Source organism: Anser anser (assembly GCF_964211835.1).
Source record: "Anser anser genome assembly, chromosome: 12".
Classification (NCBI taxonomy): Eukaryota; Metazoa; Chordata; class Aves; order Anseriformes; family Anatidae; genus Anser; species Anser anser.
This window is the reverse complement of record NC_139733.1, coordinates 5,415,185-5,476,132: the sequence shown is the minus strand read 5'-3', so window position 1 is coordinate 5,476,132 and position 60,948 is coordinate 5,415,185. Positions and strand designations below refer to the sequence as shown.

At 38.6% G+C, this 60,948-nt stretch overlaps 3 protein-coding genes across 10 annotated transcripts; 1 reads left to right on the top strand and 2 right to left on the bottom strand.

Moving 5' to 3' along the window:
* Positions 1-415: 415 nt before the first annotated feature.
* Positions 416-37,016, top strand: LOC310880522 (haloacid dehalogenase-like hydrolase domain-containing 5). Of its 7 annotated transcripts, none has more exons than XR_014571740.1 (10): positions 416-595; positions 1,724-1,933; positions 3,011-3,123; positions 5,077-5,170; positions 6,415-6,448; positions 7,311-7,485; positions 9,428-9,616; positions 10,409-10,602; positions 13,396-13,561; positions 29,329-37,016. XR_014571740.1 is itself a non-coding variant. In XM_083796448.1 (9 exons), coding segments are annotated over exons 1-9 (1,155 nt in total). In that variant the 5' UTR covers positions 416-451; the 3' UTR covers positions 29,331-37,016. The 7 variants fall into 7 exon arrangements, 5 of the variants coding, with proteins under 5 accessions (XP_083652574.1, XP_083652571.1, XP_083652572.1 ...); XR_014571741.1 differs by having other exon boundaries at positions 13,396-15,051; XM_083796448.1 differs by lacking the exon at positions 13,396-13,561.
* On the bottom strand, positions 23,957-37,626 carry RAB43 (RAB43, member RAS oncogene family). 2 transcript variants are annotated; one of them, XM_083796457.1, is made up of 3 exons: positions 37,342-37,626; positions 26,846-27,023; positions 23,957-25,912 (listed from the first exon to the last, which is right to left on the bottom strand). In XM_083796457.1, the coding sequence occupies exons 1-3, from the start codon at positions 37,564-37,566 to the stop codon at positions 25,659-25,661; spliced, it is 657 nt and encodes a 218-aa protein (XP_083652583.1). In that variant the 5' UTR covers positions 37,567-37,626; the 3' UTR covers positions 23,957-25,658. The 2 variants fall into 2 exon arrangements, with proteins under 2 accessions (XP_083652583.1, XP_083652582.1); XM_083796456.1 differs by having other exon boundaries at positions 26,846-27,029; positions 37,342-37,624.
* Positions 37,627-54,095: 16,469 nt separating this feature from the next.
* Positions 54,096-60,781, bottom strand: GP9 (glycoprotein IX platelet). Its single transcript, XM_083795040.1, has 2 exons — positions 58,784-60,781; positions 54,096-56,968 (listed from the first exon to the last, which is right to left on the bottom strand). Exon 2 carries the CDS (start codon positions 56,959-56,961, stop codon positions 56,335-56,337), a length of 627 nt encoding a protein of 208 aa, XP_083651166.1. The 5' UTR covers positions 56,962-56,968; positions 58,784-60,781; the 3' UTR covers positions 54,096-56,334.
* Between the last annotated feature and the right edge of the window lie 167 nt (positions 60,782-60,948).

Below are 60,948 nucleotides of genomic sequence, written 5' to 3'. Positions count from 1 at the left end.
GTCACTGGACGATCAGGTTCTCCCTGGAGTGTTTAGGGGGGAGAACGAGGAAATAAATGGATTTACTTAATCCGTATTAGCAGATGAGGAAGATAAGGAGAGAGAGCTTTGCGGGGTATCCGTTAACTAATGGTATTTTGTGTTTGGTTCCTCACTTCACGGACCGCAGCGTGTTCATACACGGCGCACTTATTACTGTTTCGAAAGGCGCCGGGAGGAGCGGACAGGCCGAGGGGCTCCCCCGGCGGGGGAGTTGGGTTCCGCTCCTCGCCTCCCGCCGGCTGAAGCCGGGCCCTCCTGGCGGGGCCTTTACCGGGGCGGGGCTCCCCGCTTCGTCGGCACCGCCCGCCCGGGGCGGAGAAGCCGGCATGGGGCGGGGATCGGGGGCCGGCGGGGTGCGGGGGCCGGCGGCTCGGGGCCGGGGCGGCGGCCGTGCCCGGGGGCTGCCGCCATGCGCCGGGGGCTGCCCGCGCTCCGCGGCCTCCTCGGGGGCGGCTCCGCGGGGCGGCCGCTCCGGCTCCCGGCGCCCAGCGGGCCCCGCGCCGCCCCCGCCGGCGGTCCCGAGCCGCTGGCTGAGGGGAGCGGGGGCGGCCAGGTGAGAGGGGCCGGGGCGGGACCGGGCGGGACCGGGAAGCGGCTGCAGCCGGGCCCGGGGGCTCCCGCGGGGCTGCGGCCTGTGGAACCGGCGGCCTGAAGGAGGCGGCGCCTTCCCGGTGTGCGCGAGGGAAGCGGCTCCCTCCCGGTCTGAGCGAGGCGTGAGCCGCTCTGTTCCGTTATTTCCCGCTGGGAAGTCGCTTCTCAGTTCCTTTCCCCTGATGGAGCTGTAACAGGCAAATTGCTGCTACCGTAAAGTTCGCGTTCTTCATCTACGGTATGTTCAGACAGCTAAACTTGTGAGAAGAACAGCATTTACTGTGACTGTGTTACAGCCTGGTTTCAGAAATTTCACATCCCTATTTAAAAAAGACTAAAAAGACTGCTGTATGGTTATCAGCAAGCCTGTGGTGTCACTTGTGCTGCAGCCGCGTTATTTCTGGTGCAGCGCTCCTGAAGTGGAACCACAGAATGGTTTGGGTTGGAACGGGCCTGAACGGCAGCCTACACCAAGAATGTGGTTGCAGGGTTTTTGTTTCGTTTTTAAATAGCAGTCGATGATTATAGAGGAGAGAAAGCAGAGGGTTTCAGCGGGAGTTTGTGGATGTAAGGCTGATTGACAAAACTGCCTCTATAAAATCGATGACACTGCGATACCTTTAAAATATTGACCTTATTAAATGGGGCTTTGTAGGGGAATATGCTCTCACTTATGGGTTTTGAAAATGCAGTTTGTGTCTTCTAGAGAAGACAGCAGTGAGAACTTGTCAAGGAGAGTGTAGCTACCTCTCCTGTCTCTTATGGTGATGGCAGTGTCCATTTCTGCTGTACCCAGCTGCTGGAAAGATGTACCCAGTGAATAATTGATGAGGGACAAAGTGATGCTTTTATGGGCAAAATGCCCTTCGCAGTGCACAGCGGGCTGGATTTCTGTCAGTATGTCCCTTCAAGTAGTATTGTATCATGTAAGTATGCCTATAAGGCATATTAGAAAGGGCAAAATGAAAGATCCTTTCCTTCCCTGTGGAAGTGTGTGTGTTAACTGCAGTGTAGCTATTGCATATTTTATCAAATATGTATACGTATGGACATAACTAATATACTCTTTCTTTTCAATTTCTTCTTGCAGCTCAACATTCTGCCGTCCTTTGGGTTTCTTTTTGATATTGATGGTGTACTGGTACGAGGAAAGACTCCAATACCTGCTGCAAAAACAGCCTTTCAAAAGCTAGTTAATTCTCAGGGACAATTCTTGGTGCCTGTAGTATTTGTCACCAATGCAGGGAATTGCCTTCGCCAGAAAAAAGCTGATCAGTTGTCTCATATACTGGGAGTTCCAGTGAGTAGCTTAAATCCTATTTCTTTAGTTATTTGCTTTCAGTGATTGTCAAATGTATTATATTCCATTAAATGCTGCTCAGTGAGTTTTGCTTTTCCCTTAAGCCCTCTGAAATGCTTTGCTGGAAGTATTATAAAAGTAAAAAATACTGTCTGAAGCTAATGACAATGGTATTTCCGTTGGTAAAGGTACTGATATTTCCAATAGCAATGGTATTTCTTTGCAAAATTATTACTGTGGGACTAAAACTTGCCTTCTCTTTCTGAATAAAAATAAATGTGTGCCAGTAACATGAAATGCTGCTCTAGCAAGCTGAATGTCTTCAGTGATAATGTGAAGACTGGAGCCTCCTATCTGTCGTTGGTACAAGTGGTAAAAAAAAATATTCCCCTCCAGTCTTTGGGCTCTGCAGGTGCATTGTTGAGGACAATGTTTGAGCATTACTAAGATAAAGCCATAAAGTTAGTTCTGCAGTGCCTTTTCTTTCAGTAAGGGTCTACATCAATAGAAAATCACACATGTTGTGGGTAAAATGTGATATCTGAATTATTTCTGGATTTTTTTTTTGATCTGTAGTAGTAGTAGATAGTAATTTGTAGTAGGAATTCTTCTAGGATAATCATTTTACTGTTTTCATAGCTATTAAAGGAATGGATATGTAAACTAGGAGAAGAAGGTCTTCTAATACAACAAAATCAATGCTGCAGTCTAGCAAATCTACCGCAATTAGAACTAGAGCAGTGCTGGTTCATCTTCCTTGTTTGCTTTCTAAATTAATTTGATGACTCTGTAAAACTAGGAGAGAAAACCTTGTGTTGATGTGGAATAGAAGAATTACGGAAGCAGAAAGGGATGTGTATGTCAATTAGCAATGTATGTTTTTTTTGAGAGGGGGATGTTATCAATACTTCAACTGTGAAATTTAGTTAAAAAAAAAAAAAGATATGGTAGGGTTTTATACAAATATGTATGATTGTTTTGTAATTCATAGAATGTGTCACACTTGTTATTTAAATCTACATATAAATCACTTACCTGAAATCCAGTAAACTCCTTTTGTTCTTAAATTTCAAACAGATTTCACAAGACCAAGTAATGATGTCACACAGTCCTCTGCGGATGTTCAAACGTTATCATGAAAAATGTGTTCTTGTATCTGGACAAGGACCGCTTCTGGATATTGCTCAAGAGTATCTTTAAAAAAAAAAAAAAAAAAAGGCAACTTTCTGCTCAAGTATTTTCCTTAATCAAGTTCAGAAGACCAAATAATTCAACACTACAAATTCAGTATTAAGAATTCATTACTAAGCTATGGTAGTTCCTACTCTAACGTCAAATGTATGTTTTGAAAACGGTTGCTTTGTTGATTGTTGCTTTACTTTATTCTGCACTTTTCCACCTTACTGTTACATGCCTTTTTACTGTGAAAGGAAGAAAGAATTGTTTCTTTGGCATATATTTGTAAATGATCCTTTGGCACAAAGGGTTTGTACCCTCTTAGAATCATAGAATCATTTAGGTTGGAAAAGACCTCTAAGATCATCTGGTCCAACCTTTATCCTCTTGAGATGAGAGCATGGCACTCTACAGTATCATGTAGTAAATGATATATATAGTTAGCCTTATCTTGGGAATGGTATTTCAGAGCCTGAGTTTGTTGCTCTGTGTTTCTCTCATCTTCTGTTACCTTCTTCAGGCCAGCCTGCTCAGGTCATGTGCCAGTAGGTTATCCCCCGCTAGTGGAGTGGGGTGTTATTTATCCGTTATTTACCACACCTTCCTTTTAACTCAGCAGCTTGAGATCTGCTTTGTAAAGGAGAGTGTCGCAGGATTAACAGATAACCTGCTAAACGTGTGTTCTTAGCTTTACTAGCTAGGGTGTAGGTTCTGCTTTTGTGCTTTGTTTTTTTTTTTTTTTTTCCTTTTTGTAAGCATCTGAGTCCAGGTAATATTGTTTTCATAACCAATATCTGGAGTAAACCTGTACTTGAAAATATTTTTGCAGCTTCTGTACTAACTGTCAAAAAGAACTTTAATTACATTGATATAATTGTGCTGTTGAAGCTTCTGACTTAATGACCTTAAGTTGTCTCATGCTTTCAGTAACTCCCTTCTGTACTTTTAAACCATAAGCTATAAAAAATGTAGATGCAACTTCTAAGTTTGCTTTCATACTCAAAGATGAGAAAAATTACTGAAGGAACATTCCAGTTACCTGCCAAAATTTGTTAGACATGTTAAGTGTGTTACAGGACTGAATTCAGCAAATAAAAAGTGTACATGTTGGATAGCATTCTTATAGGGGATAATCTTATTTTCAAACAACTTTACAAGTGGCCTATAGTGTTAATTCTAATACAAAATCAGGTGGCTTAGTTTGTATAATTGATATATATAAATAGCTCTTATTTGCATATTCATTGCAGAAGTCTTAGTAGTATTGCAAATAGCATCCCAACTGCTTTTTGCACAAATGAGCAGTTTGAGTTTGATTATTGTCTTGCTAAGTAAGTTAAAATGAATGGGATATATCTGCATTTAAGAGAACTACTATGCAAATCTGGAAATTTTCTCCATTTTTTTTATCCTTTCCTTTTTTTTTTTTTTAGTGTATTTCTGAATTTATCTTCGCTACCTGTAGGGCATAATTAACCTTTATTGGTCAGTTCATTTTTTTGCAGTAGACTGAGCTTTACTATGTTTATCTGAAAATACATCTGCAGCTATAATGGCCTAAGGAAAGCATGGTTTGTGGGGACAGTATTTTTTCCTCAGAAAGATCATATTTCTTTCCTGTAAGGATTACATAACCTGTTGTGTTGCCATCAGATGAACTTTTTTGTATTTATGTAAAGATAATCTTTGAATATTGCAGGTGTTAGGTGGCTTCTTCCTTTTAATCTCATATTTTGAGCAAGCTCTCTATGTAATTTCTCAAGATTTCAGGCGTACAGGTCTTCTGTATATAAAGAATGGAATGATCATCTTTTTATCTCATGAAAGAAAAGTCTTTAATATGTTGCTTTTATTCCTAAATAATTTGTTTTACTAGATGATAAACTGCTTATGTTAAAATTGAATTATAGATTTTTAAAAGTCTTTGAATGTAAGCAATTCTGTATCCTTAACTGGTGTTTTCCCAGTCTTGGTTTCAGTCAACCCATCACCATTGAAACGTTGCGGGAGAAATACCCTTTGCTAGATGTAGTTGACCACGACAGAACACCTGATATTTCGGTGAGTCTGTGTTCTGTTTTAAATTTTTTTTGTTTGATCATTACATGACATCCTACAGTAGAGGTCAATATTTAAGCTACAGATCTAATGCTGTTGTTTTATGCTGCATTTTGACTTAGCTTTTTTTTCCTGTTTCCCTATTTGTTTTATTGCAACATTTTTAACAACAACTGTATAGACTTTTTTCTGTTAATGTTAACTTTATAACAAATCTTTACATTTTGTAACTTACGGTTGTGAGACAACTTATAACTTATTACAGATACCTAATTAAAAATCAGTTTTAGAAAGCTTACTGGTTTCTGTGAATGTATGGAAGATGAAATTAGCTTTTTCTTCCAGTATGGGATGGTCTTGGTACTGTTTTAGGCTATGAGGTTGATCTGATTGTAAAGAATGATTTGCAGATAACTAAATTTTCTCCAAAGGACTGCTTGTCTTGTTTATACCATTATTTTAGCATATTTAAATATTAACAGTACATACTGTTAGTTTACATAAGCAGCGTGGTTTCAATTGAATTTTGCAGAATTTCAATATGAAGTGAATGTATGCATACACAACAAATGCATGCATATATTGAATATATGCAGGGTCAGTAAATGAAGATTTTTTTTCAATGGATAGTCAAGAAATTCTTTGTTGTGGTTCATACAATTCTTAACTTAATTATATCAATGTTTCCCTTGCTTCTCAACCATGCACGTTTAGAGTTCAGGAAAACGTTCATGTGTTTGTGGCTATGACAAGTAAATCATGAAATCATGAAACTACTGTTTGGCAAATAAATGTAGTATGATGTGTTAACAATATTTTCTCTTAGAAGTGTTAAAGAAATATGTTTCAAAATACATTTTTCAAATGCGTTGTTAATGACAGAGGCCTCTGTTACTCCTGCAGAAAAATAAACATCCATACTTTACTTAACATACAGAAGTGAAATAAGCAGCTGAAGCTTTGTATGTTCCCAGAGGTGGTTGAATAGATTGTAGAAAGCTTCCATATGTAGAATGCAGTAACTTGTCTGCTGTCCATTTACCACGAGATTTCAGTTAGAATTTGAAATGCAAATTTGTAAGTAAACTGACATTAGGTACTGGGGCAGTAGCTGCACCAAAACAGAGTGTGTGTTTCCTGTCAGTGTTGTGGAAGGCAAGTGTGGGAACTATACTTGAATTTATTCTGTTAAAAATAGTAGTAGCTGTTTAATCTTGTAGAAAACTTTTACTTTTTTCTTATTTCAGTACCCCTCTGCTGTGGAGCTTCCCAAGATTGAGGGTCAGTTATCTTTACTTAACTTGCAACTGTCCATTAATAGATGGAATACCTTTATTGTACTTCTCATTATAATTAGAATTGATGGCCTCATTAGAAAGTTGGTTGAGACAGTTCCAAAATTTCCTCATTAGTGACATTGGCCATTAATATGGGATGTATAAAGCATGAGAAAACTGTTTTATATGTGCATTTTTCAACCATGTATTTTTAAAGCTTCAGAAGGAAGGTGAGGTCTGCTTTCCTTTTCTATCTTCCTTTAACAGGCTATTGTTGCATTCCTTTTAAATATTAAGAATGAATTGAAGAGTTCAGAAATAATGGGTCTTGGTCTTGCAGTTGTCAGGAGGGTCACTTCAGAGTTGTAGTATGAGAAGCATCCTGTTTTAGTAGGCCATATTCACATCCCCATTTTGTCTGCAAAACAGGAAGGTAAGGTAAAAACTGGACTTCAGGATTAAAAAACAAAATCCAGATCGTGATTACTGGAGATCTGAAAGTTGTCTAGAAACAGTATCCCAATTTTGTTTTTAAGATGAACAAAATAACATTACTGATGGATTATTTTAGTACTGTATATAAACATACAGAATTCACGAAGGTACATAAGACTTAGTGCTGTGGAACAACTTAGCCAATACAAAAAAAATCAAATAATTTCTTAAACATAGATTTTGCACTGGGGTCTTGTTACTTCCAAGATTTTTCTATGAATGAATGGATATGTAATGTTAAAACATAAAGTTAATGAGACTATTTCTTCAGTTCATGGTTAAATCAAATTAATTGCTCAGCCTCTTTAGACCAAGTTGTATCAGAGGTTTGGTGCCCGGTTAACTCTGTTTTGTAATTCTTGTTCTTACAGCTGTTGTTTTGTTTGGGGAGCCAGTCAGATGGGAAACCAACCTTCAATTGATCATAGATGTTTTGCTGACAAGTGGCTATCCTGGAAATCCATATCACCATGAAAATTACCCTCATATACCTGTACTTGCTTGTAATATGGATCTGATGTGGGTAGCTGAAGCACAGTCTCCAAGGTAAGTGCAATTACAATGTGTGTATGCTATTTTGTACCGTAGGTTTTTCCTCACTTTTTCAGTAGAATCCATGATCAATATTTTCATACAAATGTTTGATGTAGCTTCACAGTAGGTCTCAGCTTTGAATACAACATTTCAAAAGTAGTGTACTTTCAGCAAATGCTGCCTTATTACTGCCTACATTATTGCATCCAGGAAATTAGGTACTCGAGATCAAGTGCTTGTAAGACCTAAAGCTTTTTTGTTTCCCCACTTGCAAAATAGAGAAATTTTTGCTTGAGAGCCTTAGAGTTTGTCCAAAGGAAAAAAATCGGAAACAATACCTTTTTTTTTTCTTCATTTCATTAGGTCCTTTTTTGGTATTCCTGTTTTCTACCCTGCAGTTTCTGGTAGAGTGAAGACATTGCTCTGCTAGTTGAAAGCAGTGGTTTTGAGCTGAAGACAACATAGTGAACTGTTTAAGGAACATAAGAAAAAAGAAATAGTAAAAATTGAACATACACCAAAATAGATATTGTTGGTATTGTGACTTGATAATGGGCTTGGTCTTGGGTAGAAGATCTTGTCAGGTATTCTTACTTGGTTGCAAAGACCATCTCTAATTAGCACATTAGCAAACTATATGAATGTAATGGTTTCAACTACAGTAAGGTAACGAGTATATCCACAGTAAATAAGATGCATAGTTTCAGTTGTGTTCTTTGGCAAAGATCCCATGTTAAAACTGAAATCTTTTTTTTTTCATTTGAGCTTGACAATATGACGGATTTGTATGTCAGTGCTGTTACCTTCCCTACTGGAAAATGTGGTTTTAAGCTGTTGCTAATAAGTACTGGAAATAATTGTGTGCTGATTTATTCATATTTCTTAACAAACAGGGTAGAGAGAGGAAATGAATAGTTGATTTGGTAAAACTAATTCTTTAGCATACTTAAGTGCTACAGCTGTTTCCAACTTCTTAGCTTTTTTCTTAAAGATTATTTTAATTTCTAGGCCACTAGAGACTGAATTTAATAGCACAATGTCTCAGATGGCTTCTGGTGCTCATTAGATCAGTGTTACATTTTTTTTTTTTAGGCTGTAAATACTTGGTTTGAACAGCTATAGTCATCTGTGTGCATAAGAAGGTACCTAACAGTTCTTCTAAAGTATTATGTATACTCTAGAAAACAGGATTGCTGTATAGCAACTTTTTATTCTTCTTACAGTGGTTTTGATGCTTCCTTGTTTCTTGAGTGATATATATTAATTCATCCCTAATCCCATATCCTGATTTCAGTAATGAAGTAAAACTGTTTTTTTAAAGCATGAAATTACATCTTCTAAATTAATTGGCTTGACTTGGTTTGGCTTGATTGATGAGCCTTTGTCACTGTTACCAGCTTGCTTGAGTAAAATAATTGAGTTTTCAAAAGCCAGTTGTAAAATTATAGTTTGTTCCATGATTCTCCTTTGCTTCTATTCTTGAGAGAAACCCGTCAAGTTTTTATATTACAGAGTGGATTTTGGTATACTCTTGTGGTTAAAGAGGTTAATTTTCCTTCTGTCCATTTCCAACTTTCCTTTTCCTCTTCTCCTGTTTATTAATTCAGCTGATTCTGTTCCGTCACTGCAAAGAGCAGATCACAGGCTAGGTATTATTTCAAAAATTCCCTTTTGTAACTGAAGCACCTGCTTAAATACAAGCAACACTATTGCAAATCATTGCTACATTTTTAAAACTGGTAAGTCTGTGCTGTCCCAATTACTTTTTTTATTAAGGTCTTCGTTGTTCAGCTAATCAGCACCTAGTTATTACTGAAACAGCGGTGGAAATGTTGCTTGCAAATTGAGGGAAAACTCATGGTAACAGGATATGATTTATCCATTTAAAAAAACTCATTTTTTGCTGTATACTTTATAAAATTTGATTTGTCACAAGGTCTTTCTATCTTTTTAGGTTTGGGCATGGAACATTCATGGTTTGTTTGGAAAACATTTATAAGAAGATCACTGGCAAAGATCTGAAATATGAGGCCTTAATGGGCAAGCCTAGTGGACTGACCTATCAGTACGCAGAATACCTTATCAGGACTCAAGCAGCAGAAAGACAATGGAAGCAACCTATTCAAACTCTTTATGCTGTTGGGTAAGATGTTATAAATCTAATGAGGAAATTACTTATGAGATAAATACCAGCAAACTAAAATACACAGCTCTTACTTGGTTAGTTGGGACCATTATGCTACCATTGGGACTACCTAACGTTCTTGGCGCTGTTGTACTTTTTATGATTTCAAACCTCATTGTTTCTAATCTTGAAACTTAATACTTAGCTCTTTCTATGTGTAATTTCTGTAGAAGTACAAAAATTGGTTTATATGTCCATTTTTTAAAAATTTCTCTAATATGCTCTGTAAGTCTTTAACAAAAAAGCAGTGGGAGGACTGTTTTGTTAGTTACTGGTATAACCCTAACAAGCTTTGAGTAGAAAATGGGATTTTAAGGAATATAGAGCTAGAATTGATTTGTGGTGTCATTAAGCTTGGTCATACACTACTGTACATGTAGTGACATCATAGAATCCTTTTCACAGAATGAGATAAAGCTCTGTTGTATTAGGGACTGTTCCAGAATCTCCAAGATGTTTGAAAATATAATAAGTTCATTCATGGACTGCTGAAATGTATTCTTGATTTCCTTTCCCCCTTACCCACGTCTGCAATTTTCAGTGTGGAGGATTATTCCTATTAAATGTCATAGCTGATGAAATGGCATAATAAAATAGCTATATGATTGGATTTTGTGCTGTGTACGTCCACATGAAGTTATGTAAAGCATAAATTAAACTGTTAAATCAAACCCTTAAAAATGTCTTGCTGTACAAATTGAAATCAGAGAACTAAAATTGTGTTGCTGACTAAACTTCTTATATTTCCAGAGATAATCTCATGACTGATGTCTATGGTGCTAACCTTTACAATCGCTATCTTGAAGAGAAGAACTCCAGAAAAGGTTCAAAAACACAGATTCAGGCCAAAGTTGCTGGAAGCAGAGGGTCTGCTGCTCTCTCTCAGGATGATGAAATAAACAACAGTTGGGAGAATGAATTAGCATCTGCTGCTGCTACTCACTGTAGGTCTGTTCTCGTTTGTACTGGGGTTTATAATCCTCACACAGAGGCACCCTTGGATACCAAGGAGAGCATAACCGAAACAGTGTTCCATGGCCACAGAGATTTTAGGTTTGATCCCGGTTTAGTAGAACCAGATCATATTGTACCAGATGTTGATGCTGCTGTAGACCTGATCTTTCATCTGGAGAACTTTGCTCCTAATTGAGATTACATGATTTCTTAAGGACTACTCAGTGCTACGCTCCTCCCCACCCCCCAAATCCAACAGCGTGCTTTAAAATCATGCCACAAACTTTCTAAAGTTGTTTTTTTTTTTTTACTTTTTCATTTATATAAGCTTATATACATTTATATACATATAAGTATGTATGAGCACAGATCAATGTGCTAAATGTACTTAATATAAAATTATATACATTAAAAATCTGTGCTTAATATACTTAATATAAAGTTATCTAAGTATAAATCATACTTTTAAAAGTATTTGAAAATATGTAATTTCTTGCTTTAGTTGCCCTTTATTTTCATCCTATTCATTTTTTTACATATTTTAGCTATTTTATCATAATAGCTTGTGTGTATTACTGGTACTTAAATTGCCACGTGACAGTTCATTTTTTTGTTCGCTGAAAGATTTAGCTTCTAACTTTTGGGGGTATTTGTGATGCTGGGGTTGTTCACACGATTAGAAATTGGTCGGTAATGAGCACAGTATTCTGCAAGTAATGCAGACTTCTCATATTCTGCAAGTACTGTGCACTTTTTCAAATGTGTTGCTTCAAATAAGTGCTAAATTCAAGTATGTTCTGTTTCTTTGTACTCACATATAACCCCACAGCCTTTCTTATCTGTTTTTGCAGTATGTCTGTAGCCGCATTGCCTCTCTACTTTGACATGTAAATCTGTAAAAGAAATGCCCATATAAGCTGATGAAGGTTGAGTTGTTAACACCATTTTTAGAACTCCTGCAAAGCTGACTAGAAGAAAGGCAGCTTACAATGGCTGTTCTGCATGGCATAATACCTGGCCTTTTTGTTGTTACCTTTTTATTTGCACTTCTATGGGGAATTTAGAATTTTAGAAACCTTTAGAAATTTTCAGGCATTTCTCTCAGCTGGACTTCTCCACTGAATGTGTGACTGTTATTTGGGCAAAAAGTGCCTAGTAATTTACTTGAAGCTTCATACCACTGTGGTAGTTAACTGGCCTTTAAATTAATATATTTTCTCTGTGTCAATGTTATGTGTTCGGTTCATGGATTTTATATCTGTTCATTAAAAAAAAAAGTAATTTATTTCACCTTATTTTTGTAAAATACTTTTACACATTTTAATCCAAAAGATATCTTTGAAAATAGTTCTATTGGTTGTAACAGTGTACTTGTGAGATAAGATATGTCTGTCCTTTATTGATTGGCAAACATAAGTCAATTAAGTGTATTTAAAAACAAAGTCAACTTACACAGAAATCACCTTAGGGAGCTAGTCAGGTATGGGTTTTGTTTTGTTGTGTTTTGCTTGTTTATTTTTTGTTTTGCGAATTAGAAATTGTACAAACAAATCTGTGGGTCTTCCATTTTAGACAGGTGGTGGCTTGAAGAGAAATGACTTCCTGGCCGACTTCTTCACTGTTTATTATTGTGAATTCAAAATCTGAAAACTCTTCATGTCACGAAGAGATCAAAATTGCTACAATGCAGTCAGGCTTATCTTGTGTTTTTTCCGTGTGCAAATCACTCTAATCCCTCTCTCAACTATCAAGGTTGTTGATTCATGCACTGGTAATATTTCATAAGTAACTTTCAGCATACCTTGCTTGATCCAGGATTCTAAGTTTAAGGAAACTTTTCCAAACAGTGTATCTCCTTTTTCTTCACTGGGGAAATATTATAGCTGCATATTCTTGCCTTATTGTTACAGCAAGCGAATATATATCTACTTCTTTAGCACATTTCTGTAATACGGCAACTATTTGCAAAGTATGCTGAATCTTTCTAAGTAAAGAGTGTAGTTATGGTTTTGTAAGATGACAGAATAACTGAAGATGTGTTGTTTCAATATTGAAGCATGTTGCAGAGCTCTTTATTATTGGAAACCGTTTTACACCATCAGTGAAGCAAGAAATAAAAATGTGGAAGTTGATGAAGAACACGTTGTTCCATTTTCTTCTTTTTCCCCAAAAACATGCATGGACATTTCAAAAGGTTCATGAAAGAACTGTGTATATACTTTTAAACTTAATTCCTCACGAAAACAGTAACTTAAAATGCTTATGTTTGGCTACTAATCGGGCTACTGTTTTTTCACTACACTAAAAGGAGGATGGTTTTCAGTCTGTAGTCCTTTTAAATCATTTGCAATGACGAGTCTGCTTGAGTTATCTTTAATGTGATTCTTCAGATGAATGTATGACTGAGTCCCAGTGGTGTTCTAGGGTGCTACTAGATTTGGAGCTGTATCAGCACAAAACAAAAACCAGGTAGTTGTTACCATGTATGGTGAACAAAGATGACATATATGTTGGGACTACTACAAAACTTGAGAGAAATGTTAGCTTAGTAGACACAGGTCATGGTATACTAGTGAGTCGGGCAAATATTTTGGTGAAATATGAAAAACAAATTTTAAAGATTTGAAGGGATATAGTGAGTTACCTTTGAGAATGTTTATCTGGAGCTCTAGCTGAATGTGAAAGACCTCACAGCACCCACTTGCTAGATGCTCCTACGACTTCATTATAGTGTTGCTGAACTAAGTGCCCTGGAATTAAATTATATTCTCTAATTATTACAGCAACGACAATTGACATAGACCTAGCAATGGAGCCTGAAAGCAAACTGTTTCCTCATTGCCATGTTGCAGTGTTAATGCATACTGAACACTTTCACTGCAGTATTTGAAATACCACTGATGTTAGTGGTATAGCATCTCTTTGCCAGAGGTTCTCACACTTTGCAAGGTGAGTAGAAAAGCATGTGTTCCTCCCTCAATGAGTCCCAGTCTACTTTGCACTTTAATTTAAAATTCTAGTGAAAATGTTTGTGCCAAAATGCTTCCCTACCCTCTACTTTCCTGAATTCCAGCAAAAGACTTGTCATCTTTACCTTTCTATTAATATGACTGCTGAAAAAGCAGGCATTATTGTTCATTATACTGTTTGATGTCTTACAAACGAAGATACTACACTGACACTTCTAATTTGAATTTTGTCTCCTGTTCACTCAGGAAGTAGTACAGATGAGAACTGTAAAAAGGAAGTGTCAAAACATTTCAGTAGAGTTACTATTGTAATAGCTAACATTGCCTTGATGTGGATGAGGTGGTCACAGAGCAGCTTACTGTACTAACAGGGGAGTCCTGGGCAGACACAGAAACAGGACTTTCAGGGAAAAAAAATTGTATGAATTTGGGATGCTCCTGTAGACTGAATACCTGTGAGCTGCAGAAGTGGATGAGGTGCTTTCCTGGAGTACTTCTGCCTTGGTCCTGTGAGAGGATGCACGTGGCATGCTTTCTAAAAGCTGAAAAAATGTAATGGTCCAGGGTTATCTGCCATAAATATGAACATATATTAATTGGTAATTACCTTTGTTTTTCACATAAACTATTCTTCAAAGTGGTACATGCTTTTCAACATTTCAGTTTGGATATCAGGAAAAGGTTCTTCACTGAGAGGGTGGTTGCTCACTGGAACGGGCTCCCCTGGGACGTAGTTACAGCACCAAGCCTTTCAGCATTTAAGAAGTGTTTGTACTATGCTCGTTAGTAATATGGTCTGAATTTTTGGGCACTCCTTTGTGGAGTCAGGAGTTGGAATGATGATCCTTGTGGGTCCCTTCCAACTTTGGATATTCTCTGATTCTATGAAAAGCTGCATGAATACAGGTCACAAGTATTTCTCAAAGGAATTTTTTCTCAAATGGACCCAGTGCAGCCCATATCTAGCTGCGAGCAGCTCCTGCTGAGGGGCTTGTTTTGCCTTTGGAAAAATCTCTGCCCCTTGCAGACACAACTGCCTTTGTGACTGTAGTCGGGTTTTTGTTTTTTACCAAACTGAAGAATATTGAACCCCAAAGTATGGGGCAGGTCAGTAAGAAGTGAATTTATTTGTGGAGCGAGGGGATACCTCCTGAGAAGCAGAATCTGCACCAGTTTTGGTGTCAGATTCTCCAGGTGTAAGAAACCCCGGTCAGGTTTGCTCTGAGGGTGGCCGGCGGGAGGCGCTGTCCGCCATCTTGGGTTTACCTCGGCCCAGGCTCCGCGCCGGGCAGGCGAGGCAGATTGAGTCAGTGTTGCGACCCTCTTCTCTTCTGTCAACGTGGATTTTTATTTATTTATTTTTTTATATATGTTTTATAAGTGGTAAAACGAGAAACCATTGCCCCCACGCAGTTCTCCAAGGCCTGGTATATTTCAGTTCTCCATCCTCGTGGACAGAGCTCCAGCTCGGTAAGGGTTAGTATAAGCTGGGAAGACCTTGAAAAAGCCAAAATGCTTAAAAATAGCAGGAGACAGTGTTCACTTAAAATTCTAGCATCTTCTCGTTCCCTTCCTCTTTTGATTCCAAACAAGTACTAAGCATTCGATCCCTCCTTAGTAAGTTTTTCCTGTCAGGAACCGAGAAATTTTGCCCAAGGAATTTGAGAGGTGAGCTCAGAGTTTGGTGCTCTTAAACTTCTCCCAGCTGCTGAGAAAGACACATTTTCCTATAGATAATTTCAAATGAATCAGAAGTGTTCAGTTTTGGCATGAGCTGTGATTTATGTTTAGGGTTTGTGTGTTTTTCAAAATTGTTTGGACTTTGTTCAACAAGAAAATAAACAGCTGGGGCATGGAAGTGAGAGTGTTGTCTTTTCATGTAAAATGTGGGAAGGTCATGCAGTTGAAAGGCTTTGGAACATTTGGTTTTTGTTTCGTCAGTGGATGGATTTGCAGAGAGCTGGTATCATACCACAGTCCTGTTTTCTTTGCACTGTATTTTCAGATCTTCAATTTGTCAGCTTTTGGTTAGCTATTGTTCAAAAAATATTTTGAGGTGATGCATAGAAAACTAACAGAAAGATTCACAGAAACATGTTGCTAAACTTGGATTTTGCCAATGTAAGTAAATTTGTTCCCTATAGCTACAACTGAATCTCAACTGGGTAAATTAATTGTTAGAAGCAATTAGTTTCAGAGTGCAGTTTAGCAAGCTCCAAGCACAGTATCAGCACATAGTGATCTGGAGACATCACAGTGCACCTTCATACTATCTGAATATAGTTTTTTACCCTGATGTGCAAATATATTTGAAATTAATGCACATAAATATTGTTTTAAATTATGCTAATTGCACAGACAGCTGAAGGTATGTGAACTTGCCCAGACCTTTGGTTCTGATAGTTGACTAACAGTCTGTGTTCAGATCTTTTGTATACACAAGGACGGATTTTTGGGTGATGAAATATATCCTGCTTTCAACATTGAAATAGCCTGCATGTTGAAAGTTTCAAAAGAGTATTTTTGTGGTCAATTCTGTGAATAGAACAGATCAGTAGGTATTCAAAATGTCACAGATGGTACACACACAGTAAACCCATCTAAAAATCAGCTGAGCCAGAATCTTTTACTGATCTTAATTAAAAGTTATCCCTCCTCTTTGATCTTGAATGTCAGGCTCTGAATCCTTGATCATGCTAACCATGTAGAGTTAAGCATCCACCCAGGTTTACTAGAGATTTACCTATTAACCTCTTGTAGCAGAAGCAGTACCTGTTGAATAGGTAAGAATATTTCTCAGAGTAAGAAATGGATTTTCAACAGGACTTGAGTCTCATTGCTTTTTTTATGGAAATGTATCTATGGAAGTGTTTCTGCTAGTTTAACAGCTGAGATCCTGACCGTAGATGGGGGAAAAAAATACTTAGTGAATTTACACTCTAAAAACTATGGGTATTTTTTTGCAGGTTAAAGCTACATAACAAAAGCCAGCTTGCCTTACAAACAACAATAAAAAAATGGTTGTGCTATAAATATCCTCCTGTATCCAAACTATTCCACAGTCCTAGATAATTCAAAGAAAGGTTTCTAGAAATGTAGGAAGTGCCTTTGAAATGTTTGTTATATGCATCTGTAATAAACCTACTAAACAATTGTCCTGGCTTTTTTCCACAAGAAACTGAACATAGTGAAGGAGACCTGCTAATGCTTTTAATTTGTAAGTTGCATGCAACTACAAATGATAGGGCAGCACAGATCAGAGCAGGGGTTTGTTTTTTCTAAATGTGTTTGTTTGTTTCTCAGCATAACATTTTCTGACTAAGTTTGCCTGTTCACATTTTGAAGGGTGCACATGGAGAGATTTTGGCTGGTGTTAATAGTCTTTTTAGTTCATCTACTGATGCTAGAATTAAAGGGACATGTAAAAAGAAAGGGGTGTTGCTTTGTTTGATTTACAGAAATCAAATAAAATTCAGGATCTAAATGTCCCCTACGGAAGGAAGTTTTAACCACATTGTTTACACTTGACTGTAAGCACTGAAAAAAAGTTATTTGCACCCCTAGTTACACCTCTAGTCTTCCATTTTCACATGGAAGACTTCGAATCAATTTTAAGTGCATGCATTTATGTAAGGGATGGGCAGTTGTAGATATTAGAGGAAGAATTAAGTACTGCTTGTTTAACGGAATACGTTGAACTACCTTGTGTTAAATTAGAAGACCATACAGCACTATAGAATAGAGAATTTCTTAAAATCTTGATTTTTGTCTCTGATAAACTAAAGCAAGGTACATGTATAAAATAACAAAAGATTGCCAGAAGTTTACTTTAATTAAACCTTTTTAATGATACACAGTACAATGTATCCACTACACTACAATTCACAACAAAAAGCAGGTTTCATATCTGTTTAAAAATATTTTTCATAATGAATTCATAAATAGATGAAAGTAAAGTATAAAAAAAATACTGTAGTATGCAAGCTTGCTCCCTTGTCTCCTCATATTCCAAACGATCTTGTCAATATTGTGGTAAGCAAAGTAGTTACTGATGATTAGAAATGTATAGCCTGCATCTCTTGAAGAAACCTTGAAAAACAGCAACAAATTTGTCCTAGAAAATGCAGAATAATTTTAACACTGTTATCCTCTCAACCCCTCAAATCATTTTGGAATGCATTGAATGAATTCAATATGAATTAGAGATTTGTATTTTCTCCCCAACAGGTGTGTGAGCCAGACTCACTTGAATGCTATCTAGTCTCTAGAGTTGTGCATCCTCTGGAGACTGGGTTTTATATAAATTATTAGGTAACAGTGAGTGAGGCACAAAAGAGGGAAAAGTTTGTTGACAGCACTGAGTGTATCTGACTATCAAAAATCTTAGCATTTCTCCACACAGACAAAATAAGACAAATCTTTAAACAGTTACAAATAAGTAAATTCACCTTCTGCTCAGTATATCGTGTCTGGGAAATGGAACAGTGTCTGATCTCATGCATTGGCTTCCCAGGTTTTGAAGCGGTAAGTTTATGTAGCACCATTCAAACACAACTCCACGTGGTGAGTTTCTTACATTACACCACCAAGCTGTATTAGCAAATTTACTCTCATCAATATGTCACTTCCTTAAGAAAACATACATAGCATTTTCTTTTGCCAAGTGTCAAACCACTTTTCATACCTAGAATGATCTATTTTAATACTGCTTGCAAAGGGAAAAATGTTTATCTATGCACAGCATTGAAATAGGGAATGAACATGAAAAATACAGAATAATGAGGATGGCTCTGCCCTTTGCATGAAAGTATTTTTTCTGATAGCCCCTTAATTTCCCCCTAATGTAAACCCAGTTCCACACAAGTTTTGTGGTGTGGGTTTTTTTTTTTTCTTGTTTTTTTTTTTTCCTTCTCCCAGTGGGAATTAGATAGTTTTGAAGACATTGGTAGGCATCTGTCTGAAGATCTCGTGGAATCTGCAGCTCTTAATTCACTCCTTAAAAGTAGTTTCAAGTTGTCAAGATAAGTTTGCATGCCATATTCAAAGGACAATCTTTCATACCCTTGTTTTCACATGCAATAGTTTAGATACCCAAAATCACCTCCTTACATCTACATTGCTTACAGAATTTAGTGCAGAAGAAATGGGTGTTGTTCATCACCTGCTCTAGAGAACACTGCAGAGTAATTGGCTGTTAGTGGTTATTGGAAAGAGACTGCCTTTTGGAAGTACACAGCTGGTGTTGGTCAGATGCTTTAAAAAGACAATTTCTAAGGAAATTGTCTTCCATTTAATGTTTTCCCCTGCTTTTGTCTGGAGAAGTGTCTTTTTTTTTTTTTTTTTAATTGATTGCTAGCTTGCCCCAATCCTGGTCATATGTCAGGTACTTTTTCTAAGCTAACATTTACAGAAACTTGGATCCTTTTAGCTAGCTATTACACTCAAATAGGGTGTACTTTAAGATGTGTTAGTGAGTTTGTGGGGACTTAAGATTTAAACTCCTACAGTGTAGTCAGCTACATTGTAGTTTAAATATGCAAGCTTAAAATAGGGGACTGCTGTTTTTAGTATCTTCGTCTAGACTTTACAATTTAAAAATATAAATGTAGGAAAACATTTTGTTATTTTTATGACTAAATTTAAAGAAAATAGTACACTTGTAGTAATTTAGCTGTAATATCAATTTTTGAATGGGTTAAGTAAGCTTTAGATAGAAGTGGCTTAGATAGAAGCAGCTTTGGGAAGCTGCTGTACCTACCTACTTGCACTACCTAATCAGGCGAATGACAGCAGAGCTAGACAACTGACGTTTTTCAGAGTACAGTATTAGATATACAAGTTAAAGATCTTAAGTGACTATCACAGGGCCAGGAGACTGGTAGTTATGTGTGTACAAAACCCCTGTTGGTTATAGTGGTTATATCTGGTGGCCCTTTAGAGATTTGTGACAAGTTTTCTGGTAAATTTGAGGCAGAAAGAAAGTAGAAATCAGTGTCAGCAGTTCAGTTCAATTCAATAATCAAACTGAAAGTAACTCAACTGAAGTCTAAAAATGTCTTGCAAAACAAACATGGAAAATGACCTTTTAAAGATAAAGAGCCTCAATAATTTTGTTATCAATCTGTGATCCCGGTGACATTGAATCCGATCTCCTAAAGATTCTCAGAGGATGTCCCTGGAGGACAGAGTCTGTTACCATATGCTTAGCTAGTTTATCAGTCCACTGTATAGACAGCTGCCAAATTTATCTAAAAACAAAAGCAAAAGCAGGAAAAATGGTAGCTACTTGTATAGGTTATTATTTTACCTTTGGGAAGGAAATTAGTTCTCTGAACTGAGTAAGCATTGACTAAACCTACCAGATTTAACAAGGCAAAGCATAAAATCCTTTTTGACTAACTCAAGCCTTCACTTTTCTCATTCTTGTGAACTTACTCTGTTTGCTTGCTTTCCACTGGCCATTGACTGAGGGCAGTTGTTGACAGTCTGCCTTCAGTCACACCTAAAGTTACAAATGTGACAGGGGTAACTGCCTGTATCAGTATTCATGGTGAAATCCTTGTTTAAAAGACAGTTAAAAAAAAATCACAACCCTTTTTCGTTTGAATAATTCTTTTGAAGTGCATTTTTATCATTTAGTGGTTCTTTAATATGACTGATATCTAAAATTGGATAGGATGTGTGCCGTCTCTTTTCATCTAAGCTCTGGCAACAATTCCATGTAAGGCAAATACCCCTTTGCCTTGGTCTGTTTTAATTTTGTAACCTTGCTCTTTTCTGAGTAAACTAAAATGAAATGATAAAAAGGATACAGAGGGCTAAACTTGTGCTGGAAATCAGAACACCTAGTTATGGGATAGTTTGTTTGTTTGTTTTTCCCTAAAGTACACAGTGGGGACTGCATTTTAGTGCTTACATCTGAGATTTTTGCTGCTTTGAATAGCTCTAAAACTTAATTTAGTAGAGCTGAAAGAAATCTAACATGACCTGGCCAGCAAAAACTAACACACCCAGGAATCTTTTCTCAGACCAAAATCCCAGTAGGATGGTCAGCACCAAAAGACACTACAAAATTAAAACTGAGTATTTCCCAAATCTATGAATGTCATCTTCTATGGAGGAAAAGAAATGTCAAATCTGAGAACAGACCAAAACAGACCAAGGACTCTGTTCTGTGACTCTTGAAGTCACCATAATTCATGGAACTGTAGTAAAATGTAACTATTAGTCTGTAGGGGTTAACAATATGGCATATTTTATTGCCAATTTGTAAATCTAAAATGCCTTTCAGCTGATCAAAAAAACCAGTTACCCTTTCTCAAATGATACAAAGTGTTTAGGATGATTAGCCTAAACCCTGGGATTTGTCTCCTTTCAATTCCACTATGAACTACCCACGTCATTGATCTGTTGCTCTCTTTTCTAATTGCCTTAGTACGTGAACCACAAGGGTGGGAATACAAGCTACGTGGTGATCATAAACTCCTGTGGTGAAGCGAGTCATGGGAAAACTACCTCTTCACAAAAGTACACATACTTGCTCCCATTTCCTTGGATTTTCCCCAGCTCTTTACTCATGGCTCGTTCTACCCAGAACCTGGTTTGTTTCTGTGAAGTCTCCACAGAAAATGACTGATGGGTTAAACTGAGCGCTCTCCAAGGTTGGAAGGTATCAAAAGGAGAGCAACCTTATTTCAGTTTCACAAAGCACCTATCGTTCTCATTTTCATTTTCTTCTAGTGTGTTTACACAAAATGAGGCAATAGGGTAAACTTCAGTGGTCTGTTAATATAGAAATGTTTTGGAAGTACGATGTATAAAGCTAAATGATTTCTACTAATGAAATAACATATAAATGCATCCAAAATTTAAAGAGACTCACATTATAGCACTAAGAAAAACAATTCCATGAAGGGAAACTAATACGTTATCTCATCCCAGTTCCCTCGGTATTGGCGTGAGATGGCCAAAAACATTCAAATGATCAACTGGACACAAGTTGGCAGGCTAGGAGACTAAATAATGCAGGTGTAAATCTCAGTGGAACAATATATGACAAGGAAGCATCAAGGAAAGGCTTTAATGTTATTTAAGTGTACTACTGCTTGAGTATCTACAGAATGTAATGCCTTTACTGCGGTAACATGTGCAACACATGACAATCAGCTCTATTTTTCAAATAAATCCAATCTTCTCTGAAGTCAAAAAAAAAAAATGAGAAAGAGTCCAACTTTCCATGAAGCTCTCAGAAATCTATGCAGTGTTAGCTGGGCTTCATTCACGTTTGTAGTTACTCCCACCACAAAGTGACCTGCTTTCCACTACAGGGAGAGTGATAAAATCATTAGGACTTTTCCTCTGTTTTTTTTTTTTTAATTTGTTTTGCAAAACAAATATTAGCAGGTTTCTGGGCTGACATTTATATGATATAATATTTACATAATAAATATTTGTAAAAATTCCATCCATGACAGACTGGATGAGTAACCGGAGATAAAATTAGCTTAAATCACAAATCAATACAAAGGATAACTGCCCACACTCCGGGAACCACATTCTGCTGATGATTTCATTTCAGTATTTGCCTCTGCATTCCACTCTTAATTGTTACAGGGCAGGGATCAATGTTCCCTTCTGTGTTTATGTAATATTTTGCACACTTTGGGTACTGCCAAAACCAAATGATACATATTAATGCAAATACATGGTCAGCCAAGGAGGTCTGCTTAAAAGCTATTACTGCACCATAGTCTTGTTAATGTTCAACTGCCAGTAAACAGGATTCTTGGCAAATGTTTACGCTATGAACTCTGGTCATGTGCTGCTGAGTTATTCGCTTGATGTACATCAGTGCACATTTATAACCGGAGAGGTGAAATATTTTTTTTTACCTGTAAACCTCAGGTTTATTGCTACTCACTCTCTTCATCCAGGTAGCCTTTTGTTTCCAATAGGACTAATGGAATTGAACCAACACGAGGGGCTTCCTACTACTTGAATTACATAGCTATGTGTGCAAGTGATGGATCTAACAAAAGTCTTCAGAAGGGGAGTGAAGTTCTGTTTACTGTCTAATGTATTTCTGGTTAAGAAGCTATCAATCTAGTGAGTACTGTGCTATTACCAACAGAACAAGAAACTGTAATTGAAATAGCGAAATAGCCTCTTACTACTGACAGCTCAAGCTGTCAGGTTGTGTCACTCACATCTGCTGCTAGCCTGAAAAAAAAAAACAAGTCTTCCATCTATTTCTTTGTTCTTTTTTGTTCAGTTAGGTACAACACAGCAACTTGCATTACACTTGTTATAATGTGGAAGAGTCAAGAGTTAGAAAACAAAGCTGACCTGAAGCCATCCGTAGTCTTAGTCTTTTTGCAGCAAAATGAAAACTAACCTCAACTGGTGGGTGCCATCATTTGAAAACGCAGCGAACAAATCACTGACTCTGTATTTCATGTGTTGTGACTGAAACAGATGAACCTGCAGGCAGAATCTCAACCTTCAACACTAGCTTAAGAGAGAAATAGGGGCAAATTCTAAGGAAAAGTCTAGTGCTTGGTCTAATTCTGCTAATGTACTAAATGAAACCCAAAATTAAGGGAATGGATCAGTACTTCCTCATTTCTCCATCTACTGTAAAAACACAATCATTCACTGATCTCACTGGAAGTAAGATCTGTGCTCCTTTTACATCTTGCTCCAGCTTTAAGATGAGTTACTGTGTAAACTACTGATTTCAACTTGAGCAGTAGCCATACTGTTCTTAAATGCACATCAAATTTTATCAGCATGGCTTAAATAATTTGGCACTACTCCTGCAAATACTGGGAGGCTGAGCTTATCTGAGGGTCCACGTTCATGCGTGCAGAACTGCAGGACTGTGACCTGCAGATGTAAACTATAACATGTCAAGAGTCAAATGCTTGCTAGTATTCTGTAGCTTAAGGTCCACCTAAGCAAGAAGAAAAACAGTAACCAGGACTGTATTTTGGCTTGGACTGTCTTCACAGGTTCTCCTGGGAGTGGAGTACAGGATTTGTGATAGCAAATCTAGAGTTTGGACAATTCTCATTTTCAGTTTTTAACTACTGCTGAGCACTTACTGCCTGTAATCTTTGGATGTAGGAGAGCTGGGAATGTCCTGGAAAACTATCCAAAAATACTACTGAATACTGCAGCTTAACCTGCCCTCCCACATAAAACATTAGAAATGTGAAAACTATGCTAATCGAAAAATGTAAAGCCCTTTCACTCTTACAACTATAAAACTTGAAAACTATTCCCTTAGATTAGGAGCAAACAGGCCACAAAACATATGCAACTCTTCAATAATCTACTTCATAGTTAAAAACAAAACAAACAAAAAACACAAACAGGAAGTCCAAAGAATGATTTAATATTTTCTGTATGAAAATGAATAGTATTGAAATTAGGATCCATTAGCCCTTTCTTAAATCTTCCAGATTTTCATGATACTGGATATGTTGAATGGCTAAAGACAGGTGTAGCCCTAGTAGCAAACCAATCCACCTGGTCCTTTTTGATCAAGATTTTCAAAAGGGACAAGTGACTTCAGTTCAAGTGAGTGCTTTCTGTAAATGAGCTCCTTTAAAGAATGAGGATTGCAGAAATCACTTGCACCTCTGAACACCTTTGCTTTAACAGCAGATTTAAAAATAAACCTGCTTCTGCTCCCTTTGCAAATCCAAGTTTGTAAGGTGCTTGAGAGTGTAAATCCAGGAAGGGCTGCTGCCACCAGTACTTGGACTGTATCTACAACATGCAGTACAGAGCTGAATCTTAAAGGCAACTATATGTAGTTGGGTTATGAGATCTATTTTACTTAACAATGTAGACTTCTGATCAACAGTTAAAGAAATTCCCTGCTGAGTTTTCAAGAAATAAAGAGCAATTAGTAACTTGTGACAGGGAGAGATGCAGATGAGTACAAAGGTGGGAGGTAATCACTCAAGATGTTAGACTCTTACAACCAAGAAGTTGCAGGGCATGCAGTTTTCTGCTATTCTGAAGTCTTCTTTCCAAATACACACCCATGTTGTATTTAAAAAGACGGTTAAAATCCATCCAACCAACCAAATCCTACTTATGCCACTTAATCAGTGAACACTTGGGTAACCTAATACCAAATGTACGACCAGAATTAACCCTGTATATGGCCATTAGGCACATGGCAAGAGATCACAGCCACCATACAGTTCAAGGTTTCTCCAGTTGCTGTTTCCAGTGGCACAGGTCTGTAATTTCAAATGAAACTGATAGACTTGAGGGAAAAAAATCAATGATACCCACTTGAAAAAGGGAGCTATCCCTGTGCAAACAATAACAAATGCAATACACCTACCCTCTCCTCAAGACTGTATTTAAAATAACTAAACTGGTCCAACCCTGCTTGACAGCAAGTGGTGATATCGCTCAGGGTGATTTTGCAATCTATTAAAATGATAACTTAAAAAAATGAAAACAAAACCTGAGAGAAGGCTGTCCCACCTGGGCCTGTTCCAGTACTAGCTAGCAATCCATATGCCCTTGGACAGATGACTATTTGGTCCTGTAATCAAAATGATGGGTATTTTGACAATTGAAACACCTTTATCAGACACTCTCTGTCGCTTCTAGGCCTTCTGGTCATTGGTGGAGTGCTGAGCATTTAGAGACGCTGTCAAGCGTGCCTATTCTTCTTTGCCAACAATCCCATGATAATTGCTTCAGAATTTGGGTATGTGGCAGTCTTTTTTCCAGCCATCTGTTTCCCTACTGGGGAACCATCTCTGGTTCAAAGATTTTTCCTCCACTTTTGTAACTGGCATGAAGGTCACAGAAAAGAAAATGGTAGGGACAAATGTCGAGTAAGTTTTTCAGAGGGCTTGACTTTTACGACTACCTCTCAAAAGTCCCCTTTTAAAAAAAGACACCAAAGCAAACAGGATTGTGTCTAACTAACTTCTACAAAATTGCTGGTTTCACAGGAGGAGGAAAATATGGCTACTGTGCTACTCAGCATTAGGGTGAAGCACCATCTAAATTCCAGTAAAGTTAGGGATTTCACCTAGCTCGTATCAGCAAGCACACCCCCATCCTTCTACAACGTCCTTGCTGTCAAGCTTGATGCTATCAGTATTCTTCTCACTGAACACAGGGCCTCCATGCCTCATCATGAGCTCTGTAGCCATCTTCACAAAAGCCTCCTCCACGTTGCTGGAGTCTTTTGCAGAGGTCTCTATGGCACAGATGATATTATCATAGTGTTCAGCCAGATTCTGAGCTTCTTCCAGCTGAACCTCTCGAAGGTCACTTAGGTCTGACTTATTTCCTGGAAGAAAAATAAAAACAAACAGAGAAATTTATAATGGCTATTTGTGCCAGGGCATAAGGTTCTCAGGTTTTCCAGAGATTTCCATTCTTGGAGATTCAGAAAATCCAACTGAAAAGGCCCTGACCAACCTGACGTTAGCCTTGCCTTGAGTAGGAGGTTGGACTAGGTCATGTATTTCTGTATGATTCATATGTAGAACACGAAAAGTCAACAACCAAGGTGAGAGAACTGGAGAGCAACGGCTGTAGACTGTAAAGGAGGAAATATCAAAGCTAAAACCATTCTGTGAGGAAAGAAAAGGAAGACAATGTGAAAACAACAGCAGTCTTCTGGCTCCCAGGGAAATCTAGAACACTGAAGGTACACTAGCAGGTCTACAAGCCCTGAGAACGGTGTCTAACTCAGAAACATTGCGGCTGGGAGGCAGAATTTCCAAGAGAACTGATGAATTCTGGCTGCCATGAAGTCCTTCCAAAATCCCCAGTCCATGAACTATGTGGGTGTCCCAGTCCCCTAAAACATGCCTGCTTGATACCATGGAGCTTCCTGCCCTGGAAACCTTACGATTCTAATCACCAGAACAGCTCCATAGCAGCTCTGCCTCAAAACCTGGAAATCTTGGGTACCCAGTCCTCCACTAAGCGAGCACAAAGTGTGGCTTCCAAGCTGGCTTCTGATACAAAGCTCCCTAATTCTTAACAGAACTTCATTCAAGCAGATAGGCATCTTAAAAACATTTGTCTCATGCATCAGCATTTCCTGATTAAAAAATAAAAAACTTGGAAAATTTCCAATCAGCTCTATTACATACATCTTAATTTCAAACAAAGCCAAAACTTTTAACCATCTTAATGAGTATTGCAACTAAGTACATTGCACAGTACCCTGTAGTGCTGGTATTAATATTTTTACTCTGAGACTTGAACTTACCAATCAGTAACTGTACTATGTTGGAACCAGCATACTTTCTCACATCCTCGATCCAGCGAGGAATGGACAAGAAAGAGCCTCTCTTGCTGATATCATAGGCTAGGATTGCTCCGTTGGCGCTGCGGTAATAACTCTGCGTGATAGTTCGGAATCTCTCCTGGCCAGCTGTGTCCCAGATCTGCAACTAAATAAAACAAAGCATGCAATGAGATACTGGCCAGTAAAGGTTTCAGTATATATAAAGTTTTCTTGAATCAAAAGCTAGGACTTGATTGAATAGCCTTGTTATAATAACCTTATCTCCCTTATAGGTAATACATTGTGGCATTACATTTTTCTAGTCTTTTGATCATGATTTAAGGACAGCAATGTACACTGGAGAACTTTTTTTTTTTTGCTTTTGGCTGCTTAAATTTCTATTTGCATTGAGATGTTTTGGCGAGCTGCAGACAAGCTCTGATGCATCCTTCTATGGCAGATTATGAAGTTATCACTTTGGTGTGCCCAGCCCTACCCCTTTGTCACTTTCTCTAGCAGAGTTATGAAAAGAAGACCAGAGCCAAAACACTCCAGTTCATCTTCTGGTGTGTTACTGAAACTACAGGTGGGCTTTCACTAGCACAGTGGCTGAGGTACTGACAGAGTCTTGCCAGATCTGCTACAGAGGCAGTAACAACTGAAGTAGGCGGTGGTAGTATCACCTGAGAGCACCAAGGTTATTTGATAAGGAAATGAGAGACAAATAAAACAATATATATAGAATACATAAAATCCATAAAAGAAGGCATAAAAGAACGTATAAAAGAAATGCCAACATTTCTAGGTTCCAATAGTCAGTCAAACATCTAGACTCAGCCTCCTGACAGCTTTTAGGTGCAAGAACAGACTGCATCTGGGAAGGAAGAAGAAATGCACAGCTCATGTACTTTTGCCTAAATCTAGGCACATAACAACTATGAGTTTAGTATCAGGTTTTGAGTTCCCAGTACCAGATGTTCCAGAGGAAGAAGCCAAATAATTGAGAGTGGACAAACACAATATCCTGTTAGTAGGGAAAATTTCTTTTCAAATCCTGTTTTGTGGGTTGTCTGATGTCCTGGAACACAATGGTTTATGTCGCAGGAGCTTCTAATCTAAAGTACCTGTAGACATTCTCATTCTCCATACAAATCACTAATCCGTTCTGAATCCTTCACAGCTCTTGACTTCAATATATAGTAATAATGAAACCAAAGATTTTTCTTTATAATTTTACATTTTCTGTCCTTCTATTTCACTTCCCTTTTTCCCCTTCTTTTCCCAAATGATAAATGAGAGACCATTTGCGTGTACAATTCAGTATATTCTGCATCTCCTCTTAAATGAGACAGGACATAAGCACACACTCTTGGGTGTTTTAATCCTTCCATATTGTGGATGTGCTACTTATTTGTTTCCCTCTCTCCGAACCTCTTTCTTATAAAGAACTGACTACAACTTAACTTCAGTGATGTTTTATACCAAATAATACAGAACCATTTCCATTTATTTCTTCTGCACATTAGTATTTTGTTTCCATGATCTGACTCTGCTGCACGTTTGAGCAGAAACTTTCACTTTGAAAAAAGCTGTACTGATCAGATCGCTTTCCTGTGCTAACTAGCATCTAGATCCCAAATAATATATGTACAGCTTCAAAGGAATCAATCTAATGAAAAAAGTACTTCTTACCAGTTTTCTCAGTGAAGGAGAAGGGACTGCAATGGACTCAGAAAATGGGAAACAACAAAACAATGCTTATTAATGTAACAGTTAATGATCTAGAGCAGACAACAGACAATTACTGAGACTAGGAAGTTAATAGCAGGCTTTTGATGTTCTCTGCACTCAAGCCTCCCACTAGACCTTTGTGTCCTTTATGCAGTTTTAAATCTCATCATTTGTTTAGGTCAAGTGCAAAACAAAGCTAATGGTGATTACCCAACTCCTGGGACAGGTCTGAGATACTGTGCGTATCGAAGATTTATACAATTTTTAAATTTAAAAAATATTTTAGCTTACACTTTTCACATGGAATAAAAAAAAAAAAAAAGTGATTTACCTGTAGAGTGACTGAGCAAGCTAGTCTTGGGACTTAACGCTCTACGATGGATTTTGAAAACCTCTATGAATGTACCTTCCATAGAATCACAGAATCATTGAAGTTGGGACAGATTTTGGGAGGTGACAAAGCTAACTGCCTGCTCAAAGTGAGATAAAATCTTAATTTTTCCAGGAGGACTTGCTCCGTCATTTTCCCAGAGACCAAAATGAATCTGACCAGCTTGTAGTTCCTAGGATTTCTTGCTCTTTCTGAAGATAAGTATGGTATTTGTATTTCTCTGGTCCTCCCAAATCTCCACAGGCTGTCAACAGTGATAGAGCAACCTCACAGTGACACCAGGAAGTTCTTACAGCACTCCCAGACATTTTTTACTCAAGTTTTTATGTCTGTGCGTTCACAGGACTAAATGTACAAAGTTGCTGAAGCCCTGAGCATCCTGCTGGGAACAGCACAGACCACAGAAAAGCTTCACCTTCTGAGGAGCTCAAGCAGCAGTCTTCCTCCAAGGCAACATCCTCCAGGTAGGGTCTTTCCCTTGGAAGTTTAAAGTTCATGCTCCCTAACTGTCACTTCTCTTTTATGTAAGGACTCAGAATCATTTAGCTTTTTACAAGATCTTCAGTTTGTTGTGTTTTTGCTTTCAATGCTGAGACTACAGTATGTGTTAGACCTTATGTCGTGTGACATAACCCATAAGCAGATACTTTGCAAACATAGATACCAAATGACACACCTGTTTGTCACTGCTCCCGTCACTTCTGCTGGCAGGAGCCAGAAGAGTGATCACTGTTTCAAGCAAAGTCAGTCAAATAAGGACATGGTTTAATGACTTGCTTAAGCAAAACTAAGGCCACACTGTCATCAAAGACTTGCCATCCCAGCTGCATATCCTTGTCCTCCCTCTGCACTGAAACTAGGAGCTGTTAATCTGATTCACTGTACACCTTCATTCACAGATTTAACTGAAAAATAAGGATTTTTCTTTTGTTTGAAGAGTTAGCACTAATTACACAGCCATGTGGTACCAAAAGCATGCAAGTTGCACATTCCTGGGGCAACTACCCTTTACAGCAATGGCTAAACCATCTTGGACCAATCCCAAATATGCCTGTTCGGTTTAACTTGTTGCTGAAGGTGGGTGTGAACCAATCCAATAACCTTGTCTCTCCACTAAACTATTTACATGCATGTAACTCTTGACAAGATACAGCAATTGCAAATTCTTTGAAAAAAAATTAGGCTCAATATTTCTCATTTAAAAGTTCCTTAGTACAAGTTAGATGTAAATACCAAAACAATACCAAATAAACTGTACTAACCACAGGTTGCAAAAATAGATATAAATGTGTCATATACTGCATATGTGATGTGAGGTTCTCCAGTATTTATTTCCTCGATTTAAGTGCTTGAGCTTTGTAAATAGTGTGATGAAAAGCCACATGTCACTTAGCAACTTTAACTGTTTTTAAGCAATTCCCGGTTTTGTAATCACCTTGGCAGCAGCTCTGGTGTAAGAAAGACAACGAGAAGTTGGATTGCTGGAGAATTGTGTTAAATTCAACTGAGGACACTGAGAGAACATACCTATGAAATAAGAGACTGGTAGGAGGCTTTTAGAGAGACCATCTCCAGTAACTAACAAAGACTGGATAAAGAACAGATAAGCACCCATTGTTCAAAAGGCCAGAACAGAATACCCTAAATGAACTAAGACAAGAAGCTACCTTTCTTGTGCTAGTTGTTTCACTATTGAATGCCCACTTTACTACAGAAGCTGGTTATTTTGGTCTGCTTTTAGCTTTGAAATTTTTGGACACCAGAGCTCTTAGCACTGGCTGGTACTGAATAGCAAAGTGCTAAACCTGCTATTAACTCCTGTACGATTTTTCAGGACCGTATAATCACTGTGGAATCAAAGCTTTCCATAAGTACATTAGACAAAGTCTTGAACGTTTTTTGTACTTGTTTTTTCATCTTTTCTTGTTGGAAAGGAGCATGCACAGAATGTATGTCATTCATTCCTTGCAATGATGTGGGCTGGGGACCGACTGGCTGGGGAGCAGCTGTGCTGAAAAGGCCCTGGGGGTCTTTGCAGACAGCAAGCTGAGCTGGCGCCAGCAGCATGCCCAGGCAGCAAAGGAGGCTGGCAGCATCCTGAGCTGTATGGACAGCAGTGAAGCCAGTTGATCAAGAAAGGTGATTATTCCCCTTTACTCAGCACATACTAGATCTCAACTAAAATACTGTGTCCAGTTTTGGGTCCCTAGCACAGGAAACACATTAAAGAACTAGAGCAAGTTGAGTGGAAGGCTGTCAAGATAGTCAGATAACCGGACTACATACTCTATGAGAAGAGGCTGAGGGAACCAGGCTTATTCAGCATGGGAACAGGACTGAGATCACCTATTAGCTGCTGTCCAGTACCGATGGGAAGGCCATCAAGAAGCCTGAGCGAGACTCTTCACAGTGGCACATGGTGGGAGGATGAGAGACAGCAGACAAAAATTGAACCAGGAGATATTTCAACTTGATGTGAGGAAAAGATTTTTCACTATGAGGACAGTGGAGCATGTTGTCCAGCGGTTTTGCAGTCTCCATTCCTGGAGGTTTTCAAGGCCAGACTGGATAAAGCCCTAAGCAACCTGGTCTGTTCTCCCAGCTGACTGGTTCAAGTAGGAGGTTGGATGGAAACCTGAAGTCCTTTCAACCTGAAATACTCTGTGATTCTATTACTTCAGATTTAAAAATATGTATATATCCGCATGAAAATAAGTAATTGCAGGCTATCATGTTTGAGAAAGCAAGTTCAAAGAGGTGTGCTTCAAAGAGGGTTGGCACTGTCAACTCTCATGATCTGAGAGCCATGCATAGGATCCCTGTACGGCTGCTGAGAAAACACTATGCAAAAATATATGTAAGCATTCCATATATTTATGTATATGTCCATGCTTGTTGGATGGCCATGAATGGTAAAATAAGCCAAACATTTTGTGGGCACTTTGGACTTTGTGTGCATACGCCAATAGTTTTCAGATTTTATAGTATTTGAACTGTTTATTTGATCCATCAGTGTGCACAGGTCTCATATATCTGAACCAAGTCTGCATGGTGCTGTGGAACTGTACACAGACAGCCATTTTATGAGATCTGTGCAATTACTTTACAAACCTGGTTGTCTGATGACTAAAAACTCTTCACAAGTGTGTTGCCTTAACTAACAAGCACACACATTCACAGTATGTGAGGAGCAAGGATAGGGAAGCCACATGTAGCTACAAACTCCAGCAAATCATACATGCCCTTAAATCAGGAGGTGGTGAGATGTAAGATGGTTCTCTGGCAGGTTATTCTTGGTTGTCTGATCAGGCTCAAAGAAAGCAGAGTTTCAACCGCAGAAATTGACAGTGTTGAAAATGATGAGTGACAGACTGACCAAAGAGCATAGAAAATGAGTATTATCAAATGTTTTCACGCAGACTCACTCATCTCGCACTGATAAACATAGTTTATCAATGGTTAATGCTTATCAAATGGCCTCGAGATACTTTAAATAATTTCTCCCCCTCCCTCACTTCCTACATAATTTATTAAGTACTTTCCTGATTCTTCTAGAGAAGCACGGAAGTTCAGGTCTATCTTTGTTTGTGAAGCAGTATTAATAATCACTAAGTATATACTGTAGCTGATAACTTCCATTACAAATATAAAAATGTCACTCTTGTACTATGAATTCTTCAAACTATAGCAGCTTTGATAGAATTCCCCTGAATTGAAATGGTGGACACAAAGACTCTGCTAAATAATTGTAAACCAACTGACCATCCTGTCATCTCAAATGAGAAACAATAATATACATTTCTGCACACTGGCAAATCACAACACTTACTCCTAAAAAGTCTTACTGAAATGATCTTACAACTTAATCTATACAACCTTTGCCAAAAGCAACAAAACCAAGCTCTGGAAAGCAGTGTACTTAAAGTAACATTCATAGACAGAACAGTTAGGATAAACTGATCCATTTGATTGTTTCCTCTACAAAATTTTCTGAAAATAAGGAATCCCTGTTAGCTGAGAATTCAGCATTTTTGTTTGCTCTCTTGTTCTGAGCGTCAAAGTAGTTGACAAGAGACCTACACTTTCCTCTAGATATCAAAGATCACTGCTTCCATGTAATAACCAATTGCTTTATTTGTGTTTGCTTAGCAATGTTGATAAACATAACTTTGTTTTCTTTTTCTTCCTTTTGTTTTCCTTTTATTCCTGTCTTTTTTTTGTCTTTTTCTCCAAATATATGTATTTCTTATTTTTCTCCCTTTTACCTTATCTGATACCATTCATGATAAATTTGGGGTTTGTTTGGAGTTGACCCTCCAATCAGTCCAGAGTCATGACAGCTAACAAATCATGATTTTATACTATTTGCAATCTGGCCAGGTAATGAATGACACATTACATTCTGAAAATTTTACAGCCATGAAGCCTGAATAAAAGCCCAGAAGCTTAATATCATACGGGCTCAGAAAGCTTGTAAATTAGAGTGCTGTGGTACATAAAGAAATAATTGTTATAAAAGGAATGTGTGTGTTTTCAAAGGTTCTCTCCTGCTACTTTCTTAAAGATATGATAAGAGAGAGAAAAACAATAGCATAAACAAAAAAAAAAGTCACTGTATGTAAAACAATATAAAATAGCATCATAAAGTAGACATTAAAGATACCCTATAAATTTATCAGTCTACAAGGATGCTCGTGAAAAGAAAAGGAATTTTGTTATTATTACTAGCCACAAGTCACGGACTTGGACTCAGGAATGTCCTTGCTTATCATTACGTAAAATCTTAGTTACACAGTTTTATAAATATCTTTTCCTACAGTGATAGAACAGTTACAAAACCATTTTGTTCTTTTTGCCAGATTCTTTCTATTGCTCAAAGAACATGGAATTATTTTATCAATAGGACTTTACTCACTATGCATTAAGTCAACAACCATGACTTTTGGGAACTGCAGTCTCTGTCCTGTAGGACTAAGTCTGCTACGTAGGAGATAAGAGTGTAACACACCACAACTGCAACCTGTTAAACAGCATATACTAGAGCATTTCTTGTTAATGATGATAAACTGCAGAAATTTCATAAAGCTGAAGGGGAAAAATTCTGGATACATGCTGGTCAGAATCTGCCTTTGTGACAAAATCAAGGTGGTCATCACCAGTAGCTTTGACATTCAAGTTCCATTAAAACCCAGCCTGCCAGATCTGCCACATCCCTGCGTGGCTCCGTGCCACACGGCCTCCCTTTTAGTCCCATTGGCTCCAAGAGCCCGTGGCTCACAGAAGCCTGTCTCACTGACCACTGGCTCGTATAATCCTACTGGTCAGTATTTCAAATTGCAGTTGGAAATCTGAAAGAAAGAACAAGAAGAGAAACAGATTGGATGGCACAGAGTTTACTTGTTCTTCCCCTCTGTTAGTGGTAAATCTCTGCAAATCTGGGTTAGCACATATTGGGGATGCTTACACTGCCAGTGCTTTATGTTTTATTACTCTAGAGAAAGCTTCTGTTAGGAGGACTGTCCATGAATAGCTCCTTTCTCCAGCAGTAACCTCCCTTTGCGTATGACGCTTAGTCAGCTTTCAGTAGCTGCTGGAGCAGTTGTGTACGAAATGTCATTTGAGACATGTGAAAGACTACAGCTTTAAGATGCAAGGAAAGATTTACTTGAGTTAAAAATAAAAACAAAACCACAAGTTATTTGCAGAATCTTCACCTTTACTCCCCCAACATGCTTCTTTTCCCCTCTTCAACAAAAATGCATCAAAATTAAGTTAGACTTAAAATCCTTGTGCTCCAAATGTTGCAGAAACATATAACTGTAATGAAAACGTTGACAGTTTTACATAAAGAGACACTAACACAATCAACCTTAGAATGTTTGTACGAATCTCAAAATAAGCTTCTGATTCATAGTTACTCAGTTATGTTGTAACACTATCCTTACCCTGTCTAAAAATGAAGTGTAGGCCACTGGGGACATGGAGCAAGTAGTGTTCAAATGCTCCTTGGGACTTTTTTGTACACTCTGTTGGTCTGAAAGAACTTTTAAAGATGATCCAGTTACGAAAACTGGATTTTTCTCATTCTTGCACCACTTGCTAAACACAAAACAAGCCTTCTCATTCCTTATGAAGAATCTTGTCTTGAGCAGCATAAATCCATAATGAATCTGGAGAAGCGCTGGGAAATTGCCTGGCATGCTTTTGTGAGGATCTTAACAGTAAAGCAAACTTGATTTGAGACACATCCTGAATGTATCACGATTTGAGGAAGCCCAGTTAATGATTTATCTTAAACACTTCTAAGCAAGTATGCCTCATGTGACTGACACAATGAGAAACAGCTCTTCCAGAGCACATGTACAGGCTTGTTTACTAACTGGTTAGGGTATGATCTGTTCAGATAGCTATAGTGCTTTTCCTAGAATCAGTATAAGCTACACCAAAATCAAACCTGTACAATGTGTCAGCTATACACACCTAATCGTATAAATCTGCCTACTTTGTAAGGGAGCCCACAAAAGTGTAACTTATTTTCTATTTCCTATAACACGCTGAACAAACCTGGCGAGATTAAATGCACCGCTAGAAATCTCAGTCCAAATGGAAAAGCCTGACTGGAATATAAACTTCACATACAATGCACACCTTAAGAGACCAAACAAAAAAAACACCTCCAAGCGAATGTTTTTATATTCTAGCTGTGGTCCTGACTCAGCAGCTAACAAAAATAACTACAAGGTATATCATCAGCAGCAGTATTAGATTAACTTGTTTCAACTAATGCTTAAAGTAGTCTTCTTCAATCTGTGTATCCCTAATTTTTTAAATGGAAGTACAGGATAACCTAAAATAAAAGGAAGCCTCAAGAGGCTTGCATCTTCTTATTTGCCATTTGTAAAATACTGGGAAATAATCCACAGGTTTTGTTACACTCAAGCCTCAGTATTGAGGATATGAAAAAGCACACCTGGGGAGATCCGGCCCTGGGCTAGTCCTGTCCTTGTCCTGAAGCGCCTAGCTGAGCCCCCTGGCACCAGGATCAGACACATTTGTCACTTTGTGTGTGCCTGGCATTTAAATTGAGCCAGGTTTCAATCTTAAAGGAGAAATCCCACTTCTAACTGCTCTCTTGCTGGAAAGCACAGAAGAGAAACTAATAGCACAAACTGAGATTCTTTTCCAACTGCTAACCTCAGCTAACCCCATATACAAAAGGAAAAGGTAAAATACTACAAAGAAAGTGAACACCTTTCTAGGTGTGGAACTTGTAACACTCTTCCTCTCCTGAGAGGTGAGCTTTCATTTCTTCCATTTTCTGCAACTTTCTCTGCTTAATATTCTGCTCACCTAAGTTAATTTATAAGGAAAAGACAACGGAGGACTTTGGCCCCTACTTTGGTAAATGCAGTCCAAAATTTAGCTGCAATTATCGTATTTCTTTATTATCTTTCCTCTCAAAAGCTTTTCAGTTTTATGATCTTTCCTGGGCAGTGACTGAATTAAGTCCTTTTTAGTCCCAGTGGCAGTAAGTAAAGATAGATGCATGACTTCATCGTGGAGGGGACTGGTGAAGGGCTTTCTACCAGCAGCCCCCTACAAACTGCCGGGTGCTCCAGCCTTGCTTTCCCGCTGCCTGATGATGCTTCTGTGCTCAGAGGCCAAGTCCACTGCATGGCCTTTGTGCCACAGAGTCTGGGGATAAAAATCACTATATATACATACACAAAATATCCTTTTTCTAACCCTAACGATTTTCTCCAGCATGAGAAAAGCAGAAGTCAGATTTAGGGCTGATTTGTTCTGATCTGAGAACCGCAAAAGTTGCACTTTCTAAGACGCCCTGTATAAAGCGCCTTAAGGCAACTTTTCAGTATGTCTCATCTAAAAAGCGTTCCCCAGCTTCTCTGAGGCTGCCAGTCCCACCGCCCTTCCTGCACACAGCGCGGTGCAGCCGGGGCTCTTTCTGCTCCGTAACTAAGCCCCCAGCAGCCTGGCTGAAGCGGGTGGCCCCGCAGCTCAGTACAACCCAGCCGAACCTGTCCCGGGGTGCGGGTTTGCAGCCGGGCTTTCACCAGCGCTCCCGTGGTGCCAGTCAGGACCCAAGCGGCCCGGCAGCCGGCCCCACCGCTCCCAGGGAAGTTTTACGGGCCCGGCTCATCCTGTGCCGGGAAACAGCTGGGGAGGAGCGGAGCAGCCCTTCCTCCGGGCACGGCACGGCCGGCAGGCAGCGGGACGAGGGAGCGGGCCGGGCCGTGCTGTGCCGGGCCGTGCCGGGCCGGGCTCGGCTGCTCGCCGGCCCCTCGGGGCTGCGCGGCCGGGGGGAGCCGGGGGGAGCGCTGGGGCCGCCGCTCACCTTCACCCGCTTGCCCTGGATCTCCAGGCTCTTCATGGTGAAGTCCACGCCGATGGTGCTGCCCTGGCGCTCGGCGAAGGCCCCGGTTTTGAAGCGCTGCACCAGGCAGGTCTTGCCCACGCTGGCGTCCCCGATGAGCACCAGCTTGAAGAGGAAGTCGTAGCCCTCCTCCGGGTCGGCCCCGCCGCCGCCACCGGGCCCCGCGGGCGCCGCCGGCCCGGGCATGGCGCCGCCGCCCCCGGCCTGCCGCCCGCCGCCCGCCCAGCCGGGCTCTGCGCAGCGCCGCCGCCCCCCGCCGGGCCGAGCCGGGGCCCGCCTCCCGCCGCCTCCCGCCGCCTGCCCTCCGCCTCCCGGCCGCCTCCGCCCGGCCCCTGCGGGCCCTGCCCGCCCGCCGCCTCCCCTCGCAGCCCCGCGGGCCGGGCGTTGGTGCTGGCGGCGCAATGCCCCGCGGGGCGAGGCGCCGGCCTCGGCCTTGCTGCGGAGCCACCGCTGCCGGCCCCGCAGCCGTGCGGAGCCCCGTGCGTGCAAGTTGTTGTTTATATCCTCGTCGGAGCGGCGTTGTCCCGATACGTGCTCGCTGAGATGTGTTACCCCTACTGACACACCGAAATAAACAGGTGCAGGGGCACCATGAAGTCATCCAGGAAGTGCAGCTCGTTTGCCTCGTTGGCTTTTTCATTTTTAGGTCTGAGCTAGGGTGTGGTTTGTTTCCAGAGTCGCAGTCCAAGGCTCAGGGCTATGGTTTTTCACCCTTGTGAGGTGCTGTGCTGCTCTGACGCAGCTTTGTCAACATGGTGCTACGTGTCCTACGTATGCCAATGTGTATGTGTGATAATACATTGCATCACAGCATGGTTTTGTGTATTGGGAGAAATGTATCAGCAATCTGGGATTGTGTTTTAATTGCTGCCTACGTAATCTACAGAATGAGCTGCTGTTTAATAGATACTCTTTCAGATTAAGTGGTGAGTCAAGATGCTAATAAAAATCGGCTTTACTAATAAATACTTTGACACAGCATGTCTTGCTAGTGTGCTCTTTGTAAAAGTGATTTGCTAATTTCCACCCTCAGTAAGAAATGACAAAATTGTGAAATGGAACAACTGAATAATAGCATTTCTGAGAGCAAGAGTTAAATTTTCCCATAAGTAGCTGTGCAGGAGGAGGACTGGCTTTGTGACTGAGCTAGCACAGGCCAACCAGGCCAGCTTGTTTTTGAATTATGATGAATCAGTGGATTTTGGGGTGGGTTCGTAATGTTTCTTTTTCAGGTCTCCATATATATTTTTGGTGATCCATGGTAAACTTCCAGCAAGAGCAGACACATGAGTACTTGGGCTGGAAAAATGGCTGTTTCCGGTAGTCTGAAACTGTGAATTATACTGGCCGCTGAATTCTAGAATACTGATGAACCAGGACAGAAAGTGTTAAAGAGGAAATAAGACATCGCTATGCATATGCTGTCATGTTAATAAGCACTTTTAAAGTTTTCAGTATCTGAGCAAAGCACATCAGAGAACTTAGATTATTTAGGAGAAAACAGTTCTAGAGAAGTTAGTCTTAATATTTAGAATTAACTGTATGATCTCAATTTAGTGGAAAGGTAAAGGTACTACTTCCATGAAGATAATTACACAACCAGGTATTCCACTATCCTTGCTATAAATCATTACATCTTCTTTGCATTAATTGTCATTGTTGCTTCTTATCTTCACTAGCTTTTAAAAGCAATTAAAACAAGGAATTCCCCAAACGTAATGTGCTGACTTATGTTTTCTATTGCTACACGTGTGAGGGATCTTTCATTCCTTCAAGCTGTGAAAACTGCATAGGATGGTTTGAATGTTGAAATGCTTGTCTTTGGTTAATTCCCAGACTCCACTGGGGATTCACACCTGTTTCATGGAAAGCTAAGGAAAACCAACATGGGTTTGAGTCCATTTCTGTTTATCTGCCTGTACTCGAGTCATTCATCAGACAAGAACAGTGACTGAAAACAGTATCAGAACATGGCAGAAGGACCCCTGTACTGATCACAGCTCCTTTTCCCTCAGCTAATTCTGTTCAACAAGAAGTTAGATTTTTCAGGTCTAATAAAGAGGTTGGTCTGCAAAACCTTTGCTGTAGGTGTAAGATTACTTGCAATTTCCACATTTGATAGCGGAATTTGGTTGGTGAGACTGTGTTATATTTCAAAGCAGCTGCTTGAGATTTGAAGTTACAAAACAAGCTATTTTCTGACCTTCTAAATGAATCTGTATGGTGACCTTATATCAAACACTGGGTAGGGGTGGGGGGACAGGGATGAGTCCTAAAATATGACCCAGTCTTCTGCAGCACAGTTTGAAGGAGCAGCAGGGAAGGGTTCAAAGAGCATTATGTAACTATGCAATGACTTACTGAGTTTATAGACTACTGTAATTCTAGAAAGTAGCAAGCATTCATTCTTAATAACTTCCAGTAGGGATATATAACAATTGCCAAAATTGTTCATGAAAACCAAGATAACTAGAATTATAGCTTTGGTTGGTATGTTGTTTATACTTTGTTCCAAGATAAATATTTCAATGGAGTTCAACCTTTCCTTCTTGCATTTTCAATGGAGGGACATTGTTTATGTGTTAACACTCCTTAAGAGGTACAAACTTTGGTTGGTCAGGCTTTGGTTAAAAGAATGTTTGAACATCTCTATTTCTTGGCAGCTTTATAGCCTGCCAATTTTATAGCTGGGTGAGCATGGATGGATTGGTTTCTTGAAGACATGAAAAGCAATGAAATATTGTACTTTCTGGTATAAGCAGTATCTGCTAAATAGTTAGATATTTGATTTTATAATAATAGACATAATAAATATAAGTTATAAAATAAGAACTACTTGTTACTTTTTTAAAGTCAAAAACTCCTGTTCCCATACTCACCATTGCCTGACATGGCCCCATACTTTTGATACATAAATTTTGATCGTTCATATTAAATCATACATATTTTGTTACTATTGGGTATATTTTGTTTATGAGGCCAAACTTCCTCTTCCCATCTTGTAATAATTTTGTTACTGATATTATTTGAGATGAAATACTTTAATCTTTCAAAGTTTATCAGTGTTTATAATCATGTGGGCTCTGGCTATGCACTTCTAGACAGTGTCTCAAGTTATCTTGGAGGTGTCTCAGATTTTGATTTACAGGTAGGGTTTTCTGAGTCTTCTGAGCAATGGAACCTTCAGTATTACGGGCTGTGTTCTTACACAAAAATGGATTGTTTTGCATCTTAGCCAGAAGAATTTTGTGATAATATACTGTTTAGTAATTCAGTCTAAAATGAAGGAGACGCTAAATTAAGTATATTTGTATCGAGAAATTTTTTTTTTTTAAAGTTTAGCAGTTTCTGATGTTTGCCAGTTAAAATGTTAGTAGATTTACTTTTTTTTAGTTTATTTTGTTAGTTCTAAAACGTTTCCAAAAAAAAAAAAAAAAGATTTAAGAATGTTTTAGACTTTAATGTTAGCAAGAGAGACAAAATTTTGTTCTCTCTGTAATAGGATGGAGACCTTTTGATTTGTTTGCAGAGGGACAAGACAAATGGTTATCTCGAGGACTGTCACTAGTCAGATATTCCTGCTGTATGTGACAGCCTCTGTTTTTCCAAATCTGTGCCTGTATTGTAGGAGAAATAATTAGGGAACAGCATAGAGATAGACATGCTCTTTAAGGTAATGGTGATAATCATGATTAATTGGGAAGCCCCACAGTTTAAGAATGGATTTGTCCTGAAGAGTCCTTTTGCCACACTACCGTTTGTCCCCCCAAACTGCAGTGGCTCCAGCAGCAGGAAGACTCCTGGAGTCTTGAAAAATGATGCCTCCTAGACCTCATATTGGTAGTGGCCTATTCTAGAAGAAATTTTGCTTCTGCCTGGTGTTCTCTTACTGTAGTGGCAGTGAAACTGCCAAGTTGTAAGGAAGTTGCTAACCAACAAACAGGAAAGAATTTGAGGTCTGAAACTCCTCCAGCCAAGGCTTTTTGATGTTCTCCTTGTAAGCCTGCAGAGCCTAACCTTTCTCCGAGAACGTGCTCAGCGTCTCCATGCGTGATTCCTAGCGATGAAGTAACTTCTGTTATGCAGCTGCTAGGCAAAGTGTACAACTTTGTCATATGTGATGTGCTTGTTACCCAAAGTGAGCGTTGAATTTGCAATCAACCAAGCTTCAGAACGAGCTAGTAATAACAAAATTTAATTACCTTCACATGGTTTTTGAAGTTACTTGTTATGAGTATTAGAAGCCATAAGCTATTTCCAGTTCCTTTTGGGTGACTCAGTTGTAGAGAGTGGATTCATTGTCATTTGAAATACTATATTCATATACATAGCTTAATCGTCTGTATGAATGCAATGCAAATTCTCCTCCTCTTAGTTTCTAAAGGCTTTTATCAGTCTTAGTCACCCATCCGTTTTCCTTGTCAGTATTCAAAGAGTGTAAAAGAAGACATGACACTACAGAAACCATGCCAATTAATAGAACAGATTTCTTAAAACACAGCTGTTAATCACAGTTTCAACCACCAAAGAGTTGCTGATGAAACTAAAAACTTTGGTTCCTCTCAGTCAGGTTCATTTGGCAAATCATCACAGACCAGTACCCCGATTCCTGGTATCTTTGTGTGGTTCCTTGAGTCATCTGTTTACCTGTATCATCTTGCCATTGTAGACTGGAGATGTATATTCAGGAATGTAGGGTAAGGGGATTAGGTGAAATCCCTTTGAACAGCGTGTGATCTAATTAGTATTCCTCTTTTGTGTTCCAACCGCAGCCAGAATCCTATGGAGCAGCAGCATGCACATGTGCATGGCTTTACCAGTTGGCCTGTGGCTGCACACTCATGAAATGTTGCTCGAAGTGCTAAAGGCTCAGTTAAGAACCACCTGGAAATCTGCACAGTTTGCTGACTTTTATTCTTCTAAGTGAGATTAATATAGTACCTGTAAGCATCATAAAAGCAGTTTTCTTGCAGTATCTGTACGTCTGTCTGAGATTTATCACAAGAGCTGGATTTCTTGGTAGTGGGTAGCTTTTCCTTTCCCTGGTACACGTTGCTGAGTGAGCTGAGATTATTCTGCTAAACATCCCTTAGGTAAAGATCTTCATAGTTCCTGAGTTGTCTTTGCAGAGCTGATGCATTCCATTTAGAAACCAGTTTTATGAAAACTGCCCTCCTTGTATTTATTTTTTGCACTTGTTAAATGAATGTCAATGCTCCTCTTCTCTACTTAGTGATCTCTAATTGATTACCTTCTGAATTGTGTAAAGAGTGGCTGTGATACTTTCTCTCTTTTTCAACATATTTTCTGCCTGTATTTATGCTACATTTGGTGCCACTCCTATGTGAAATCTGAAATGTCCTCATATTAATGTCATTTCCAAGTTAAATCTTGATATATCATAGCTTATTTCCTGAGAACTGGTGCTTTGGGCTTTACTCTTGAGAAGATCTAGAATATATTCTATTATCAATTTTTTGCTATCTCTGAAAAACAGTCATCAAAGCTTCAGTTCAAGTGCACTTGCCTGTTTTCCCAAATGTAGATGAGAGTTTTAATATAACATGTTGGAAAATATGAATAAAATTGTCTTTCTGTTAACTCTAGTACCTTCTCATTTAGTTTCAATTATATGTAATCAATATCATATATCACATAACAGTAAAAAAAAGCAAATTATTAAAAATACTGTATGTGATTCAACTGTGATTGTGTGCATGTGGTTTAATTTTTGCACATTCTATTACGTCTTTATTCAAAAGTGGACTGAAGGATACAACTTTTCAGTTTTTAGAATGTGCTAATTGACCAATTGGTAGCTAATGAAATTCTGTCTTAACAGGAATACTTAGAATGTTCTTCACAATTCCAAACATACGTTTTTAAAATTACAGGAAGTAGATCCTTTTTGACATAATTATTGCGTTATACTGGGGGAGATAATAATCCTGGCAGTTTTCACAATGTCATGATTCTGTCAGTAGTCCCCAAACAATCTCGTAGTTTATTGCCTTGTGAATTTTCAGTTTATTGCCTTGTAAATTCATTTGAATTTCCCTGGAACTTTTATCCTCCTCAAGTGAAAGGGTGATATTTCTATGGCAGAGAAATTTAATTGCTGGATTAATAATTTAATTGCTGATTCTAACTATAGACTGTAAAAATGGTGTTAGGAAAATATAGCACTACTGTTTTTTTCAGCCTAAATTAAATATATGTATATATTTTACCTCTCCTGAGTTGTAGCCTCATCAGTTCATTTTTTTTTTGTTCTGAGAGCGAGCTGGATTCATTATGACTTTAGCCCCGTTGCACAGTGATGCTGTGGCTAAATTCAAATTACAGTTATGTTTGTGCCAACTGTTGTCTTTGCAGATACAGTGGGGATCAGAACATGCAAAGTAACTTTGCCAGTATGGAATATATTCAAGATCTTTTGTCTTAGTTATGCTGCCTCTAGAGGATTTAGACAAATATGGAGCAAGCAAATCTTGCATACGTAAAAGGAGAAAATCTGGTAAGATTTTTTTCCCCCCAGGTATAGAATGGTGATTTTGTTTTGATTTCTTAGTCTGCAAATTGAACATCATTTTGAATCACTAAACTGTAAGTATGAGAATGAAGAACAATCCCGCATTACCACTTGATGTTGGTAGATATGCGACCCCACTGATGGTCATAGATACACCACTGATGTGTATAAATATTTTGAAATAGAGGTGCAAAAGCATTTCATGTCCACACATGATTGGTATAAAAATATTTCTAGTTTTGGAATATATCATGAATCTGCTGATCATTTGGCAATTCTTCTACGTTATTCAAAGAAGTCTAATGTCAGGTTGTAATACTAGATGGGATTCATCTTTGGAGTGGAACTAATTTCCCACTCAGATCAGTGAGTCTTTCCTTTATATTTTTATCAGCCCAAGAATGGGAAAGATCAAAATGGTCAGTTTGCTTGGAGGGTATTATACAAGACTCTGCACTTCATATTCACTTAATCATTTGGAAATTCTTACCAAAATTAACCATTTTTTTCAGTATCTTATTAAAATTTATTATCACCAGCAGACTGGCACAATTTAATCTCCCTTAAATGAGTGCAAGGCTTCTTGGTTGTTTTGTGTATATGCTATGAAGGTCTGAAAATGGTCGTATTTACGCTGCATACAGTTGGAAGGAGGATTCATTTCATACCTGAATGTACTTGGAAAAGGGCACAACACAAGGACAGCTGTGTGTATCAAAAGAAGTATGCAGTTTGTGGTAACGCAGGCCAGAGACCTGGCCTCATAACTCCAATTAGTTTATCTTACGCTATCCTCTCACTCCTTAATGAGAACTCAGCACTAGAGCACGCCTGCCTTTCCAGCTGTAATGGTGATGTGGTGATGTTCTGCTGATTTAAACAGCATGCTCATCTTGCTCTCCTCAGTCTCTGTATTATTTGATAATTGTTTCTACTCTTCTCAAAAATTTTGATCTGGGAAAAGTCAATGGAATTAATTTCAATGTTTGAAGCTAAGATTTAGTCAGAGATATGGTTTAATTGGGCTCCAGAACCTAGTGAATCTTTTTGTGTATTTCCATTGGATATACTATTAAATCTGAAGTTGACCAGTGTTGTTACATTGCTATTACACTTCACAGTTATTTAAGGAGAGTCTTACAGATTTTGCTGAGTTCTGCATGCAAAGTTTTGGCAAACCAAACTCCTAATTTGTGTTTGATGGCCTATGATGCAGGGAGATGCATCACACTTTCTATAACTGTTTACATGCTGTAACTTTGTGTTGAAAAATAGACATTTTAGTGCTTTATTTGCCAAACTTAGTCTGTGTTGTAAATAAATCCTCACTGAAATTAAGAGGACAGAAAAACATATTAATTAAGGTTAACAAGTGTCTGCCTCAATTGCATTAATTTGCATGATAGGTACAGCTAATATGGAAGCTTGGTTCCTTTATCAACCTTCTCATTCTTTCGACACTGACTTCTTACTGTCACTAGTAGCTGAGATCCCTTTCAATACAGAGGTTGCGTTTCAGCCTTTGTGGCTTTATTGCTGCCTTTGCCGGTTCTGATTTCTAAGTGGTGGTGTCAGACTGGCAAAGATAGGTGTACACATGTATGCACATAGCTACATTACACAATTCAGTTAAATTTAATGAGACTGGAAAGTTCACAGCTCTTGTGTAAAGAATGTAAAGAACATAAACCTTGCTCCTCTGCTGAATAGATTTTTTTTATTACTATTTTATAGTAATTTATCTTTGAGCTTCAGATTAGCTCTACAGCAGTAGGTTCTCAAGTGTGCAAAGAAAAAAAAGTGCATGTGAAAAGTGCTTTGTCCTGTATTATGATATGAAAAGGAGTAGCCTATGCTCAAAAAAGAGATTGGTTCCTAGATGTTTGCATTTTTTTGGTGATATTTTATTGTAAATATCCATGAAACACTTGAAAACATGAACAACAATTTGAGGCCCACTTGGTCATTCCAAATGTGGTAAAAAAACAACCAAACAAAAAAACCCACAACAACAACAAACAAAACAACAACAACAAAACACTGAAACAACACACCAAAGTAAAACATTTTGTTTTAATTTGATAACCAGGAAAAAAAAAAAGTACTTATATCCATCTTGTGAAGACATGTTTGCAGTCTATTCATAAATAGTAACAAACAAACAAACAAAACAAAATAACTTCAAAGAAAATGGAAACAAAATAAAGTGGCATTTGCACCAATCTCTGCTTCATAAATTACAAGCCTTTTTGAACTAATAATCCAGGGCTGTGTCCTTGACAGGGGATAAGGGAGGTGAAGTACTCCTACAGCTTCAAGGAAGGGGCCCTTCCAGCACCACAGTACCTTTATTGCTCTGTTGCTATAGTTAAACCCCTTAGAAAAATCATTTCTTGACCATACAAGTGTTGAAAACAGAATTTTCCCAGACTAACCTAAAATTCATTCAGGTTACGCAAAAAAGGTGCTGTTTTTTACACCCATGAGCCTAATAAGTAAAATAAACCAGCTGTTTTGAACATGAGCAGAGAAATGGAGAGTAATCAGCTCTCACTTCTTTTCCCCAGCTCTCTGTGTTTTGCCTGAGATTCTGTGGTTGGATTCTCTCTGATAGCTCTTTGTCTGTTAAACAGAGCTCATCCTGTTAGGCTGGTGGGAATTTATTTGGCAATAAGGATTTGTTTGTGTTGATCAAGAGGCAAGATGGGGGCCATAAAATTGGTGCTTTTTGGCATGGCTTCTGCAGCACCATGCAGTCAGCCAGTGCTTCCAAAACACGTTGAGTTCCTTTGCTGAAATTTGCTGTAAATGTGAAACTACCATCTGTAACATGAATGTGTCATTATCATCATCCCTATTCAGATGGTGTTGTTTTCCCTGAAGAGGTTCTTGAAAATACATTGACCTCAAGCTAGCTCAAGTAAAGAATGTGAAAGATGTGTAACCCACATGCTCAAGAAAAATTGTGCTTTGTATTTTTATGCAAAACATATTAACAGATCATAATTTCTTAACTTGAAATCTAAAAACCCTTCTCTTGCTTTATTGAGAATAGTTAATAGATTAATGTCATGGCCTAAAGGTTACCTGCCCTGCAGATGTATGGGAACCATGACAGTGGGTTCAAAGAATTCGGTAACATGCAAGGGCATGGAGTCTTTATTTCCTAAATTTCTTTACTTTATTAGAGTATTAGAAATATTAGAATATTAGAATATTAGAAATATTAGAATATTAGAAATAACCACTAGCAAGTGTACTTCTGATTAATAAAGCAAATATCTATATCAGCTATTACAAACTTATTACCAGAAAAGCAAGAATACATATATTTTCAATGGCAGCGGCAATCACTAGTAGCAGCAAGTGTATATATTTCAATATTACAAGTTACTACAAACTTCTCACTGGTGAAGTAGCAAATGTAATTGTGATTAATTACTTACGTAATTACTATAAAAATATTGGGGGTACCAGGTTCTCATCATACCCATTCCAGGTGTGGGGCCAAGTGACTGCAGATGAAGTCTCACCTCAGAGATGTTCTGTGTCCCGGAGTTTGGAGCCAGCCAGGTGTCCTGCCAGGAAATCCTGCACCAAAAGGTGCACAAGGAGTTCTCAGAGAGAGAAGCTCCATTTTGGGTAGCAAGTAATTTTTATATTATAGAGACCTAAGAGGGTTAAGGACATCACTGCTTAGACTAACCAATAGGTGCTGCTAATTTCTACTTTTCACCTGGGACTGCCAATAGATGATGATGTTTCCTCTTCTCTCTGACAAAATTTTACTTTACTCAGGCTTATTTTTCTATTATCTTAGCTAAATCAGCCAGTAGCAGTTGTTGATTCCTACTTTCTCGGCATATTTCCCCGTTTCCAGAGTATTGTTCACCTTGCCAGACAATAAGCTGCTGTCACAGTTCCATGTTTTGCCCTTACTGATGGTATCTTCAGGATCTCCCAGGTTCTCAGGTATCCAGCCGCACTTCAGAGGCCAGCGGTGCTGCTCAGGGATGCTCCTGGTTTACAGGTCTAATCCCAGGCTGGCAGGCGCTGTCTTGTGCCAGTGTTTTAGCAGACCTTTTCTGTCAGTATTTTCCCCAGTACAGGCAGATCACCTTTATGGCTGCCATCAATTGCCGGAGGTTTTAAAATTCGTTTTATTTTTGGATTGATTTTATTGAATTTTGATTCCTCTTTCAGAAACAATCTCTCTTGTGAAGATCTGTTGCAGATTTTCAGGAACAGGGAAGCAATGATGATAAAAAAAGTGCTGTTTGCTTCAATGTCTTTGGTTTATTTACTTAATTTACATTTTCTTCTTTATTTTGTTGTACTTTGATAGAGTGATGTTACAGTGCCAAAGTTACAGTGCCACTCAAATCATCATTTACATTAAAGTTCTCCAAGACTTTAGGAGATCAGAAGAAAGAAAACGTGTTTGGTTTTCATATGAAGATTGAGCTGTGTCTTTGAGAGTTGTAGTAACAGAAAACTTCAGGCAGGTCTAAAAAGTGTTAATCACGGTGAGGAAAATAAATGGAGGTTGTATTGCCCAATGTCCAAAAGTATGGTATCTTCAGGTTTCTGTCTGTCAAGAGAAAACCGTTCATGTTCTGTAACATCTGGCACCTCCTGGCAGAAAGCCTGCATTAAGACTAGAAAGAGCTAACTGCAATTGGTTCCTTGTTTGGAAAATCACTCCATCACATCCCATTACTGAGATCTTGACATGAAAGGGTGACGAGCTTCAAGGAAAACGTCTTGCTTCTCAGCAGCCACTAGGTGACAACGTTGGTCCAGTTTCAGAGCTGTCCTTGTCTGCCAAAGCTGTTACTGAAGTTAAAGGAATCACTTCAGGATTTTGAAGGTTCTATTATCCACAGTTTGTGATCTTTTATGAATTGCAGTTGCTCTTTTCCTTCAGGCTGAAATTGTTGCTGCTTTGATTCCAATCTTTCTAATAACACAGCTTTTCCTAGGTGTACCTGAAAATTAAGCTATCAGGTTTTGCAGTTGTCTTCTAAACTCAGGGAAGTCAGACATGCTAGCTTCTGAGTGCTCTGGCATCTTGAAGGCAACCCCTTATGATGTGGTAGTGGCCACATTCTTTCACTGCTTAGTGCTGCTACTGACATGGATGGGTGGCATGGGAGATTTTACTGAGATGTGTCTGTAGGAGATTTCATGTGCCTTCTCTGTGGTTATAAGAGGCAATATATGAATCCTAGGAAAAAATAACCTAATAGCATCAGAAGCAAAACCTTCTGGCCCCTAAAGACTTCTTTCCCTTTACACCAAGGCCGTTTAAGAATGGGCTTCATGTGATTTTTATCTTATTATTTCCTGGACTAAGATGAATGCTCTGCATTTCCTTAGCATGCAGTACTACACTTTAGAGGGAAGAGACCTCCATCCACTTTTCCCACAGAACACACCTGGGTTAAAAAATGCAATTAAACTTTAATAACTGTAGGTTATCAAAGGACTGGATGCTTGATGGTCAAACAAGAAATTCATAACCAAAACTAAATGAAATCTGAATGAACTTCTGTCAGGTACCTCAGATTTATTTTGCCTAAAAAGAATTGCCATGTCAGTAAGGAGCCATCAGCCTGCTGAAGTGACCTCAGTGCTGCTGCCCATGGGCAGTCGTTTGGATAAGCTGAGAATGTGCCACCAGGGAAGGCACTCGGAGAGGGTATGTCAGGGAGCAAATTGCCCCGGGGAAGGAGTTCGGTATAAAAAGCAGCCGTGTGGCCGTTATGCAACTAAAGCAATTTGTTTTCATGCTTGCATTATTGAGTGTAATCTAAATTTAATTGGGTTCAATAACAAAATATATACATGGGTTTAAGCAACAGACTAAGGGCTTTTGAGAACTGTTTTGCATAGTGCTCTGAAGAGAGAAAATATTACAATAAGTTTAAAGTAATCATTAGACAGGACTTCTTAATTTTTCAACGTAGTCAATTTCTCCCATTGAAGTAAAAAAAAAGGGGGGGGGGGAAGATTAGTGCTGTATATGGGCAGTTTTGCAGACTCACTTATGGCATCAGTATTTGATAAATGCAATCACTCTTTCACCTGCAGAAATGTGGCATTTGAAACACAAATTTATAGTCTCAAAATACTGGTGTCCTTAGTAAATATGAGTAAAAACATCAAGCAAATTCAGTAAAGCCACAGCATGTGGATTTTTTTTTTCTTTACAGTAAACATGTACTTTTGCCATAAATAAACTTAACTTCAGCTCTAAAATTACTTACATCACAGACATGCACTTGCTCTTCTCTTTTGCAAGCAGACACTTGTGCCAAGGCAGGAAGACAAGCGGGCTCCATTCCACAGGCCATGTAGCTATGTGCACCAGCATGGTGCAGAGCCTAGAAATACTGAGCCCTTCCTGTTGGTGTGGCTTGTACCTTTGTTGCTGGCAGTTGTCCAGCCACCTGTCCTGTGAGTGCAGCAGAAGGGTGTTGGATTTTTTATTTATTTTTTTAAGGTGGCATGTCAGCTGTCCATTCCAAAAATACCAGATTTCTTGCTTGCTTTCGGGCTTAGTTCCAGCCTTCAAATCCAGGGTGCTCTTTGCTTTGTGCAGTTACTCCCCAAGTTACTCTGCTCTTGCTGTGGTTTCTTCTGAGGAGCTGCAGTGACCCGAGTAGCCTACTGCTGCCCAAGCAAAAATTGTGCTTTTGTTTTCTTTTTCACATTCTTTCAGAGTTTTGTTTTGTTTTGTTTTCCTTGTTGCTTGCAATCTTATAAATGAGCAAAAATGCTTTAATTCTCAAGTACCAATCTACCTCTGGTGAAGAAAACATTATTTGTAGCTAACTTCAGAATACAGATCCAGAGTGGCTGCATTCAGAAGAAGGGCATTAGTGATGCAAAACAAAACTGCCGAGTCTGAATAACTGCATAATGATACTACAATTTGACTCTGTTAACGCACAGAGGCAGTTGTATTTGACATAGTGTAGCCTTTCAGCCTACTTTGAGCTGAGATGTGGTAATTTTTACAGAGTGAGCTTTTTGGTGTTTTACATTATACAGCTCCAAAGCTGATCGTTAGCACATTCCTCAAAATAATGGCCTTACATTAGTAATAATGGCCTTAAGTTAATTACACACAATGGAGAATAGTATTGTGTGATGTGTGTGTAACCCTAGCATGAAGGTTGTGCGCAACAATCCGGATGAAACCTGTAAGCACTTCAGAGGGAATTTATCTCCAATGTAATTCCACTGGGCTTTCAGGAGCACCGCAGTCAGAGGAATATTTTCACTGAGAGCCTCAAGTGACTATAAAGTTCCAACTGCTAATACACTAAAACCAAAGGAGGTTTAAAAAGACCTAAAATGCTAGCCTTGGACACTGTAGTTCCCTACTCAATAACAAGATGGGTAACATACTTTTTCACAGCCTAGCTGTGAAATGTTTGTCCTGTGGTGGACTGGAAGGTTTGACTTTGCTCCTTGAGGACCTGTTAGTGCCATAAGGCAAGGGTATGGTTCTGAGTTTTGTGAGAGAACTAATCTACAAGGGGATAGAGTAAAATAGTCACTTTTTTTTTGACATGGAACAACAGCCATTTATTGTTCATTTATTCACTCTTAAAGATATTCATTACCAGTGAGCATAATTATATCCAAGTCCTGAGCAAGGGATAACAGGGTATTCAGTTGGTTTCATAACATGTCTGTGTAAACTGTTCTATTACAGGCCAGGATCTGCTCCTTAGTGACTTAGTGTTGTGAAAAGGAATCACACAAAATAAAAGTGCAGCATTCAAGAAAGGAATTGTGTCAATGGATATTGACACAATGGATATTGCCTGGTAGTCTGCAATTCAAGCCCGTGCTCAAAGATATTAGAAAATAATTGAAAATGGGGTAAGAAGGACTGGATACATTTTGATTTTTTGTTTAAAATGAAATAATTCTCTCACCTAGCAGTGATGCAATTAAAAAAGATGTTGTGTTCCATTTCCAGAATCTGAATTAAGGATATTAAGGCAAAAACCATGCACTATAGTAAACATATTTTATTTAAAAATTAATTAGCTCCCCACTGAGATGCCCTTTTTTTGGGCCAGATTTTGAGTCAGTAGGAATTTTAAAATACAGCTACAATGCAGACTGGTTTTCCTTTCTAGCTTTGCCAAAAATAACTGCAAACAGCTTTATGATGTACCTAGTGAAAACAGGCTTCCTCTTTTTGGAGTGGATGTAGAGGCAGGCACTGAAGGATAATAATCGGCTCTTCCGGGACTATCTGTGACTCACGCTTTTGATGATGGCCTTTGTGGTAGCAAGCAAACAACAAGGGCAAAAAGGGGATATGAAAAATTTCATCTGTTAGGCAGCACTTAAAAGTTTAGCTTCATCACACTTGACTAAAAGTCATCTTAAGGGGTAATATTACCCCGGGAAGGGTTTTAAATATACCTGTTAGTAGAAACAAATACTGAATGTTACATGCCATGTGGTAAGGCTATGTTTTCTGCAATCCAATATTCCAAGGTTAGGAGAAGCCAATGTCCATGTTATTTCCATTGCATATTAAGCATTTCAAGAACACTGTGATCCACCTACCATTCTATTTAATAAACAAACCCCACAAATATGTGCTGTGTTAATTGAATTGCAGTGTACACAAATCTGCTCTGCATAGTACAGTGAACTGTTTAAAAATAAATTTTTTATTCATGCTCAATAATTCAGCATGTGACTACTTGTCTTGCTAAATATTGAAAAACTTAGAACTTCTTTAGTTGTAGTTAACCCTAGCAGTTGTGCCTGAGTTACCAAAGATTGCATCCAGCTTTTTAAAGCAGTTCTAGGAGAATGTGAATACCTACATGTTACTGGTGCACCCTTTTCCAGCATGATATAGTAATACATTCTGGGATCCTTACAAACGCGTTTGAGAATACTTCTTGCTGTTTTTTAGATAGCTGACATTGTATTTTCTTGTCTTTGCATATTGTTATGCAATTTGATGGAGTTGTACGGCTTAAGCACGACATCGTGGCCTTGCCAGATAAACATATGAATGTTGCTCTTGAGCCTTTAGTTGACAGTTCCAGCTTTCCTCTCCAGCGTTTTTTCAGACACAAGCAAATGGTTCACAAGTGATAAACACAACTCTGTTGTAGTGGAATGTGAAATACTGTCATGGGGGAGATTCTCTCTTCTTTCCTTTAGTGAGGCCAGAAAACCTGTTCTCTCAAATACTATTTTTTCTGTATTCTGTGTTTGTTGCTTAATGTGGTGTTTGGTATAAGCACAGATGTTTGCTAATTGCTCATTTTTGTATGTTTGTACAAGTAAAGCTATACAATCAAGCAGGTTACTGTTTTATCTACACTAGCAAACTTTCAAGTTGACTGCGTTCCAATGCATACTTAAACTTCGTCCATTCACCTGTGTATTAAATGTTGTTTTGGTATAGGTCCTGGGCTACATCCATTCAAATGGCCTGTTTTTATGACAGGAATAAAAATACTTATCTAGGTTTGTAGGCACAAAAGAGTTACATGCTTTTAGTGTTAATGATTTATTTTATTTCAGGGAAACAAGAAATATCATTTAGGAGCTCTCCATGAGAGACTGTAGAGAGTATTTCTTCTGTAATGTTCTGCATTATGACAAAATGGTGGTACTTTTAAAGTGCCTTTTAAAGACTTTGAAAAGCTCAGTGCAGAGAAGATAGTCTAAAATTATATAAGTGCAAGCACCATTATGTTCACATATGCTTCTTTGAAATTCTCTTCTGCAGAAGTTATTTATGTGGAACATCATTAAATAATGCCAGAGAAATTCTGAAGGTTTGTGCCCATCTGATTAAAATGTATACATAAATCTAACGACACAATTTTACTGTGGTCTGAGACCAGAGCCGTGCCATTTCTAGGTTATGTTGTTCACTTCCTGAAGCAGTGTTGCAACACTTTGTAAAAAGCAAATTCAGTGCTGCAGCTGGAGTACTCCTGGTTAGGAAGATGAATATGCGTTTGGAGAAAGTAGGGTGGAATATTACTGCTGCTGGAGGATGGCTTGGTCAGCACTGCTGAGCTCCTCCGAGGCGCTGCCAGGGCGCTCTGCGGACGTCCCCGTGATGCGCTGTCACCGTGGCCTCTCTTGTCAAGGGCTGTCCCACTGTTAATTTTGCAGATGCCCAAGGGAATAAAAATAGCTGTAAGCTTTTAGGTAAATGTGACATATAATTCTATTAAAATAGTTTCTACTTCAGATAGTGTCTGCTTATTTTAAAAAAAATGTCCAATGGTGGTTTTAAGCTGTCAGGTTCACCATGCCGTTTGAGCTGTTTCAGTGGTTGGTTTGAAAATATTAGTTATATAGTTATTTTCAAACTAAACACTGAAACAGGTCAAATGTCACAGTGAACTCACTGTTAAACTTTGAGCCCTGTTTCTAGCCTGATGTTCTAATTTTCTTTTGTTAACAAATTTCTCTTTATGTAGATTTGTACAAGCTGTGATCTTGTCATTCCTTAAATTCCTCGTTATTAAATGGATTCAGCTCCTCTTAAGATATATTATCCTATCCTTTTTTTGCATTGTTTTTGTTTCTGTTTTGTTTGTTTGTTTTTGTTTTTCTGATTCTTCTGCAGCTGATCCTTCTTGATTTGTAGATATTGATACTGAAGTACTGTAGCTCATCTAAACATGGAAGTAAATAAATCTTTGTCCTTAAATGATATTCCCTGTTTTAACAAACGATCATGTTAGCACTTTGCTGTGATGCTGTACATGAGGGATCACAATTCCAAAATTATTAGGTACCTTGAACCAAGTCCCCAACCTCATCTTTTTTTCTCAATGCATGATGTTGCATTTGATGTTGCATGTAACCCACTGCTCTTTGCATTTATGACTTCTCTCTTGCTCCCCACTGTGTATCCTTTGCAGACGTTAACATTGCAATGTACATGTTGTCTCCCAGATCATTTATGATTTCACAGCACAGCACCTGACTGTTACTTTCCTTTTCTTAATCTAAAGCCCCCTGCTACGATTTGTTACTAACTTGTGTAACCCTCTATGTGTGGCGCATGCCTTTTCCCCAAATCGATTTGTGGTTCGTGAAAAGTTCTCTCAGCAGTTCTTGGTGGCCGTTCCTTGTATCGCTCAGAGGGGCAAGTGACTCATCCTAACCTGGTGTCAGCGTAGGCTAACAAGTGGCGATGTCTCACACTGACCTCTCCCTGCTGGTGCAGGAGGAAGAGAGGGCCAGCAGTGAAGATATATTGCAGGCAGTAAGGTGCCTTTTCTAAAGCTGTCTGGGAACGTCACGTCCAGTCAGCACTGACAGTGTGAAGCCGTCTTGCTAAAGTGCTTTGGCAGGAGCAAGAGGGACATGGAAATGTCCCTGTGCACTTCTGCTGTCTTTAATTTGCATGCTTGTGGCTAGGGGTGAATTTCACCCTACAGAAGTGACAGCACATCGTAATTGCAAAACCATGGCTTTGCTAGGGCTATTGTGTGCTTTAATAAGGAACCGCACTCATGGAACAAGGTGCTAGGTAAAGAGCCAAGCAGCCTTTAGTGTCTTCAGCAGATAACCTCTAATACCTTGTTCAGATGTGGAGCAAGGTGTGTCTATAATTGAACTGCCAACAGCAGTGTGAGTATTAGAAGGCCTTCAGAGATCTCCCATCTCACCAGCCCAGCTTGAGCAGACCAAATGGGAGTACAGCATGAAGTGTTGTTCTTGGAGTCTTGTAAAAAAATCACGTCAAGGAGAAAGTGGTATGCCTGAGTCACTGCAACAATTTTTGTATGAGGTTGGGGGCACAAGAAGAGACAAGAGAAATATATCCTCTTCAAAGCTGTTGCGTAAAATCCAGTGTATTGGATGTCAGTAGTAAAACTGGAAGACAAGCTCTGGAAATTTCTTAGCATTTTAGTCAGAAATCTGTAGAGCTGTGAGAAAGATCAGACGGGGTGAGTATGAATGTTCAAAAAGCATCCTTTATTTCAATTTCATGTAGATTCTTTTTTTCTTTTTTAATTTTTCACTCTAGGAAATTCAACAATATTTAAAATTATTTTTATTTGTTGCTTTCTCATTATCTGTCTGTCTGTAGACGTATTCACTGGGGGGTACATTCAGTGGCTGGCCTATATAAGCACAGTGATTCTGTGGGTGGGAAACTCCAGGAAGAGAGAGCCGAATTTGTCTGCACACGGGTGTGACCCTACCAAGGCCACAAAATCACCAAACTTATTTTTGAAAGGAAATTAAATCAAACTTGCCTATTAGAGGAACAAGATTTTGAGTCCTGGGATCTATTTGTAGCATGCTTACCATTACAACTAGTGTTGCTAGTGCCTGTACTTTTTCCGTGGTAGAATGGTTTGATGTTTCTGTTCAAGCTCATGGTAGTGAAGAGCTCAATGTAGCTTGTGGTTTTTGGAGGTGTGCCTCCACAACAGAGGGCCCCTGGTGGTGTACCGACGTAGGTTTATTTGGAAGACCACCTTTTTTGAGAATTTCAGAGCCCATGCTACTAAAATAAATGTAACTATTGCTGCAGCAATTAAAATTAAGTCTCTCCAAAAGAACTCCAGACATTTGATTGGGAGAGACTTCTTGCAGGTCCCCAGCTCATTCCCAGTCAGCTGCTTCAAGGGCTTCATCCTCACAGGAGCAGGAGTTGCACATCTGATGTTTGCAAGAGAGGGTTCAGAGACATCTTCTAACCAGAATTTTAGATACAGAATATGACAGTCACAGTTCCAAGGATTGTCAAATAGTTTTACTTCCTCCACACTGAGCAAGCTGTCCAAGGCCCCAGGAGGAACCGTGGTCAGGCTGTTATTCTGCAGATAAAGCCTCTTGGCGTTAACGGGCAAGGCAGGCACTTCCTTCAGCTTCCTTGAACTGCAGTCTATCTGCAAACCCTTCGTTTCTCCCAATGACTTACAATTGCAGGAAGGAGGACACACTTCAGTTTGGGTCATGTGGAACAGCAATGATATGGCAAATCCTGCAGCAGTGATGAATTCTGCCTTGTTCATGCTTCAGCTACCAAGAGAATAAGAATAATAATCTGATGAGTATGATTCCTTAATTAGCTAGTGTCTAAATGCAGAACTAGAACACAACTATTTCTTTTTCAGTACTGTAAGTGCAATTGGGAGAGAGCACAGAGGTCAGTTTTTGCCTCTAGTTCATTGCTTTTCCTTCATCATTGTACAAAATTTATTGTTATTCAAAGTTCTGGAACAGAATGTCACCAGGAGATGACGTTGATAACTAGGTTAGTTTTAGGCAAAGATTTTGATTCAGTTTCTATATCTTCATGACTCTAATGTTAAAATTGTGTGTCAAAGATTTCAAAACTGAGTTTAAAAGACTGAATAATTGTAAACCTCTAAAAATCTTCTTTCTGGGCAGATGAAGATTCTAAACAGGAAGTAGGAATTTTTATGTTGTAAAAAGTTGTGGGTTTTGTTTCTTTGTTTTTTCATCCCCTGCCTTGTACCCTCATGCACTTCTCAGAAAGCACAATTTAGATCTGGATGCATAGAGAACTGGAAATTTTGCATATCCGTTACTGCTTGTCTTTTAGGGATTAAATAACTATGCTTTGGGATTGAAGGTAATTATCCCTTTTGCTATGTCATTCCCAGTTATACAGAGTAGCTGTCACTAGACTTTCACTGTAGTGCCTTCCATTTTGCAGTTTTAAATCTCTAAAACTATTCCCCTCCTATATTTCCTACTACTTCTCTGCATCTAAAAATGCATACCAGGCCTTGGGACTAAATTGAAATTTTAAACACAAACTGTCTTGCTCAGATTGAGTAAGTCATGATTTTGGAACCATCCTTCTTTGATTTTAATACATAACATAATGAAAAAAAAAAGTATTACAATTCATTTGAATAAGTATATTAAGGCAAAAATATCTGTCTATATTGCCCTGGGTACTACTCAGCAGGTACTGTAAAATGTGTTGAGTTTTTATATCACTACACCCATAAAGAAGCCTCGTTTTATCTGAAGAAGGTGAATGCAGTTGTATATTTTTTTCGTGGGCACAAATGAGAAGAACATTGAATATGATTTAAAAATAGACAGGACAAAGCCTTAGAAATAGTGGACAGATATAACAGGCCTATTAACAACAACAAAATAAGAGTTTTTTTCATATATAAGGAGATAAGGTAAATCCAGAGTTTAATTTTACTTATTTAGAATGGAATTTTGAAAAAAAAAAATCAAATGATTGTTTTCAAGTGTAAAGAGATTTTAGAATTCAAAAAAAAAAAAAAGATTTTCTTATAAAAAAATAAGCTGAGACTTTTTTCTCAAGGAAGTTTCATTTAGTTAAGACTAAAATTGTGTCGGGAAAAATGGACTGATTTTGTTTTAAATTAATTTACTTCAATTTGACTACAAGGACTATGTAATTAGCTTCCTAAAGTTGGACTTCTTTAGATTCTTATTCTAAATACTAAGTTTCTATATTTTAAATGGGATTAATGCTACATAAAATTACAGTCTTCATCACAAAGTAGCTGAAATATTAATCTTAACAAACTCCCCTGTCTTTGTTAGCAAGTAGTTGTTCTGAAGATCTTTGGTCTGAACCTACATACTTGTATAATATTTTCCAAGAGATCTATTAGAGCTGTTCTTTTTAAATAGACATTTTAAAAGGATAGACTGTAGGACTGACTGAAAAATTAGCAATATCTATATAAAGAAAAGACCACTTCTGATTTAACAGACAGGCAGGAAGAAATTCCAAATCAAATAAAATTAACAGTTGTGGCAAAAATGCAGAAAGGAATTGCCGGTGAGAGTCAGGCCTGACTCCTGACTGCCACTTACCCTTCTTTTTCCCCTCTTGCTTCCTTTCCCTCTGCGTGGTGAAGCGCTGGAGTACATAGTGCAACCAGAGCTGACTTTATAGAGTCAGTAAGGAAATGGGTTAAAGACAACAATCTTTTTCCTACGCATAATAGGAAACCATGCCCAGTGGAAGATGTGTCAAGTGGTTGACATGTGTCAGGGAATATAGTGCTTGAGGCATTTTTATATTTTCTACAGACAAGAGGAAACGCTTTTCAGTTATTTTTATTGCTAGTATACTTTTCCTATTAAACCTGACAATTTAAAAGCCTAAAATAACTCACCTGAAATCTGACAAATTTCTTCCTCAGCTGTAGTAATCTACATACAAATTTAAGAGTTAGCTTCAAATTCAACTCTGGGAACACGCAAGCCTAACAAAGATACCAGGGAGCTAAAAATAGCCTATAAAATAGAGTTCGTAGTTTTGTTTTAGTCACAGCTACTTGTGTTTGATGAAGGATCCATGTGCACGGATCAATGGGTCAATTCCTATTTTGGTTCCTTTGGTGTTTTTTTTTTGTGTGTGTTTTGTTTTGCAAAAATATTATTTTTGCAATGTTGTAGCTTGGTCTGGGGTGTAGAAATGAGTTCCCAAATAGTCAGGGAAGGTGCACTGGGAAGACTTGCCATCATGGTTAGCATAGCACAGCCTAGAGGACGGGGAGGTCCTTAGCTCCCTATATACCATGTCTCCCCAGTTAGGAGAGATGTGTCTAGCTCAAAAAAGGACTATCACCCTGCAAATTTCTTAGCTCTCATGTTGCTGGAGAATATCAGCAACGTGACATGTCAGAACATAAGGCACTCAGTGTATGTTTGGGTGGAAAGCCAGTAATTCAGGAAGATACAAAACTATAATTTTGTTTTTACCTCTATTATTACATATTTGAAAATTTGGTAGAGAATTGAAATACATTTTTCCTTAGCTTTAGCTACAAACATGAACACTAGAATTAATATTGCAGTTGACTTTTGGAAACCCAGCGTGCCATGGATCTGATGTTTAATTCAGGCCAGCTCTTGTTTAATATGTTGTTTTGGAGACAGGCTTTGAGCTGTGCTCTGCATTTTGAAATGAAACCCAGGTGAGTTTTGTATGTTGTAGACGTACTGTACAGCCCTGCTTCTGAACTGTTGTTTCTTTATAACATGCTGTTCTTGAAGGTAATGTTTGACATTTAAGATTATTTGGATAGTAATTGCTATTGTTTAATTCTTATTTATATTTAAAATATTTTTCTTCATTAAGTCCAAATAATTTACCAGTATCCTGAAGTTTGTTAGGAGCTTCCTTAAGAAAATGACTTGCTGTGTATCTCTGCTCTTTAGCACTTTAAAAGTTATTTTAAACACTACTGTGAAGGCAAAAATACTTAAAACCCCTTTTGAATTTCATTTTTTTTCCCTATAAGATGAGGAAAGTAATTTTTCTCTTGTTAAATGAGCAATCCATCTGCCTGTCAGATGCTCAACAGTTGGACCTGTGAGTGGACTGCTAATAATGGGAAGATCCTTCTGTCTTAGGGATTGTTTCCTACAAGCGTTGGTGGGATGTATGTGGAATAACCAGTTTATCATTTGTCTATCTTTATGACTTTGAAACATGTTCAGCAGCGATTAAAGATTTCAGGTGACAAATACTGATTATAGCGGTGATGCATTCAGTTAACAAGAGGTCAGATTAAAATGTTCTAAAAAAGGAAAATAAAGGGTTTGCTCTTGAGGTATTTGGTTTCAAGTTGCTTTTAGAGGAAAGAGAAAGACCAAGTGTTTGAAGTGAGGTAATTGCTTATTGACTAAAAGGTAACCCGTGTGTGTGAATGTATGTATTGCTTGGATGGTTCTCTTTCACAGAAAGATCTATTGATGAGATTGTGAATTTTTTCTTCTCTCTTTAACACCAAACACGCTTTAAAAAACTAAAGCATGCCACTAGACCATAGATTTCATAAATGCCTGTCTTTATCCATGCCTGTTTCCTGTATCACACTATCAATGACACGTATTAAGGAATGCTGCCACGGAACACAAAACTTGCTGTTATACAGTGGAATCAAATGCTGCATCTGATAGCATCAAAAGAGATGCAACATAATTGGAGTCCTTTGGAACCCCTACTCAGGTTCTGTGTTGGGGGGGGA

Bases quoted from the DNA above. Each gene is read 5' to 3' on its own strand.
- RAB43 (XM_083796456.1), bottom strand. From the start codon at position 37,566: ATGCCCGGGCCGGCGGCGCCCGCGGGGCCCGGTGGCGGCGGCGGGGCC. The intron at 27,030-37,341 runs GTGAGCGGCGGC...TGTTTTATTTAG, and splicing joins TCCAGGGCAAGCGGGTGAAG to TTGCAGATCTGGGACACAGC. The intron at 25,913-26,845 runs GTAAGTTCAAGT...TTTTTCTTCCAG, and splicing joins CATAGTACAGTTACTGATTG to GAAATAAGTCAGACCTAAGT.
- LOC310880522 (XM_083796444.1), top strand. From the start codon at position 452: ATGCGCCGGGGGCTGCCCGCGCTCCGCGGCCTCCTCGGGGGCGGCTCC. The intron at 1,934-3,010 runs GTGAGTAGCTTA...AATTTCAAACAG, and splicing joins CTCATATACTGGGAGTTCCA to ATTTCACAAGACCAAGTAAT. The intron at 3,124-5,076 runs GTATCTTTAAAA...GTGTTTTCCCAG, and splicing joins CTTCTGGATATTGCTCAAGA to TCTTGGTTTCAGTCAACCCA.
- GP9 (XM_083795040.1), bottom strand. From the start codon at position 56,961: ATGAACAAGGCAGAATTCATCACTGCTGCAGGATTTGCCATATCATTG.